The sequence below is a fragment of the Marmota monax genome, unplaced genomic scaffold (assembly GCF_021218885.2).
Source record: "Marmota monax isolate L192 unplaced genomic scaffold, Marmota_monax_Labrador192_F-V1.1 WCK01_AAM20220418_F8-fsc01270, whole genome shotgun sequence".
Classification (NCBI taxonomy): Eukaryota; Metazoa; Chordata; class Mammalia; order Rodentia; family Sciuridae; genus Marmota; species Marmota monax.
The window spans coordinates 4,682-74,623 of NW_026694628.1; the positions used below are offsets into that span (position 1 = coordinate 4,682).

Here is a 69,942-nt window from a genome sequence, read left to right on the forward strand (position 1 = left end):
GCAAAGCACTTATAGATGCTTTCAAATAAATATAAGTTAGAAAATTAGCAATGGAAAGCACTATCTAAGGATAATAATTCTTAAGTTAATAATTGTTCAGAGTTGAGGTGCTTACCAGCTCATATATGGATACCACCTTTTATTCCTTTCCTGTTTTTGTTCCAGAAAAGAATGGAAGAGTTTCAGAAAAGCAGATATGGGACTATGAATAAAGGTAAGAAAGTCTGGAAGCTCTAAAGAGCATCAGTCTTTGGGAGAGTTGCTCTTGCCTCCCTACCCATAGCCCACCCCCGAAACAGGGATGGAAACCCCATTATTCTAGACTGAAGAAGAAAAGGGCAACTATCCTTTGTTCCCTACCTCTCTAGCCCTCTTGTGCCTGGCCCACCATTGTCACCAATCACACACTACATGGTGTGACGCTGTCCCTGCACAGCCTGTGGAAGAAATGAAATTCAGGCCAGAGGTTAGAGGGTTGGGAATTGAAGAACATGGTTTCTCTTGCCCTGGTTCCTCTCACTGGAAAAAAGTTCCCCATAGAGACTTAGTGATTGATTGATTGAAACACCCCCAGAATACATAACAAAAGGAAGACTCAACATGGCATAGAAAGAACAGAATAATCAATTTTAGGTGCCTAAAAAGGAGGTTGAGTTCATTTGGGTCTAAAGAACTCTAGACATCTCCAGGTTCTCACCCCCTCCAATATTGAAGATTTAGCTCTTGGCTCAGAGCCATCATCTCCTACACCACTTTTGTTATAATTTCCTGCACTTCAATGAACCAAATAGATGGTCTTTCTAGCACATGTGCTTCTGATGGTCTTATCTTCTTTAGCCACCCATTCTAGTGTCATCTCCCAGATTTTGCATTAACATTAACTGTGACCCAGGAGGTCGCAATTTGAGATGAGGAATCATATCAAATTCAAGAACCCCACTCCCCCCAACAAAGAGACACAGGGATGTTCATCTGGCAGTGGTGGTGGTCACTACAGCTCAGCCATGTGAGACCTTTTTTATTCTTAAGGTCCAGGTGAGGGCACTGAGCTCATCTACGCTGTATACCTGGGAACTTGTGCATGAGAGAAGTATACTTGGGCTTCTCATCTCTGCATCCTTCTAGACTCACATTTATTTAATAGCCAGTGCCCTCTGGCCTGCCCTAAGCACCATTCAGATAAAAGCAGAGGGACCACTTTTTTTTTTTCCCCAAGAAAAATCATCCAGATGAAGTGCGTGGAGCAGCTCCTTAGTGTGGCACTTCTGGCCCCTGGCTATGGGTCAAGCCAGAGCCCCAGCTGGGCATCTTACAATTCAAGAACCAGTTAACACTGTAGGCACACATTTGGATGCATTTAAATATGCCTATGTGTCTGCGAAGGAGGTCCTTAGCTTGTGAGAGACTCCCATGAGGGTCCATGGTCTGAAAATCACAACTTGGTAGAGCACAGCTCCCTATTTTTTTCACAGGTGAAGTAGAAGAGATCTGCTTTGCAACAGCGGCCTCATTGAGGATCCTCCTGGTGGGCAGAACAGGCAGCGGGAAAAGCGCCACAGGAAACAGCATCCTCTGCCGGCCAGCCTTTGAGTCCAGGCTGGCCGCCCAGTCGGTGACCAGGGCCTGCCAGGGGGAGAGGGGCACGTGGAATGGGAGGGACATCCTGGTGGTCGACACGCCCTCCATCTTTGAGGCAAAGGCCCACTCGCAGGAGATGTACAAGGACATCGCAGACTGCTACCTGCTGTCTGCCCCAGGGCCCCACGTGCTGCTCCTGGTCACCCAGCTGGGGCGCTTCACGGCCCAGGACGCGGTGGCAGTGAGGAGGGTGAAGGAGGTGTTTGGGACCCAGGCCATGAGGCACACGATCGTGCTCTTCACCCACCGGGAAGACTTGGGCGACGAGTCCCTGGACCATTACGTGGTCAACACGGACAACCTCGGCCTGCGCCGGCTGCTGGCGGAGTGCGGCCGGAGGTACTGCGCCTTCGACAACCGCGCGGCGGGCGAGCAGCAGCGCGCGCAGCTGGCCGAGCTCATGGCGGTGGTGGAGCAGCTGGAGCGCGAGCGCTCCTACCAGGGCGACCACCTCTTCCTCCCCGGGCCGCGGCTGCAGCCAGGCGGGGGCGCCGGCGGCCCGGAAGCCTATGCGCACTACGTGGCCGAGGTGAGGGCGCAGGTGGACAGGCAGAAGCAGGCGCTGAGGAAGGAGGAGAGGAACTGCAAGGTCAAGGCGATCCTCAGAGCCGAAAACTGCACGATTCCTCGCTATGTAATATCTGCCCTTTTGATTTTATGCGGTGTGCTTACTCTTGTCATTTTAATGACCTTTTATATTAAGCGTGGGAACTGAACATTTTCAAGTGATTGCCCCCAGAGCCACCATCATGGTGTGGCATTTTCTTGCATATGGTAATTAATGTTGGAGAACAGACAGCTGCAAATGGTGGGAACAGGAAATTAACAGAATAATTCTGTTAAATGGGCCCACTGTGCTGCCCCCGGCCCCCACCACATGCTTTTCCAAGAAGCAATTTACCTGAAGCTCTGCCTGGCCTAAGTAGACAGGCTATGTCACATTTCTCAGCAAACTACCTGCCATCTGCGGAGAAATGCAGGTGATAAACCTAGCCTAATTCCCTCTTAAGATCAGGAGCCTTCTTGTCCCAATTTATAAAGGATTTATTTCTGTTTTCTGTAAAACAGAATTTCTGTAAAATAGGATTTCTGCATAGCCTGGCCATAATTTGATGTTGTAAAGCTGCTTGGAATGCCTGCCTGTGCCTTGAACTCACCCATTTAGGAGGCACCACTAAAGTGGTGCCTCCAATCTTGGCCTTCTCTGGCCAGATAATGACCCTCTCTGAGGCTCTAATGACCTTCATAAATTCTGATGGCTGTCGGGCCAGCAAAATATGAAGTAGCTTTTGTGTTACGCTTGTCAAAATTTTGTTATCTGTAAGTTCTCAAACCCCCTTTGTGTAACTTTCTGTGCTATAAAGCTGTACTCTTGGAGAGCTGGAGGGTTGTCTCTGGTTCCACAGTTTTTGTGAGAGAGAGCCCGGCTGGTCAAAATAATAAGCTTGCTTTCACTTGATTTTAATTGGAGTTGGTGGTCTTTTCTTTGCATCATGGTCTAACACAGGCCTGAAATAATGTCTATAAGAGGAACACAAGTTAACCTGAAGGGGGAGACTTTTGTGATCTTTTTCACAGACCAGATCCCACAACTTAGGGAGATAGGATAATTTCTCCTAACCATAAAATCTGTGAGAATTTATGGTTAAGAATCCAATTAGAACCCTAAGTACATGTATGAAAACACACATGGTGTAACTGTACTTTGTGTTCAACCAGAGACATGAAAAACTGTGCTGTATTTGTGTAATATCAATACAATTGCATTCTGCTGCCATATCTAGTTAATTAGAATAAATAAAATAAGAATTTTTTTTTAAAAAAGAATCCAATTAGAACCAGTCAGCAGGGCTCTAGCCATGACCTAGAGCTGTCATGGATGTGGGGACTTGAAAGTTTGATGTTATCCTGCTGTCTGTCAAAAGTGAAGAGGTGGATCTGGGTGGGACTCTCTGGAAATATCTCTGGGATCCTCAATAAAACTAGGGTGCAGGAGAGGCATGTTGTCCCTCTCCTCTCTAAGAGGATCCACTCTCTCCCTTGAGAGTGTTCCCTTCCCCTTTTCCTGTCCCTTCTATAAACCCATGCCTGTTTCTTTGAGCAATATGTCTGAAATCTTTCCAACTTGATCGCAAGAATCAGGGTTTCAAAGGTGGGGGGCCTTTGCACTGCCTCAGTTTCCCAGAAGGCCCAGCAGTTTTAGGTAATTGAAACTTAAAGGAGTGTTGTTTTGTTTTGTTTTGTTTTGAGAGAGGAGTTGGTTAAAAATCATGAGGGTAAATGATGGAAGCCACCATGAAATACCTGCGGGCTTGAAGGAAGGAAGGTGCCTGGACTGTGAGCCTCTGGGAATGCCTCGTTCCTGGGCTCCAGTTTCTATATTGTGATGTCAGGAGGAGACGCATGTTATTTCTTATTTTATTCACAATCACATCCCGACCACATTACCAGCTGCAAAAGTTGATGACTTGTCACCTCTCTGCACCCCTGAGTGAAGAGACGATGAGGGCAGTCTGCAGAACAAACCAGGGGGTTCTGGAGATGTGGAAGGGGCTGGAGAAAGGGGGCAGGAGCAGGGAGTAGAGTGAAGGATCACAGCAGCGGGATGGAGCTCACCAGGGAAAGTAGTTCACAGCAGGGAATACAGGCAGTGGAATATCCCAGAGCAGGGGCTGTGATGGACCAGAGAGAAGGTGTCTTGGGCTCAGTGGGCTAGATGGTAGATATTACAACTACTCAACTGTCCTTGTATGCAAAATCCACTGTGAACAAGAGGCTGCATCCCATAAAACCAATGAACACTGAATTTTGAACTTCATGTAATTTTCATGTATGAAGAACAAGCAGTATTCTTCTGATTTCTTCAACCGTTTAAAAATGTAGTTGGATGTGATGTCACACACCTGTAATCCCAGCTACTCGGGAGACTGAGGCAGGAGAATTGTAAGTTCAAGGCCATCCTGGGCAATAGTGATACCCTGTCTCAAAAAAAAGGGGGGGAAGGGGAAGGTTCTGGGGATGTAGCTCAGTGGTAGAGCACTTGCCTAGTATGCTCAAGGGCCTGCGTTAGATCCCCAGCAGATTAAAATGCCAAAGCACTTCTTATATCACAACTGCACAAAGAGGCAGTGGCCCTGGTTTGGCCCAGGGCCTGCCTTGTCATAGAATAAATTTCCCACTGTTGCCTGGGATGCATGGGTACATGGCATCTTTAACTTCAAATCAGTAAATCCTGGACAACTGTGTGACGCCTGTGGGGATTTGGGGAAAGGGTGGATCCACATTTCAGTGGTAGTAAGGAGCAGGAAGACACTGGGGTGCAATACAAGCAGAAGGTGGAATTCAGTGGAAACAGGGAAACCCATGAAACCGTGTGGTCGGATATATAAGATGAGGACAGGGATTATATTTAGAGGAAAGGTTTCCCTAGAGGCAGTCAGGACCTGGGCTGTACCACTAGCAACAGGGATAGAGAGCAGGAGGTATGGGAGACACTGAGGGTGGGGTCAATGCAAGATGGTCACTGACAGCATTAGGGGATGAACCAGGATCTGTCTTGGCAACCCCTGAAATGCAGCTCCATCTGCAGCAGTGCCCTTTGGAGTAACAACAGGTTGAGGAGAAGAAGGTGAAGACTTTGGATCTGGATATGCTGACCTTGAAGCTCTCTGAGGGCTTTGGTCCAATTGACAATGGATGGTCTCATCCTCCCTCCAGGGAAGGCAGTCTGGTTCCAAGAAAGTATCAGAGAGTGGGGCTTCAGGAGGTTGGCCCCTCCATGTGTGTGGGTGGCTCATTCCCAGGCTTCCCAGTCAAGACTCCGCCCACCACTTTCCCCTGAGCAGTGTTGCCTGGTCCCCAGCTGACATGCCCCTTGTGAACTTCCAGGGGACCAGACTGAGCATTAACCCAGGGCATCTACAGGAGGAGCGAGGCTTTCCCTCGCCCTTCCTCCCACAGGAATGTTTGCTACACAGATTCCTTGGAGCATGCAGATGTGAGCTCTGTTCTCTCAGATTTCCCTCTGACTGGTGAAGAAGCACAGAGGAGCACTGCCTAGAAATAGTATTTCCTCTGCTCCCATTTGTCAAAATAATCCAACTAGAAGTGTTTTGCTAATTTCCTAATTCTAAGAACAAGAAAAAACAAACCTTTTCATTTACTCTGGATGTCACTTCCTCAAAGGAAGCAAGAGAACAGGGAAATTCTGACAGATTTCAAGGATAAAAAAGGAATGTGGAGAACTCTTCATGAGTCCAAATGCTTTTAAGTGCAGGTGAAAAAAGACCTGAAACCCAAATAGCTTGCCCTATTAGGAAATGTGTTGGTTAACATAACTGGAAAAGCAGAGATAGAGTAGGGTTCCAGGGTGGAGGACCCGGGATCTGGGTTTTATTCCATCTCTCTGTTCTACTTGGAAGCATTGTCTTCAAGTCTGAGTTAGTAGCACGATGGCTATTGCAGTGCCAGGACCACAACCAGACCCAACTAGGTCAAAAGGAAGAAGAGAGGCTGGTTCTTGCTATAGTTCTCCCCTGGGAAGGAAAAACCTCTTACTCCACCTACCAAGACTTTTACTCACTTCTCATTGGTTGGCATGGTGTCTCATGAGCATTTCTGAACCAATCATTGTCAAAGAGAATGGCACTGTATGTACCTATGTGTATGTATCTATGTATTTAGTTGATGATAGTTTTTAAAAACATTTTCCACATTTTATTGTTATATTATAGTTGTACATATTGAGGGGATTTGTTGTTACATATTCATATTGCACACAATATATCAACACTCAAAAAATAAATATCTGCCTAAATTTTTAAAAAAACAGGACTCATGATGAAAACTACAAAACACTGGTGAAAGAAAGAGAGGAGATATTTCATAGATTGAAAGAATCTACTGGTTAAAGGTGTTGACTCTTGTCAAATTGATATAAAAATTTGGTAAACAATTATTATCAAAATCCTAGCAAAAATTTTATAAATAAGAATTACTTGGGAATTTATATGGAAACCCACACACACAAAAATTATTCCTTAAAATCCCCAGCATTTTCCCCCGTCTTCCGTTCCTCCTATCTCTAGGTCCCTTTCCTCTACTGATCTCCCCTTGATTTTTAGGACATCCATCCCTAACCTTTCTTTTTCTCTTTCCTCTCTAATTTCCACATATGAGAGAAAATAAATGACCCTTGACCTTCTGAGTTTGACCTGTTATAGATGGTTTCTAGTTACATCTATTTTCCTACAAGTGCCATCATTTCGTTTTTCTTTATGGTGGAATAAAACTCTTTTATGTGCATATACCATATTTTATTTACCCACTCATCCATTGATGGATACCTAACTAGGCAGTTTCCATAGTTTTGCTATTGTGACTTGTGCTGCTATAAACATAGGTATGCATGTGTCATTGTAGTAAGATGACTTTAATTCTTCAGGATAAATATCAACGACCTGCAGGATAAACACCATACGACCACCTGGATTGTATTTAGACAAAACATCCCTGGAACTGAGGCCGGAGCTCTGAACCCAACCGGAAGTCTGTTAAGAAAGAAGGGGAAACGGAGCTGCCTAGACCTGCAGCCCTCGACAGACCAGGGGGGCCTCTTTCTGAGGAGGATACTTAGAGCAGTGGATGCGGTAATTGATATATTTTGAAATCCCTAAAACACAAAGCATCAGACCTGATAATATATGATCAGCGCAATAACAGTAAGAATTAAGCTGCACCAAATAATAATGGCACAAATTTCAAAAAAAGTGCACTTTTCGGCTCTGCGGGTCGCCTTGACCTTGCAGTTCCTCTCCTCCTTCCGCAGCGCCTGCTTCTGCCTGTCCACCTGCGCCCTCACCTCGGCCACGTAGTGCGCATAGGCTTCCGGGCCGCCGGCGCCCCCGCCTGGCTGCAGCCGCGGCCCGGGGAGGAAGAGGTGGTCGCCCTGGTAGGAGCGCTCGCGCTCCAGCTGCTCCACCACCGCCATGAGCTCGGCCAGCTGCGCGCGCTGCTGCTCGCCCGCCGCGCGGTTGTTGAAGGCGCAGTACCTCCGGCCGCACTCCGCCAGCAGCCGGCGCAGGCCGAGGTTGTCCGTGTTGACCACGTAATGGTCCAGGGACTCGTCGCCCAAGTCTTCCCGGTGGGTGAAGAGCACGATCGTGTGCCTCATGGCCTGGGTCCCAAACACCTCCTTCACCCTCCTCACTGCCACCGCGTCCTGGGCCGTGAAGCGCCCCAGCTGGGTGACCAGGAGCAGCACGTGGGGCCCTGGGGCAGACAGCAGGTAGCAGTCTGCGATGTCCCTGTACATCTCCTGCGAGTGGGCCTCTGCCTCAAAGATGGAGGGCGTGTCGACCACCAGGATGTCCCTCCCATTCCACGTGCCCCTCTCCCCCTGGCAGGCCCTGGTCACCGACTGGGCGGCCAGCCTGGACTCAAAGGCTGGCCGGCAGAGGATGCTGTTTCCTGTGGCGCTTTTCCCGCTGCCTGTTCTGCCCACCAGGAGGATCCTCAGCAGCCGTGCTTCTGGGAGGAAGCCATCACGAAAAGTTAATATGTAAGAAATACTTTGTCAAGAGGAGGAGGAAAACCAGAAGGGCAAGACCCAGAGGAACGCTCACCCTAGGCCAATTAGGGGGCCATCTGCTCCATCACCTCACACCCACGTGTAGTGAAAAAAGGAAACTGGCACAAAAATCGTGGAATCAGTTAACCGAGCTGGTCGGAGTCCCAGACATTATTTCTTTGGGAACTGCTACATTTTGCCACCCTTTCCAGGGCCTTCCCTGTGCTCAGGCCTGAGGCCCCCAGACTCTCTCAGGAGGCCCTGAGCTATTCATCCTTCACTTCTGCTCCTCCCCTCCCTGCCTGGGCTCTGTTTTACAAGAGGCAGGGGAAGCTTGCCCTTGCTAAGGAGAGTATGCAAGCTAATAGCCTAATAGTTCAATTCCCTGGGAAAGGCCTTTGCTCCTGTTGGGGTGAACACAGTCTTGTGCCTGGGGAGGCTGGCCCCCAGCTCTATTGAGAAAAGCTCCACCCCGAGCTCCTCCTGCTGCCTCCTTACCTGTGGGGGAGGCACCTTCTCTGTCCTTCCAGAGCCCTTCTGCTTTTTCCTAGAGAGGAAAACAGACAAGGACGGCTCATGCTGGAGTTGGATGTAACATCTGACAGAAAACATCACATTTTATTGATGAGGACATGGAGGAAAAAAACAAAATCAAAACTTGCTGAGGTCACACACTATTTAACAGATGCTCTGACACTAAAACCTGCTGGCCCCAACAGGCAAGCACAGGCATGTCCTCTTCCTGTGGCCCATCTTTAGTGAGAGTGGCCAAAAAAAAAGACCAAACAGAGGACCAAACAAGTCAGTCAGGTGTTTACTACTGAGCATGCAGCTGTCTGGGGGCCTGGTCTGCCTTTAGGGTCTCAGTGCTGCCACCCAAACTGAAGTTTGTCTGGCTGTTGTCCCCACTCAAGAAACTCATAAAAACAATTCTTTTCTGTTTCCATGGTGATGTAGCACTTAGGGTGACTGCTTCCCTGATTTGCCCAGGACTGAGCAGAGTCCTCATCAAAGGTCTCTTTGTGCTGAAACTGGGAAAATTCCAGGCAAACCGGGAGGAGTTGTCCATCCAAGAAGTGGAGACTGTGGGGGTCCAAGTTGGGGGGAGGAATAGGGGGCATGTTTAGCATCTGAGGGAAAAGCTGGTATATCAGCTCAGATCAGTGCTCCTGCCCTCAGCACAGTCTTGGACCAGCAGCTGCCTCAGAGGTGTCTCTCCTCAAGCCCCCTCGCCTTCTTCATGGTCCCTCAGACCCTTTCTCTTGATGCTTCCTCTCCCACCCCCATCTCCTACTCCTGCACTCAGGAGGTCCATCCAGGCTGCATGGAAGAATGAGTTCTGGGTTCACTGCACAACCTACCAAAGTGCTCTCAGGACCTTGTTGATGCAAAACTTTCAGGTGTTTCCTTGTAACAGGTTTAAGAAGTTATTGCTCAAAATGAGCACCTAATTGCAGAATCTCAGGCTCTGTCGTGGGTCAATTGGGGAAAAAAAAAAAAAAGACTTTTTGGAATAAATGAGTTTTCCTGGAGCTCTATGGGATCACACCATAGAAGATCCCATCGAGCCCCTCTACATAAGAAATTATTCAGCGATCACCTTGACAGGAAACAAAAATTAGTAAATCAATTTGGAATCATTTTAACTTAAATACTGAATGTCAAAATTTAGCTTCTATCAGACAATTCCCTCGCAACTTCTTTGTAACTCCTCTGAGGATAGAGAGTAGAGAAATGATAGCAACTTTCTGCCCTTGGCCTCTCTGTTCTTCACTTAGTCCCGTGGAAACTCCCAGTTGGGATACACAATTCAGGTCTGAGTTACCCAAGCTGAGGAGCCACAGTCTGATCACATGACTCAGGCCTGCTCTGACATCCAAGCATGTGCCAGCCTTTTGCGTGGAGTGTTTTCTGTCCCCTGCAGTCCAGGAGACTTTGAAACTGAGCGTGAAGGTCATTCTGTGTTAGTTTGGCCCAGGCTGTGGCACAGGTGATCTAGTCAGTCATGAATGTAGGTGTTGCTGTGAGGGTGTTGTAAAGGTGTGACATTCAGCCTCCAGGACAGGGTAGAAAACTTAGTTGGGAAACTGAGGTTTCCCAGGGAAGGAACTCTGTATCCAGACTGCAGTGCCAGTTCCTGCCTGGGTCCAGCCTGCCAGCCTACCTACAGCCTTAGACTTTGCCAACCCCCACAGTCACAGGAGCGAGTTCCTGGAACTAAATCTCTGAATACATGTATCTTGTTGGTTCTGTTTCCCTGGAGAAGCTGAAGGATCATCAAAGCTAAATCTCTCTGGAAGCCCAGAGACAGAGCAAACCTGAACACAATTCTCAGCTTCCACTGGTTCTTTTTGAGGACAGGAAAGGGTAATGTATTGTGAAGATGCAACTTCAGTGGGGGAGGGCAAGCAAAGAAAACAGTACTTTATAGGTGTCAGCTCATCTGCAATGCTGATGGTATGAAATCAAGACACGGCCCCACCACCACGCTGCCCCTGGATCCCCTTGAAGATGGTCTCCAGGGGAGCAGTCAGGCAGGCTCCAGAGCATCAGAGGAAAGAGAAGACCATGTGGAGTAGGCTGCAGAAAGGGGGTGGAGGAAGGTTGGGGCTGAGAGTCCTAAACTCAGGAAGTTCTAAGGGACCTTGGTCTTGGGCTCTTCTCCACCCCTAACTGGGAAAACCAAGACTTCCCAGACTGCAGACAACAGGACTCCAAAGAGTGACAGTAGATTCTTCACTGTGGTTCCCAGGCTCAAGGAGGGGTAGCCCTGTGCCCACTGCTCCTGGGTCCCTCTGGGTGTCAAGCAGAGCTACTTACATAATTCACATGACATGTTTGGTCAAGTGACTGGTAGCAGGCCATTTCCTCCAAAGGTGAGAAACTTCTATCACTGCTCTCCCAGAATCCAGCCTGTGCAGAAAGAGAAGTAAAAACAGGTGTAAAGACGTCCAAGTTTTTCTCCTTTTCTCATGTGTTTGTTTGTTTTTAAGGCTTCCCCCCGCCCATCACAGTGTTGCTTCTGGGGTCGGAACTGCCACACCTCCAGCCAATGTGACTGTCACCATTTCCTCACTGCACCCTTCCCCAACTATGTCCCCTACAGAGAATCGTGCCCAGGACACTGCCAGCCTGGATCTCCCTATCGCCCACAGCAGCATTCTTGGCCAGGCATCAGCCTGTTCACTCATTTTCTCCTCAGTCCTTTGATTCATTCATTTGAAACTGTTGTTCTTAAACACCCCTCCTGAGCAGACATTTCTTGCCCTGGAAGGATGGTCAGATGGGTTTGAAGGACAGCTCCCACCCCAGTCTGGGATAGAATCCCCTGAGCTAGCTGGGGGGAGGAAGATCCCTGGGCCCCTCAGGAAGCCGCGCCTCCTGCAGCTTCTCCAGTGCCCAGGCCTGGAAGAACCTGGGTGGGGATGGACATGGTGGGGATCGCCTTTGGGGGGAAAGGTGACATGGTCTTAAACTGGTGGATTGGATCTTACTCTCACTTTGCAAAAGTAATAATAATAATACTCTCCCCCACTGCCCTCACTGGAGTCTCCTGAAGACCAACAGCACCCTGGTTAGGGAAACACAGTGTGCAGACATGTACAGGGCTGAGTCAGGGCAACTCTCAGGAACAAAGCCCTTGCTGCTTGCAACTTCATCCTGAAGAGTTGTTTTAACTAATTACCATTTTTATTTATTTATTTTTGGTACCTGGGATTGCACTCAGGGTCACTCAACCACTGAGCTACACCTCTAGCCCAGCCCTATTTTGTATTTTATCTAGAGACAGGGTCTCACTGAGTTGCTTAGCACCTCACTTTTGCTGAGGCTGGCAGGGAATTCACCATCCTCCCGCCTCAGCCTCCAGAAGTGCTGGGATTACAGGCGTGCACCATGGTGCCTGGCAAATTGTATTTTTTATCAGAAAATAAAGCAAATGCTTCATGTGAGCAGGTCACTTGAATCATACTCTTAAAATGTTTCTCCCTCTTTAGAATGGAAATTATTTCTATGTATTTATCAATAACAAGAAAAATAATTAGAAAGAAGTAAGATTACAATCAAAAGATAAATTTCCAGCCTGTTCTTCAAAGACTGAAAAAGATACGTGTGGGCAGGTCGGATGAGGGGTCAATTCTTCCCTCACCCACACATGCACCTAGATAGGGCCTCAGCAGCCACCGTGTGCACACATAAAAATGCTTTTGCACAAGAAGTAAGTTCATTAGTATTAAAATAGCACCACTGTCTGAGCTCACTCCCTTCAAAATTTTAGGTTCTGAAAAATATAACCTCAGTAATATTTGCAGCTTTCACCTATTTGGGATACTGGGGTATATAATTCTTTTTTTTTTAAGCATGTATAATTCCTGATCCTTATTTGGAATAAAGAAAAGATTTAGAAAGATCAAGTGCCTTGTCCAGGTTGGCACATATTGTTACTGGTAGGATGAAGGGAGAGAAAGAGAGGGGACACAGCAGGTGGGGTGGGCACTCAAGGAGATCAAAGCAAGCTCCTTACCTGGCCAATGTGACAAGTGCAGGTAGGGTCTTGCAAGGCCTGCAGAGTTCTTGGAGCAATCCCCTTCCTCTCCTAGGCAGCCTCTCTCATTGTTTTCTTGTCAATTCATAAAAACACAAGATCAGTAAGAGATGAAAACTGGCTCACAAAGTCTTACTACCAGAGAGAGAAGGATCGTGTTAAAAAAAAAAAAGTGATATATGGGTGTGACCACTGGAAGACAGCACTTTTTTTAAAAAAATAACAGTTTCATTTCCTTTCTCCACCACATCTCTGCAATGCTTTTCTTCAAAACAGGTTCTCTGCAGAATTAAGCTAGGAGACAATGTGCCTCTCCCAGGATTACCTTTTTTTTTTTTTAAGTACTGGGGATTGAACTCAAGGCCTGTGCATGCTAGGCAAGTGCTGTCCCACTGAGCTACATCCCCAGTCCTCAGTATTTTGAGACAGAGTGTCTCTGAGTTGTCCTGGCTGGCCCCAAACTTGCAATGCTTCCACCTTGGCCTGCTGAGTTTGTTTCTTACATGAAATTCTGGTTGGCAGAAAAGTTTCGACCCCAGACAGCTCTTCAAGTAGCCTACATGAGGGTTAGACACTTAGCTTGAGACATTCTATGGCTCCCTCTTATTTCTCTGCCAAACGTCCTGCCCTCAGTTTACCCCCACTACAAGGCTCAGCGGAGTTCCCTGCCCAGGCAGACTTCATTTCCACAATCACCAGGGAGATAACCAGTCCCATCCATGATGTGCTAAGCAAAGTGACAGGCACCCAACCAGAGTGGCTGATACCACTGTCTTTGTACACTGTCTGCTGGGAGCTCTGTGTGTGGGCTGAGCTGAGGGACCTCTGGAGACTTTCTCAGGGGATTAGGGCAGAGCTTGACCAGTTAGATACCTGCATGTTTGAGTTCAGATTAATTTTTTCACAAACACACAAAAAAACTATAAGCAGGAAAATGGGATACACTTAACTCTTGGATCCCAGCTCAGTTCAGAGAGGAGGGCAGTTATAATGCAGATAACACACAAAACACATTTTGCAAAGAAAGCCAGGCTGGACTTCCTGGCCTTCCATATCAGATGGTTATTTAAACTTCTCAGACAACAGATATTTCACAGAATGAGCTGGATGCACACCCACCTGAGAGCAAAAAGAAAGTCAGGCATTTAACCTGCAGAAGATGTTATCTTCTTGCTATTTAAAATGCTCTTATATCTCATTTTTGCCAGGTAGTGGGGTGGGGGGAACAGAAGGCCAAAGATGATCTCTGCTAAAACAAAAACAATGATTTTGGTAGACATTTATTAGCTCTAGACAGGCTTGTCATAAATGATTTTATTCCTAAGGCCAACTCATTAGGCCTGCTTAGCATGTATTTTATGAATATTGATATACAAGAAGGGGACGTTGCTCAAAGGTGTCAAAACCACAGTGATTAAGTGATTAAGCCTCCATGGTGGAGGGAAATGTGGAGTTTTACCCACCTTATGAAATGTAGGCTAGTAATCCCGAGTCCAGAAAACAGGGATCTGGATCCACCACTTCCTGTGCAGTAGAGAAAATGCAAATTGACTGTGGAACAAAGAATCTGAATTCCACCTTCAGTCCTCGCCTACAATGCTCTCTGGGCTGAGATGGGATGGCCATCCATTTAGGTCAATTGAGTGCCTTTCTTCTAATCTGCTTTTGATAAGCTTAGTTGATTTTTTATATTTAGTTATTTATATTTTTCTTGTTGATTCGAGAAAGCCGTGTGCATTAAAGATACAAATTATCTATACCATTACACACATGTATACCCCTTCTCTGCATCTTTTCCTTTCCTTTTTCAGAGTTCCATGGCTATTTGGGGTTCTTCTTTTTCATTCGGTGTTAATTGGTGGAATTCTAATTCTGGCCATCAACTGGTCTTACAACAAAGGATTGTGTGATTGCTGGTGAAAGAACTGTCAGCAAAATAACCAAAGGGGTAAATTATCCTTTTCTCCTACAGCTACAGAGAAAAACAGCAAATATTATTCCTACGAGATCTGTGAAATATCTAGCATTCAAAAGTCAAAGCTCTGTCCTGTGAAAATAACTCTGCCTATCTAAAAGTCTATAGATTACGATTGTTTTGCACTTCATGATATGTTTTCTAATAATGAGACACAAATCTAACTCTGGTCATCCTTAGCAGGTCTAAATACTTATAAGATTTCTTGGACTCTTGAGACTTTAATATTATGATCTTATAATACTTACAAGATTTGCAGAGAGATTTTCTGCTATGTGCCTCTTCTACCACAGACATACCTGTAAAAAATAATACAAAATAGTCAAAGGACTTGGTAATCTATTTAAGTTCATAATATACTAAGTAAAATAGAATGGTCAACTGTTGTAAAATGTCTTTGCAAATACCGCCCCCTGCTGTTTTGCTCATAAATGTTTTGTTTTTGTTTTTTCCCCCTCAGTCTGGAAATTTTAATACATGTTTTCTTTAGTGTTTCTGTTGTTCTTAGAAATCCCTCCTTTTCCACACCTTATTTAAAAAATATATTACTATGTCCAGACAAAAATCTATACATGAATGCTTATAGAAGCTTTATTCATTATTACAAAACCAATTGAAAGACCAAGGTGTCTTTGAATAGGTAAACAGAAAAGCTGTGGTCCATCCACACAACGGAACCACGTTCAATGCTACAAAGAAATGAGCTAATGAATCATGACAAACAGAGAGGAATTTAAATGCATATTGCTAAGTGAAAGACACTAATCCAAAAGGGCTCTGTTCTGTGTGATTCCAGTTTATGACGTTCTAGAGAAGGTGATGCTATGGAAATAGTAAAATAATCAGTGATTGCCAAGGGTTCTGGGAAGGGAAGGAGAAATGAACAGATAGAGCAAAGGTCATTTTTAGGGCAGTGAAATTATTGGGGATGATATTGTAATGGTGGGTACTGTCACTATACATATGTCAGAACCCATAGAATGTACATTACCAACAGTGACCCCCCTAATGTCAACTATGGGCTCTGATTAGTGATAGGTCAATATTGGTTCATCAATTGCAACAATGTACCCTACGAATGCGAGACATTACTAATAGCAGATACTGAGGGGGCAGAGGCAAGGTGTGTATGGAAACTCTCTGAACTTTCCAAAGTTTTCTGTAAACCTAAAACTTAATAAAAATAGGCCTCTTGATTTTTTTTTTAAGAGGTGGGTGAAAGGAGGTATGGAGAGTGAAAAGAGGTGGCTAAGGAAAGAGGAGGTGAGAAGAGAAGAGAGGATGAGAGAACTGGGAAAAGGAGAAGAGAAAAATACGAAAGGGAGGGGAAGAACAAGGGTAATTTGCATATGGTAAACTCCCTCCCCTTTAAGAACTCACAATTTGTTAGAGAGACAGCCAGGACAACTAAGGTGTCATCAAATAAAAATGGTATGAGTGCTGTGAAGATGTGAAGTAAGTCTTAGATCATTACAAGAGTCTTATCCTAATACAATGGCCCTTCCCAGGCTACCCTGAGTGACTTTTCTGGATCAGAGTGAAGGCTTCTTCTGCTCCCTCAGGATTCACCTAGCACTGTTCTCCTTATCTGATTGCTTGGGTTTTTGCTCTGTTTTAAACCTGCGTCTGACTTCTCTTCATCTTTCTGTTGATTCATTAATACGTACACATATTCATAGATATGTATACAGAGAGTAGATAGAATACAGATATAATATATGGTAAAATGTAGAGATATTTTACATACAAATATATTATGACTAATATATATACTAGCAGAGAAGTAGAACTATGATATTTAAAAGTCAAACTACTTGTGAGTAGGTAAAATATTATATAATGATACACTAATCAAAAATTTAGATTCCTATACCAATGGTTAAAAATTGTTTAAAGAGGTACAAATGATAACTCAATAGAGGAGAGAAAAATATAATCATAAAAAAATGTTCAACTAGGGGGCTGGGGTTGTAGTTCAGTGGTAGAGAGCCTGCCTAGCATGTGTGAGGCACTGGGTTCAATTCTCAGTGATATATATAATAAAGGTCCATAAACATCTAAAAAATTGTTTTTAAAACAGTTTAATTAATGAAAAATAAGGCAGAAAAATGAAAAAAAAAACAGAATAAATAAAAAACAGCTACTAGTTGGAGATTTTAATTTAGCCATATCAATAACTATATTAAGTTTGAATGACCAAATATATCAGTAAAAAGCCAGAAATAGTCAAGGCCCATTTATATAAAGACTTCTAAAACCCATTTTGAAAATAAAGTCATAAATAGGTAAAAAATATGAGAATGCTAAAAATTATATACCATCAAACAATATCCAAAAGAAAACTGGAGTAGTTATAATAATATTAGAAAAAGAAACTTCAGAACAAGGACTATTTCAAGGATAGAAGGGAATATTGCTTATTGATAAAGATGCCAGTCCACCAAGGTGATTAACAATCCAGAATGTACAGGCCCTTAACAAAACAGCACATCAAGAAACACTGGAGGTCAGACAGATGGATATCTACAATTACAGAGCGGGTTTCAACCTTTCCCTGTCAGTCATGAATAGACAAGTAGGCAGAAAATCCTAAGCGCAAGGATGACTTGAACAGCACTATTAACCAGCACTATTAACTATTAGCTGACGGGAGTTTGTAGGACAGGCCAACCAACAGCAGTGGGACACATGTTCTCAAGTGCACGTGGGGCATCTGCCAACACAAGCCCTATTCTGGGCCATAAATCAAACCTTAACAAATCTAAAAGAACATGTTTTCAGATCACAAGGTTAAGGGGTGGAATCTTACAGAGGTGGGCAAACTTCAGGGAGAACCTCAGGTCAGTAGGGATGTGCTCGTGAAGGGGGTTGTAAGGTTCAACAGGTTTCCTTTGCACATGCTCCCACCATGATTATTTTTAAGTGGATTATTTCTAGTATTATGTTTCGGTCATGGAAACACAGATAAGAAAGTAAGTGGAATTCTCATTTACTACCAGCGGGAATACAAAATAGTATAGGCACTTTGGAAGTAGTTTTGCAGTTTCCTTTAAAGTTAAACATACACTTTCCATGTGAACCAACAATCCATTTCCATTTGTTGATCCAAATAATTGAAAACTTATCCTGACAGAAAAACCTGTTGTAAATGTTTACAGAAAATTCATTCATAACCAAAAACTAAAAATGACTCAGATGTCTTTCAGCCAGGTGATATAAGTAAATAAGTTGGTGTATAGTCACAAAATGGAACGCTACTCAGCAATGAAAGTTATCTTGATTCACACAATATGGATGAAACTGCTCAGTGAAAGAAATAAGACTCCAAATGTTATTGAATAATCCCATTTACACAACATTCTGGAAAAGGCAAACACTATGGAAACAAACCAGTGGTTTTCAGGAGTTGGGGGTCAGGCCTCAGAAATGACGTCCCACTGCAGGGCATCCTTGGGAGACTCTATGTCCTACTGCATCGTGATTGCATGGCCTGTCTGACCCACAGGCCTGTGCACCACAAAGTTCAAATTTTAGATTATGTGAATTTCTGAAAGATCAACCAGGGTATTGATTTTTTTCCACCCAAGATGGAAAGCAGACTGAGACAGACTGATTTAACTGTATTATAAATAAATAACAACCACACTGCAGGGGGCAGGGGAGGTTACTTAGCTGATCTCAGTAACTTTGCAAGGCCATGTTTTGACTGGAGATAGTAAGGCTGAAAACAAAAAGGGTGTGCGAATCGAACTCTATCCTCCAGTTGCTAAGGTGGTTTCTCACAAACCCTTACGAAACCATCACACATTGCAATTCAACAAACAGGAAAGCCTGTGGTAGTTAATGGGATCCAGGTTTCTCACCATCAGGGAAAGAGGTTAAAATAAACAAAGGAATCATGCTAGAATAAATCCTGGGGCTGGACAAGGGTCAGAAATATCAACATGAACCTATGGCTGGTTCCTTTTAGAGAGGGAAATAAATGTAAAGAAGTGTGTGATGGTTAATTTTGGTTGTCAACTTAACTGGATTAAGACATGCCAAGAAAATTGCTAAAGCATGCTTCTGGATGTGTCTGGAGGTGTTTCCAGAGAGGACTAAAGTGTGGCCTGAGAACTGAGTGGACAAGACCTGCCCTGAGAGTGGGCAGCACCATCCGGGAGCCTGGAAGGAGCACAGCGCACCAGTGGCAGGGGCTTGCGTGCACCCACGCTGGACCTTCTTGCAGAATGGGGGTCACTTTCACTGCTGTTGTCACCTGTGGACATCAGACTCCAGGCTCCTCAGCCTTTAAACGTGGACTTGGGCCAGCAGCTCTAGGGCCTTCCAGGCTGTCACCGTGGCCTGGGGCTGCGTCATTGGTCCCTCTTATTCTGAGCCTCTGGCTTCTTAGAGTAGCTCGTGGTTTCCTCAGCTCTCCAGCCTGCAGACCACCATCTGGCACTTTCCAGACTCTCATCATATAAGGCAAACTAATAGATCCCCTCTTGTGGTGATATAGGTTCTGTGGTTCTGTTGCTAGCCACGTGGGTCAGCTGCACACACGGGGATTTCCTCGCTTCGTCCAGCCAGAGAGACTACAAGGAGTGGCAGCTCGGGAGCAGCCAGCACAGCCAGCACTCAGATCCTGGGTTCCAAATTCCATTCTCCAATGAAAGGAACCAGGACTCCTCAGAGGAGCATGAAAGTGGGGACTCCAGGGCTGAACAGGGAAAGTGAGCACAAGATGATCCCAGAGTATCTTATGGTGCCAGGAAATAAGAAAGTCAAGCAAATCAGTGAAATTTTTGAAAAGGATGGGGCCTGTCAAACGGGCAGATGGTAGAGGCAGAACTTTACTTCTATGCTCTTAAGGTTTCTCTCCCAGCTCCTTCTGAGAGTTAAACTGACACAACGTAGGTCAAGGGGAGAAAAAGCTACCATGTTCCTTAATCCACACTTCTCAGGGTAGGAAAGCCTTCATAGGAAAGGACACCCACAGAAGCAGAGTCCAAAGACACAGTACTGGCTTGACCCAGAGCGATAGGTTGTGCAAACGTGGTGAGGGAGGGCAAGGGGCTTGGGGGAGGGCTAAGTGGGTGGAGAAGTGACTGGAAGAGAAGGGCTGTGTGTTTGGATTTCCCTCAGCCCCAACCTTCTGAATAAGATGTTGCCTCCTTTTAGTAAGGAGAACATGTGCTACGTGGGGAGTTCATCTCTGGCTTTTAGGAAACAGAGCAAAGGTCAGAGTGATCTTCTTCCACCTCCTGTTAAGTGCCTTCAGCTCAAAATAATTCTTAGCCCCATTGGCCTATCTTGGGCAGTGTGTTCTGAACTCCAGGCAGCAGAGGGAACCTTAAAGCACTCCCAAGGGCCAAAGCTTTCTTTTTGTAGAAATGTTCCAGCTAGTGACCACAGGAGGGTTGATATGCAGCCCCTGATAAATTGGAGGCCCTAGATGATAGCTCTCAGTGATTACTAAACATAACTCCAAAAGGGACAGCAGGTGTCTGTCTCTCCACGGAAGTGCCTGCCCCACCTGCACGGTGCAGTGTATGAACCTTATAAGGATCTGCATTCAAATAAACAAGATGTGAAGAAATTCATAAAGACAATCGGGGACCTGTGAACCTCACCTGGATGTTTCATCATATTAAATCTTTACTGGATTTTTTATGTGGTAATAATAAAGGGCGAGTCCTACTATATTAGAGCTACACGGTAAAATGCTTATGGAGGAAATTATATGGTATCTAGGACAGGCTTTCAAGTTATGTGTCCATCCGCCAAAACTCATGTGTGAGACAATACTATAACATTCAGAGGCGAAATGATTGGGTTATGAGAGTCTTAACCTAATCAGTGTGTTAATCCTGATAGGGATTAACTTGTTGGGAACCATAGGCAGACAGGGTGTGGCTGGAGGAGGTGGGTGTGCCTTTAGGGTTTATCTGTCCCTGGTGAGTGGAAGTGGAGCTCCCTCTCTGCTTCCTGGTGGCCAGGTCCTGAGCCGCTTCTTCCTCCACACCCTTCTGCTGTGCATGGGTCCAGAGCAAGAGAGTCGGCCATCTATGGACTGAGACCTCTGAAACCAGGAAGGCCAAATAAACCTTTCCTTCTCTAAGATTATTCTTGTCAGGTCTTCTGGCCCCAGAAGGAGCAGGAGTTCAGATGGAACAAGGTCGCCCATGCGGGATCACTGTTGACACTAGTGCTGGACACACCGAGTTCAGTACACTATTTCCAAAAGTTTTTAGGTATAGTGAGTTAAGTGGGGATCTGTGAACCTCATTTCTCAAGCTCTCTGAAAAGTAAGACACACCACTTAGGGTCATTTGCTAGGTCTTGATAAAGCCTTTTTGGTACACTTCCCAGATATTGAGAAATCAAACGACTCTAATGACTGACTAATAAATATTTTTGCAAGTCAAGCGGTTTCCACTATTTGGCTTTCAACAAAAATGAAGGAAGACATATCCATTAGTGGATAATTAAAAATTAATGATAGATCACTATGTGGCTTTTAACATTTCTCTTGTAAGGAGTATAAAGAATTGAGTAGCAATGCTATAACAAAATTGTTCTCATTTCTATTCATTTATTTATGTGAACAAGATTTCTGAGCGCTTGCACTGATCAGAACAAAATATTAGAATAGAGTCGACACTGTTTCATTCCAGATGAGAATGACATCATCTATGTACATATGAAATAAATGAAAAAAATCCTTCCATCCATTGGGAGATGCATTTCCAAAATTAAAGTTACAGATAAACTATTTTATAGAGGTGATGTATTCATGTTGCTTCAATCAGTTATGTACTAATATTACTTTAATAATAGGTAATCACAGAAAAAAATTTCACACTTAAAGCCTTGTGGTCATAAACATTTTTTGTTCAATTTTCATATATATCTTTGTGGTAGAAATGGATGTGAAGGCAATGAAGATTTTTCATGCATAAAAATCCATTACAAGAAGATAAAATTCTGTAGGGAGGTAAATGAACAGCCAAAGAGGCAAAGGAACAGAGTAAAATGTCTAACTATTTAGAAAAAAAACTTGCTCATGTCTTTCTAGAATAGCTGATGGTTGATATCCAATTACCACGTCATCTGTACTATATCAGAAATATTTTTTAAAAGAAGGATTAATCTTTCATTAAAAAATGTTTATATATACAATGTGCTATAAAGTACATTCTTTGCAAATAGTTATGATGAAGAAATTTTAGATGTTCAGTTTAAAATGCTCACAAGAGGATTTATATTTTAAAAAGTTGCTTTAGTGAAAAAATAAGCAAAAGTTTGAAGAACATCAGAGAAACCTTTTTATAACTGCATGAGGTTTTGTTTTGTTTTGTTTTGGGTACTGGGGATTGAAATCAGGTGCACTCAACCATCCCCAGCCCTATTTTGTATTAGATTGAGAAACAGGATCTCACTGAGTTGTTTAGGGCCTCACTAAATTGCTGAGGCTGGCTTTGAACTCATAATCCTCCTGTCTCAGCCTCCTAAGTCGCTGAGATTACAGGCCTGTGCCACTGTGCCTGGCTAGGATATTTTTATAAGAAGACTCAGACAGCAAAAAGCCAAACATGACCCAAATATTCACAAACAGTGGAATGGATAAACAAATGGTAGGATACCCAGACAATCGAGTGATGTGCAGAAGTAAAAACGAACAAATTGTAACTCTCTGCACTGACATGGATGAATCTGACCAAATAACCACTCTCTTCCCCAAAGAGAATAGTCTGATCTTGTTTTTGTCAAAGTTAACCATGAAAAATACTAAAAATAAATATTGTTCAGAGCAATCGATATAGGTGATAAAACTATAAAGAAAAACGAGGGCATAGTCACCACAAGAGCAAGACAGTAAATCCCCCAGGTAAGAGGCAGGGAGACTGGGGAGCCATGGAGGTGAGGTGGAGACGTCCAGGGCAATGCTCTGTTTTAAACTGGGTGTTTGCTCCTTGGACCGTCTTGGTGGACCGTCTTGATGGACCCTCTTGGTGGACCGTCTTGGTGGACCATCTTGACGGTGTACAGATAGTCTCAAGCAGGTATGATACACTAGCTATAAAATTGCAACTGTATTGGAAAACACAAAACAAGATCTGCACTAATGGAAAAGCACACAAGTTTCGTGTATGAAATACTACAATAAAACTATATTTCATCCAAAATCGATATGTCCAGGTACAATTCTATTTGTAATCTCCACTTTCTGTGTGTGGAATTGGCTCACGCTTTCCTAAGGCTCCTCAGGGACCAAACAATGTCTAAAACGCAGCCAGGTCAGCCTGACCCCGGGCCTCAGAGCAGAAGAGCCAGGCAGCCCCACCGCAGGACAGAAGGAAGCCAGGTGATGAGCTGACCTCACACCTGGCAAAGGCAGCAAGTGTGGCTCAGGACTACGTGTTGTGAAGACCAAGCTGGGCTGCTTCCTCACACTGTGAAGATTCACAGATTCAGTTCACATCTGCGCAAACTGAGACAATGAGAGCCTTGGATGAACCATAGGAAACTCTATGTACAGTTGGGTCAATTGTCTTCACCAGGATGCAGCCAGGCCAGGTGCAGGGGCTGCAAGCCTGCAATCCCAGAAATTTGTGAGGCTGAGGCAGGAGGATGCAGGTTCCAGACCTTCCTGGGCCACCTAGTGGCGAGACCCTGTCACAAAAAAAAAAAAAAAAAAAAGGATCTGGGAATGTAGCTCATGAGTAGAGCACTCCTGCATTATATACCAAGTATTTGGGGGAAAAGAATTATGAAGCCAGAAATAATAAAAGACAGCTTTAAAATTTTTCATATAGCACAGATGCTGTCAACAAAACAATAGATTTTTTTAAAAGAGAAAACTTTAAATCTGTTATAAATAGAGCTCACAAAAATAAACATGTGCAACATCGGTGTAGACTGCTCGTAGATGAACGATAAGTGTCCAAAACCCTACGAAAAAACCTCAACTTCCTAAATAGGTGAGGAAGTAAAAACTAAAATAACAATTTGAAAAAATATTTTAAAGTTATAACATTGGCTACTGGGGAAAATTAGTGGTGAGGTTGGGAAGAAAGAGCAACGGATACTCTCTGCACTCATTGCTACTGAAATGCAAGTTATTATAGCCTTTTTGGAAAGCTCTCAGATGAAATTTATTTTATTTTAAAATATTTATATCCTTCAATGCAGCGATCCTATTCCAAGAGCCCATCTCCTAGCAATTAAAGGTCCTGTTAGTACAGACCAGCACTGCAGCTTTGTTTCTAGAGGCCAAAGTACAGGAAGGGAGGCTCATCAGTGGGGACGGCGCTGAGTAAATTCCAATACGCTCCTCTCACGGAAACATTATGCATCCATTAAAAAGGACTATGAGATGGACGAAAATGAAGTAGGCTGAGCTCACCGAGTGCAGGTGGGGATGGCAGGGAAAGGTTGAGGTATAAAATGGTGCCCTCTGTGGAATCCAGGTAATCAGTTCCTAAAAAAGTAAATTCATGCCCATGATAGGATCCAGCGATTCCCCTCCTAGGTGCATTCCCAAGAGAGAAGAAAGTATGTGTCCATAAAAACCTGCTCTTGACCTTCATAGAAGCTTTAGTTGTAGCAGTCCAAGATTGGAAACAACCCAAATGTTCATCAGCAGAAGAATGGACACCTAAGAGTTGTGTATCCGCACAACAGAACATCATACTTGGATAAAAGAAAAAAGAGAACCTTTTTTGGATGTTTTTTGGTTGTAATTCCCTGACAGTCTCAGGCCTGAGCCAGTCTACCCAAAAGGGAGAAGCCCACTGCAGAGACACACAAGGGCAGAGGGGGTGCTGGTCATGTGTCTCGAACTCCTTCATTTGAAAGCATGAACACAAAGCCCCGGGCACCAGATTCATGAGGGCCCTGGAAGGTAGATGAGCCAATCGAAAGGCAGACCCTAAGAGGAGCAGAGGTTGGGAAAGTCCAAACAGCATGTTCGGTGATGTTAGGATAGGACTGTGCTGCAATATCAAATCTGTGAATGCAAGAACATGCTGTATAGAGGGACCGTCAGAGAGAACAGTACAGCAACTGACATTTAATTTGATTCCACCAAGAATTAAAACCATAATTGTTGAAGGTTAAAACAATTCCAAACGAAAGCTAGAAAATAAAAGAATGAAAAAGAGAAATAGGCATAAAATATGAGACAAAAGGTAACAAGCACAGAGGACAATCCCAGAGGTGGAAGGAGTCTCTGAGAGAACAGAGAGAGAAAGGGAGGAAAGAATGAAAAGAAATTCCCATAAAGTCAAGGAAGACTTTAGTTTGCAGAATGGAAGGATGCTGCAGCGGCAAGGATGATAAGCAGGGAAGACGTTTACTCATGTTCAGACCCATATTCATGGCAACTTATGCCTGTGGTAGTTTTCTTTGTATTTAATTATACACGTGTGTGTTTGTGTATAATTAACCCAGTTGTACATTTTGAAGTATGGTTGGTAGACTGTGAACTGCACGACATAGAAACTATACATTTTTACAAAATGGCACATTAAAGCAAGAGGTTTAATGACAAAGCCAGATTAGAGACAAGGGGAAGAAGGGAGAAGAGTCTTTCTTCAATTTAAAACATGTCTAATGATTTAGATCACCATCTTCATTAGGGAATATTCCAAATATACTAATAAGTATGCAATGAAAAGTCCTCTCTTAGAGGCAGTCAAGGTCACTAGCTTGGGAGTTTCCTTCTAAAATTGTCTCATGCATATATAAACACACAAATATACACAGTATTTAAATGTATGTGTATTTGCAGGCATTGCAAAGATTAAACAATATACTATGCTACATATATATTTTTTTGTAACCCAAAGTCTCTCACAGGGAGTGGCGACTTGGAGGAATGATGGTAGAGTATTGTGGAAGTCGCCTTGGAGCCCCTGTGGATCACTATACAGGTTTATGCCACCTTGAAACCGCAAGCGAAAACGAAGCTCACTCTTCAGTCCTTACCAGCAGGTGGCGCACTCGGACAAAGTGTGCCGCCCTCTGCCTTGGAAGGGTTTTTCCACGGATCGTCCCGATTTTTGTGCTTTTGTTTTACCCTTGACGCCGCAACACAGTAGACTTCGCTCTTCCTTACAGCACCTTCCATGAAGCTAACTTCAATTTATTTTTAAAAGTAAAGAGGGGTTTTTTTTAACGATGTCTTTTCTGTTTATAAGGAATCGACTTGTTTTTTTATTGTGCTAATATTTTTTAGCACAATTAAAAATTTTATTCTGTCCATGTACAATTCCAATTGAAATCTCCACTTTCCGTGTGTGAAATTGGCTCACGCTTTCCTAAGGCTCCTATGGAACCAAACAACATCTAAACGCAGCCAGGTCAGCCTGACCCCGGGGCCTCAGAGCAGAAGAGCCAGGCAGCCCCATGGCAGGACAGAAGGAAGCCAGGTGACGAGCTGACCTCACACGTGGCAAAGGCAGGAAGCGTGGCTCAGGAGTAAGTGTTGTGAAGACCAAGCTGGGCTGCTTCCTCACACCGTGGAGATTCACGGATTCAGTTCACATCTGTGCAAACTGAGACAATGAGAGCCTTGGATGAACCATAGGAAACTCTCTGTACAGTTGGGTCAACTGTCTTCACCAGGATGCAGCCAGGCCAGGTGCAGGGGCTGCCAGCCTGCAATCCCAGGGACTTGTGAGGCTGAGGCAGGAGGATGCAGGTTAGAGGCCAACCTAGGCCACACAGCAGTGATACCCTGTCCAAAATAAATAAATAAATAAAATTAAAATAAATAAAGGGAGCTGGGTGTGTGGTCCACTTAAAGGAGAGCAAATATCAAGAAGCTTTGAAGAGCCAAAACAATATTAAAGAGGAAAAAAGTTGAAGGAAGCACATTTCCCAATTTTAAAACTTAATACAAAGTTATAGTAGTCGAACACGGTGATACTGACATAAAGACACACATATAGACCAGTTTTACCAGCACATTTGATGAAGATTGTTGTTTCCCATTTGGACACCCTTGACTAGGCATTAAAGGACAGTGTTAATGTAGTGAAAAATTCAACCCACAGAATAAAATATTCACAAGTCATACATCTGATGAGGGATTGATATCCAGATTATTTAAAGAACTAGTATAATTCAACAACAACAAAAATCAATTAAAAATGGTGAAGGATTTGGATAAACATTCCCCAAAGAAGTTATGTGAATTGCAAATAAGCATCATTAAGCACCAAGGAAATGTGAATCAAAGCTACAGTAGACACCTCTTCACATATATGAGTTTGACTGTTATGGTTTGGAGTTGTGGTGTCCCCCCAAATTCCCTGTGCTAATGCAGAAGAGTTCAGAGGTGAAATGATTCGATTATGGGATGCGTAACCTAATCGGTTCATCCTACTTTAGACTGGATTATAGCTGTCGGCAGGTGTGGCATGGCTGAAGGAGGTGAGTACTGGGGCCGCCTACAACCTCATCAGTGGATTGATCCATTGGATGGATTAAGAATTTGAATGGACTTCTGGGTGGTAACCGTAGGCAGGTGGAGCATGGCTGGAGGAGGCAGGTCACTGGGGTTGTGTCCTTATAAATTGCATGTCTTGTCCCTGGCTCCTTGCTCTGTTTCCTGCTGACACGAGCCGAGCAGCTTTCTTTGCCGTGCTCATCTGCCGTGCCACCGTGCCTCACCTTGGCCCCGAGCAATGGAGTCGGCTGACCACGGACCGAATCACTGAAACCATGAACCAAAATAAACTTCTCCTCCTCTAAGTTGTTCTTATCAGGTACTTTGGTCACAGGGGAAAAAAAAACTGACCCACACAACTGTTAGCAACAACAACGTGCACAGAGACACACAGAAGATAGCAAGTAACAGCAAGGACATAGAGAAATTGGAGCCCTCATCATGGCTAGGTAGAGTGGAACTGGTGGAGAGGAGCCTGGGATTCCTGTACCATCAGCAACTCCACTACAATGACACACCCCAAAGAAAGGTCTCCGACAGATACCCGGGTTTTCACAGTAACCTTATTCACAATAGCCAGGAGGTAGAAACGATCCACAAAAAGAATGGATGAACAAACGTGGGGCGGACACACAACGGAATATTATTCAGACTCAAAACTAGATTCTGATCTATGCTACCTTGAAGACACTGTGCTAAGTAAACAGCCAATCACCAGAGGATGAATATTCTGTGATTCCACTTGCATGAGTTACCTAGAATAGTAAAATCCAGATAGCAGGATATAGCTGTTATCCAAGGGCTGGAGGGAAGGGGGAACAAGAAGTTATTGCTTAATGTGGACAGAGTTCAGCTGGAGATAATGAAAAGGCTCTGGTGATGGACAGTGGTCAGGGCTGCCCAACAAAGTGAATGTACTTGATGCTCTGTGCAACCATTTTTGTACTTAGAAATCGTTAAAATGGTGAATAACAAGATTAAAATAAAAACAAAGAAGTACAATATCATTAGTGAGAGTTGGTATAAAAAATGCAAAGATGTCAAAATTGGAAGTTATTTCCTGCAGAAAATAGTTAAGTTTAAAGAAATGAGATAGATTTTCAGTGGAATCAGAGAACTATTTGCAAACCAGATATCTGACAAGGGATTTATATTCAGAGTGTATAAAGAACCTTTACAATCCAACAGCAACAAGAAATAAGAAGGAATAAGATAATATAAAAATAGAAAGCTTTGAGAAAGAAGGAAACTCAATATTTAGAAAAATTTAAAGGGATTTAAAGTATAATAGAGTGTTTAAAAACAGGTTACGCATAACTGAGGCAGAAATAAGATAATCTGCAAAATAATTATGGAGAATAAAACAAGAATGTAGCAGGAAGAAATAAAGAGATGGAAAAAATATAAAGGTTTTTAGAAAGAAGGAAGCCAGAGTGAGAAAGTCTAACTTAGGACTAATCAGAATTTCCAGTGAGATAATAAAGTGAATGTAGAAAAGGAACTAGCAAGAAGATAATAGAGTTGTACAGAATGGAAAAAGAAAACTGTAAATTCTGAGACTAAGAGTTCTTTAATTCCTCCTAAATAATTTTCAGGGGAAAAGAATCCACAAATACCTACACATTTTGAAGTAAGCTTCAAAACCCAGAGACAAGGAAAAACTCTTAAAACCAACCAGAGAGGGCTGGTGTTACAATGTTTGCCTGGCATGTGCAAAGGCCCTGGGCTCAATTCTCAGCATCACAAAAATAAACAAATAAACAAATGTGACCTGAGAGATTAATTTCTTACCAAAGAAGTTGAATCACAGTAAAGTAACATCCTTACAATGTGCATGGAAAATACTGTGGAGCTAGAATTGTACATCAAATGCTACTATTATGAGCCAGACATAATAAGGAATAGTCTACTAAATAAAACTGAGAAGGCTTCCACCTAGCCCTCTATTTAAAAAAAAAAAAATTAACAAAGTTTGTTCTTTAGGGAAGAAGAAAACCAACCTGAATGACAGGAGATAAAGTATTTTTTTCTTAACATAATCATGGGTAATTCTTATTAAGCCTAGGGCCATGGTATCACTGAGCTACACCCTAAACTCTTTTTTTTTATTTATTTTGGAGCATGTTCTCACTAAAGGTTGGCCTCCAACTTGCCATCATCCTGCCTTAGCCTCCCAAGTAGCTGGAATTACAGGCATGTGCCACCGCACCCAGTTCAATCATGGGTAAATCTAAATAAATGCTGAGTATATTAAAATATTTAATTTGTGGGATTAAAATAAATCAAGGTAGAATTAAAATTCAAAACAAGAATATCGTACTTTCTAATTGTATTGCATTTTCCAGACAGAGGAAAACCATATGAATCACCTGAAGAATTTATTTAACTAATGCACATATTTTTCAAATAAACATTTCAAAGAAAAACACTAAAAAATAGAAATCCTCCTAAATGGGAGGAGAGCAGACAGGAAGGGGAGAGGGAGACTGCTCCGTGGTGGGAAGGGGGAATGGAGAGGGATCAAGTGGGGCAAGGCTGAGAAGCTCCCGGCAGCCCCTGGTGAAGACAGACAACTGAGATGTGTTCTTCCTACTCCCGAAGGGATTGTTACAAAGCTGACAGTTTTCCTGAAACTTAGCTGCAATTTTTTCTGCAAGCCCCTCTATGGGTCTGAGACTCTGCGGCCTTCTGTGCAAAACTGGAGGCCGCAGAGTGCCACACATCACCTAGGGACACCTGCAAAGACAGGAGAGCCCTCCCTTCCCTGCCACTCCATCTTTCTCTCCTTTGGGAACACTATTCCAGCAGGTTCCCAGGCAGCTCATGAACTAGAGGGCAGGGAAATTTCCAAGCACCTCCCAGACGAGGAGACACCCGACCCACGGCCCCCAGGTCACATGAGCAGAAGCCACAAACATCAGCTGGATGTAGGTTGAGGCAAGAAAGCTCACCCTGTCCCCGCAGCCTGCAGCCAGCTCAGGAAACCCTGCCCTTCTGTCTTCTCCCTGCTCTAGCTGGGAACGGAGAGGGGAGCTCATGGGAAAGAAATGATGAGGAGTCTCGCCCCATGCCAGCATTCCTTCCCTGGCCCTCCCTGGCCAAGGGGCCTGGTCTACTTGTGGGGGTGCCAAGCGCTGATGGTTGCAGCTTTTGAAATGAGTATGAGTGGGCCTGGAACACGGAGTGGGGTCCAATCTAATGACCAAGTTGTGGAATCTGGAATCTAGTCCTAATATTGAAGAACCCAAAGCGCAATGGGGAAATGTCAGGCTGCCAACACAGAGTTAAAAGCGGTGGTTAAAAAAAAAAAATTCCTGTTTATGCTCTGGGTGGTTTAAATTGGTCAACAAATACATCATGCATAAACAGGCTGGAGAATACTTGCTCAACCCACGTCAGGCCCTCCAAGTTATCCCCATTTGTATATATACAGTTTCATCACCAAGACTGAGTTGTGCAAACGGACAAATGGCTGTTGGCTTTTCCAAGTAAACAAAAGATGGGGGGTGACCTCTGATGTTCTACAGAAAAGAAAAACAAAACTTTAGGAGAAGCTTCTAGGCAATTCTGGAGGCGTGTGGGTGGACAGCGAGGGTCAGCTGCAAAAGAGACCATCTTCCCTCGGAGGTCTCCCCTTAGGAAACTTCGTGTCAGGAGAGAAGTTGCCAAAGGACACACGGACCATTTCCTGCAACAATGACGATTAAAAAGCAAAACAAGAGAGGAGCTGACTTTCGTTTACCAGAATGAAAAAGGAGATTTCCCATCCCGTCTGACCATGAAAGGACTGGTGTAGACACTCTGAGCCGAGGAGGGAAGCACAGAGCCCTTTCTGACGTGTGTCCTCAGCTCAGCTCTGCCTGTTTCTTACCAATCACTGAGATTCCTTTTTCAAACTCTGAGGTTAATGAATTTGTAAAAACATAAAATAAAATAAAACAAGAAGATTAAACTCAAGGAGCCTTGTTCCATATCTGGAATCTCCCCAGCAGGCCATCAAAAGTGATTCCTATGAACCAGACTTTCTTAAAATTTTCTGAACACCCAAAGCACCTGAGACGTTGGGGCAAATCAGATTCTGACCCCACCTGTCCGGGGCAGTGTGGACATTTTGCCTTCTAGCAAGCCCCGCCTTGTTGCCCAGGTTACAGGACAATGAATCACATTTTGAACAGCAAGAATTGGGACCACCAAAGTGTTTATTCAACTGAATATAAAAAGTGAAAAAAAGAATTAGCTATTCCCCTGTCACCTCTCCCTCCAAATTCATTTGTTCATTAAGTGAATATGTATTAATACCCACCCCCAGGATTCCCCCAACCTGCAGAAAAGCAGAGAATTGTGCATCAAAAATCTTCCCTCCTCATGGTCCCTCTCCCAGGCATGCTCCCCGACCACCTGCTTCTGTGCTAAGGGTCAGGATCATGCCATCCCTTGGGTTGGTGTGACCCACACAGAGAATCCTGTCCCCACAGGCAAAAGAGTCATGATTACAGAGGGAGGTGGAGTTTTTATCTCCCCTTCGTCCTCCGCGGCCACAGTTCCCCCCTCCACCACCTCATCCACTCCAGAGACACACCAAGGATTGAAAATGCCCAATTTGAGACTGGGTAGCTCCCAAAGAGCTGCTACCCCTCAGGGGTCTCAGAGTTATCTATTCTGAGTGGAACCAGAAAGGGTAGAGTCTCAGGGGGGAGAGGCAGGGCCCTGCTCAGGGGAGGGAGGATACTCCGGAGGAATGGGGACCCCAGCAACCCAACATCAGCGTGATAAAAAAACTGACCAAGACATTATTGAGTCCTGCTTCCCAAGTTCCCACCGCCTTTCTGACCACACAGGACCCTTAAGTGAAAGGCGTTTCAGAAGCATGCCTTGGCTTCTGAGTTTGGCTGAAATCTTAGGCTGCTCTTCCTGCCCTGTTAGCATCTGTGTTCCCTGAAGAGATGATACAGAAATGTTGGAGATTTACTGGAAATCACATTAAAGGAGATTGCACTAGAAATCCCAGTGGCTGTGGAGATTATGATGAAAGAGCTTATCCTGGAAAAGCCGGTGGCGGGGGGCTCCTAGGGCAGCACTGGGGGATGGTGGATTTCCTGGAGACCGTGAAGGTCAGACGCAGAGAGAGAGGAAAGGGCAGCCGCATGAAACTGTGTGACAGTGGCCTAGGACCTGAGGAGACCCCGCGGGGGGTGCTCTGTGGTGCACCCAGGATCAGCAGCCCTAGCAGCTGTGGCTGGGAGAGCCAAGACAGGTGTGCGTGCAGCCCTGCTGCATCAGAGGCTGCCCTTGGGAGGCCTGTGGAAGGATCCCTGAGAAGGGAGTGTTGGGGTGCCCCTTGGGCCCACTTCCCAGCTGTCCCATGTGTCCCCCATCTCCAAGGGTCCTAGTCTGCTCAGACCTCTGAAACAAAATACCACATCCTGTGTGGCTTAAGCAATAGAAGTTCATGTTCTCATGGTTCTGGAGGCAGAAGTCTAAGGTTTAGGTGTTGGCAGCAGGTCTCTTCTGAGGCTTGCTGAGGCCTGTCTCTGTGCCCTCCCGTCTTCCCTCTGTACCCTAATCTCCTCTCCTTATAAGGAGGCCAGACATGTTGGATTAGGCCCATCCACTGACCTCATTTTAACCTGATTACCTCTGTAAAGGTCCTGTCTCCAAACACAGTCACATTCTGAGCCACTTGGGATTGAGAATTCAACATACAGATTTTGAGGGGGACATATCCAACCCATAGCATCCACTACATTCCACTCTATTCCAGAAAGGGCTGGAATGGTGCCCTTTCTCCCCCCAGGACTCTGGGTGCTTGTCAAGCCCCGAGGACACCCCTGCTGCTGTGCAGATTAGGATCGTTGTAGATGGAGTCCTGCGTGTCAACATCTGTGACGACTAATAGGCAGCACCTCACCCCCGCCCCTCGGTCACTGTTTCTTGAGATCAAGCTGGTGAATGAGCAAATAATTCAGCCCCATCAAATACACTCGTGAACACTGGGGTGTGAGAACCCTGACCATTCTGCCCTGTCACGCCCGTTTACGCACCAACCTCAGAACCCCCTCCCCCTGAGTGCCTTCTCCTTTATATCTTCCCTTCTTCTGTTCCTCATCTCCCTACACTGACTGCCTTCCTGCCTAATGTGTCATTCATTTGACAGTAAAGTAATATTCATTCCTTGCAGCCTAGGATTCACATCTTGTCTCCTAACAAAATTGCCAACTCCTTGATATCCACAAACTAAGTCTGTGTGTTATAAACCTTGCAGTCAGCAGCACACAAGAACAATGAAGTTCAACATGTAAACCCGCCACGATTTCATGGATGCTGGTAGAAGCACAAAACCCCTGAGTCAAAAGATAAAGAACCATTATTACTCACAGCAACGGCAGTAGCCATTGCTACCGGCATGCAGCCCTTCTGCACTGATCCCACGAGCCCAATTCCCACAGCCATGCAAAGAGGCGTTGCAAGTGCCAGCTGCACATGTGATCAGCTGGGTTCCAGGAGAAGACCCCTGAGTTTAAGGAACCTGATTCTTTTATAACAGGCAATAAGCTTGCCTGTCCTTTGCTCCAGAAGGAGACACTACTTTCCAGGGCTACTCCTGAGGAGGCACAAATATCTTTGGAAAGACAGACTGGAGCACAGGGGGTCAGTGCCACTGCTCCCAAGACATGCAGAAACACCACAGACTCACAGACAGGCAACAATAAACGTCTCTTTATGAATCTGCTTTTCTTGAAGGCTACCTATGTGAGTCTCTACTATGGTTTGGGCCATAAGTATCTCCCGAAGGTCCACATGGTAAAGGCCTGCTCCCCAGAGTGGTGCTATTGGAAGGTGCTGGAACCTTTGAGATGGGGTCTGATGAGAGATCCTCAGGTCATTGGGGGTGTGCTCTTATAAAAGAGTGCAACCCCAGCCCCCTCCTTTCCATGTTTTTGTTTGTTGTTTGGTGGAGGAGACTTGTTGTTTTTATTTTTCGCTCCCTGATCGTGAGGTGAGTGGATCTGCTCCACCACCTGCTCCTGCCTCGGTGAGCTGTCTTGCCACAGGCCCACAACCAATGGGGACAGTGTATCATGGCCTAAACTTCTAAAGCCATGAGCTAAAATAATCTTTTCTTTGGGTGAATTGATTATCTCTGGGATTTGTTATGGTGATGGGAAGCTGCAAATTCTGTCTCTTGACACAATATGCACCTCAACCCAGCTTGGCTTCTGGACTCCGCTACGTTTGCATTTACTTATTTGGCAAAGAATGGGGGCTTCGCTTGCTCCATAGCTGGCATAAAGTAAATGCTGAGGTTCAGGCTCTAATTTCTTCCCTTGGGTTGGGGTTGCCAGTGATCCTGGGCTCAGGTTTTCCTGAGGGATGGTTTGTGGATTTCAGACCTTGGGAGAGGAGTAAACCAGTTAAGCTCTGTGAGTCCTGATTGCCTAAGCGTTCTAGCCTCTTAGGGCACTGGTGTGGCCTGTGGAGGAAATGACAGTCTGCCCACACCCAGAGTTCAGCTTCATGTGTCCTGTTCAGGTTTCCAGGCTGTTGGATGTGGTTTGTAATCAGTAAGAGATGGAAATAAAAATCGGAGTATGTTTTCTGCTTAAGTCGTTCAGTGGCTCAACACCAACTCTAGGGCAGCGCCCGAGTCCTGTGGTGCAGCGTCTCAGGCCCTCGGCACCTGATCTCAGCCTCTTCCCTGGCACTCCTGCTCAGCTTCAAGGGTGGCTCCTAAAACCCACCATCAGGGTTCACGGCTCCCTTCGACTCTAATGTCCTCTCCTTACACTGAATGGAAGCAGATGGCAAGGGGCCATTCAGCTCTGGGATCACGGAGCAGAGCCTAACTAAACGCAGCCTGGCTGGGCCTCGCTTCCGTGGGCTGAAAGCTCTCATAACACACGCAAAGTGTAAACACCGAGGAAGACCAATCTTTCTGTGCCAATTCCTTTTCTGGTTGTTTTTTATTTCAATCAGCTTTCTCCAATGTGACGAGACCTCTTCGTGGGACCAAGACACTGGAAGAGCGTGGTGGAGGAAAGGCGGGGAGAGAGGGCTGGAGAAGGGCAGCACAGCGGCTGCAGCAGAGGCAAGAGGGACGCCTGTGGCCCAGGGACAGTCACCATCTCCCTGTGGGCCCAGGGTGTTCCGGACAGGGACATGCAGAGCCCCAGGCCAGGCTGCTCAAAAGATGACCACAGTTGGGGTCTTCTCCTTGGAGACGGAGGGAACCTCCCCCAGGAGCTTCTTATCTGACCCTTCCTCCTCCTGGGGAAAAGACAAACGGAAAAAATCAACCAAAGGGAGGAAAAAACACTGAGGGCAAAGTCAGCTCCCCAGAAGTTGACCCCAGGAAAGAGGGAACAGAAAGGCTGACAGGAAGTGGCAAACAGGGCCTGGTGGCAGAGGAAGGGGAGATGGGCAGTGCCCAGGACAGAGTGGAGGAGAGAGTGGGGAGCTGGAGTAGAGGAAGGGGCAGACAGGCACCGGGAGGCAGGGGTTAGCCCCCGACGCACAACGGGTCCCATTCCCAGACAGAGCAGTGGGGAGCCCAGCCTCTGAGGTGGGGCCTGCCTTGGACAAGGGAGTTCAGGCCCCGATGCTCCTCCCTCTCCCTCTGTTTTACTGCTCAGACCCACACCACTCAGCAGCACCTCCAGGAAACCTCACCAGGGGCTGGGAGCTCTGGACACACACACTCCGGAGACACAGTCCCAGGGAAGCCAAAGCCAAGATGATCTTCAGGATACAGACAGCTGCAAGCAGGGAACAGAACGCTAAGAACATTTTCTGGAGATAAAGGAAGAAAGAGATACGGTCAGGAGCCAGCCCCTCAGATCCCGTCCAGACCACCACCTTATCAAAGCACAGGACCCTGCGCGAGCCACTTCCCACCAAGGTAGACTGCGTTTCCCGGCAGCAGGGACCACCATCCCTCCATCCTCCTGGCTTCTGCAGTGGCTCCTCGCCACCCTCTGGAGAAGTGGGGTCTCTTTCTCCACTCCCTTGAATCTGGAAGGGTCTGCCTTGGCCGTAAAACCCAATGGGAATGGCCCACACAGTGACAAGCAGCCTCCAACCAGCCTGGCAGCTTCCGTTTCCCCCTCTTGAGTCGCTCACAGCTCTACGCCCGGGAGCTTGTTGCATGCTAAGAGCTTCCTGGAGAAGTCATTGCAAACTCTGGCTGAAGCCCCAGCTGAGCTCCCAGCCAAGAGCTGTCCTCATGCCCTCAAATGACCACCCCCAAAAAGCATCTGCCTGCAACCACATGGGAAAACCCAAGTCTGAGCCCAGGGAACCTACAAAACTCTCAGAAAGAACCAACTAGAGCTTTATGTTGTGGGATGGTTTGTAGATAGCAAGAGATAACCAGCAACATCCGCAAAAAGCCAGGAGGGTGGCCCACAGTCTCCTCCCTGCTCCTCATCCCCTAGATTCAGGGAATCTCCATGTTGTGGGGGGTTGAGAAACATCTTTGGCTTAGTGAGACCTGGGTGAGGTCCAGGTGTAAAGCCTGCACCTCAGCCCTCCATTGTCCCCGTTCCTCGGAGCCCAGGATCAGGGTGGGTCCCTGGAAGGCTGCACCCTTCCTCACCATCATCTTCTCCATGTAATTCCTGCACCTCTCCTCCCTCCATTTGTCGTTGTAGCTCCTCCACTTGTATCTGTAACTAGTGGTTGTGTTGAGACCATCACACAGAGAGTTGATCTCCGTGACGGAGGAGCCGTTGGTTTGCCAGACCAAGCTAGTCACACAGAGGACAGTCGCAGCCACTGCTGTGGCAATACACGCAAGGATGAGCAGGCCTGACACACAGCCCTGGAAGGAGAATGTCAAGATGCAGATTCTATCCAGCAATGGCAGAGCCGTGAAGTCCCCACCCTCCAACCTGTCTCTCCTACCCCAGCTCCTGTCACAGAAAACCCCGTCAGCACCCCCAGGGGTATCCTCAGGATGTTGAGAACCAAAGGGTAGAAGACAGAAAACTGAGCAGGAAAACTAGACCCAGGAGGGAAGAGATGGAAAAGAGTAGGAGAGAAAGACGCGGCTGACCATGACTCACGGAGAGTTTGCCCGCGTACTTCTCATGGGCGATGGCCCCAGCTCCGGCTATGATGGCCTGGAAGAGAAGACACCAGGAGAAGGCCTCCAGCCTACTCCCCTGAACTGACCCACCCTCCTCCAATGGTGCCCAGACATCCAGAGCGAAGCAGGGTTCAAGAGACAAGTGAGGAAACCTGGCGCCTGAACGGAACTTCAATTCCACTCTCCCCGCCTTCCCAACCTTGCCTTGAAGACAAAAAGGGCAAGACGGCTTCCTGGACTCTGGTGGCTTCCGCAAGTCCCCCACCCAGAGCCAAAGGAACTTTCTCCGCCAACCCCTTGCCTCCCTCTGAGCTCCTGGCCACCTCCTTCCTCACCACACAGCCTGCCCAGAAGGCACAGCCAGAGGCCCGCAGCTCCGACCCGGTCCCAGGCCCAAAGTAGAGACCCACTCCGAGAGTACAGCTCACAACCCCCAGCAATATCTGGGTCACCTGCAAGACAGGATAAAAAGTCGACTCTCCCCGTGGCCTGCACACCCCAGGGCAGCCTCGCCTCTCTGCCCAGGGGCTTCCTGCCTCTCCTCTGTCTACCTCTTCTCGGCAGCTCCGACTCCAGAAGGTTCTGTTCCCTCAGCTTTCAAGGAGCTGCACCCCTCCCTCTCGTAGGTTTGACCTGTTTTCCTTCCTGGCTTCTTCTGAATATAAACACTTCCTCATCCACCTGGTGAGTCCCCCTTTTTTCTCCCCCTTCTCCCTTGGGAGTCTCATTCTGTGCTCCAGATACTCTGTCTCACCTCAGCTTCTGGCCCCACGGGGCTCTGTGGTAGGCACAAAAGTGTGTGACCCCATCCAGAAAGGAGTGTGGTGGCTGAGAGCCTAGCCAGCTCAGCTCCTTTGGGGTCCCCCTCCTCTTTCAAGCTGAGGGCACATTCTTTGGGGATGGCGTCCCAGCCAGGGATTGAGCAAGATAATGGTTCAAGGCCATCACGCCAATGTGGAATCTTGTGATGTGCCGTCTTGGCTAGGGAGCTCCCCAACAGAGACCTCGTCAGCCCTGCACTGCAGGCTGAGAGCCCCCTGCCCGACCCTTCTCATCTCTTTTCATTTCATAGGTGCTACCCCTCAATAAACCATGCAACCCTAACTCCAACTTCCCAGGAAACCCAACAATCACAGGCTCCTGGGTACCACTAGCTGCACGTCCTGGGAACATCTCAGCTCGGTCGCAGCTAAAATCCACTGTGCTCCTGCGCTCCAGGGTCCCTTGCTTGCCCTCCAGGACTCCTGTCTCCCAGTCGGCCACACTCCAGACCTCGGCATCTTGAACCCATGTCTTCCCTCATATCCCAAAGCCAGTGACTCCCAAGTCACAGAGACCCAAACACAAGGGTGGGGACGCCTTTATTTCCTCCCCACTTCTGCTACGACCAGTGAGAGCAGACGTTCCATACGTCTGACCTGGATACCTCCTGCTCGGAGGCAGCCAGGGCCCAGGTTCCTGCTTGGAGCCCACCCACAGCCCTCCTGCCTCCGAGGCCGACTCACCAGGCCTCCCTGTCATTCAAGGCCCTCAGCTGGCCACGAGGCTCTCAGCTGAAAGTCCGATTCTCTCTGCTCTTTACGATTGCATAGGCTTTCTGGCCTCTTAAACTTTGTTCCTGCCATTTCCTTCACCTGGAATTCCTTTGCTTCTGCTGCTGCCACCACCTTTTCTAAACCCAGTCCTTCTGCGCTCAGGGTCTGGTGCAGCCTCCACTCCTGCCTGCCCAGGACACAAGGTGTGATTCTTGTTTCTCCCATCACCGGATCCACCTGATCATTTGTGTTATGAACTCTCTGCAGGATGTGGAGCACGTTTAGGTGACAGCCCAGGTGAAGGGCCCAGCAAATGGCCTTGTACCTGCAGCCCTCAGTCCCAATTGCACTAGCAGCTCCAGAGAGTCTTCTGCCTGCTGCCCCACCCTAGGCTGGCACTGCCCGCTCTGCGCCATTTCTTTCCATCCCGTCCTCAGTGGGGAACCCTCAAGCCTTCTCCCAAACATGACGGAAAATGCACAGAGTTCATGTCCCTCCTGGTGGGACTCAGCCCACTTTCCTTTTCACTTCCTATTCTCCATCCTCTGGGTCACCTTGGTGTCCCACCTAGCCCCCCACACTCACCCCCAGAGCCAGCTGAGCATTGTTTATCCTGGCCCCAGAAGGCCCAGTATCCCGAGGGCGTGAAATGAACTGCTTCAGGGAAGCCCCAGCTTTCAGCAGCTGTGTCAAGGCCGATTCCTGGTGGATGTGGATATCAATGTGGGTGGGCTGGGACAGCGTAGAGACCACATCAACTCCGTTCACGGTCACCTTGTTTTGGGTCATCATGCCTGGTAGGGAAAAGCCAGACAAGAGTGAATGGAGTCTGAGAATCAGGTGAGGTGAAAAGCCATACCTGACCTGGTTGAGTCCAGAGGTCCTCCTGGACCAATACCAATGTCCCAACAACCTTACCCTGGGGTGCAAATCCAGAATTTCACCACATACCTTATTGGACCCAAAATGACCTGTGGGGTGTAGGATAGGACAAAGAAAAAATTCGGAATAATTTTAGTGACTCGGTATATATGTTTGCACACAACACTTTCACTAGTTAAAAAGTTCAAGAGATATGGAGATGTGGCTCGGGGTACAGCACTTGCCTGGCATGTGCGAGGCCCTGGGTTCTATCTCCATTATACCTTTAAGACCTCTCTTCTGTCTTTTTCTCCCTGACGTCTAGTTGCCTCCCAAATGGAAAGTAACATGATCCATTTCCTACATATCTTCCAATGACATTTTTCACACCCAAAATGGTCTAAAAATAATCTTTCTCTCCCCTTTTCCTAGAAATGGCAGTATCCTGTACACACTGGTCAGCACAATGCTGCTTTCCTATTAGTATATGTTTGTAGAACAATCCTACATGTATCCATGAAAAGCTTCTTTATTCATTTGCTTAGCTGCATAGCATCAGGTGTATGAATCCATCATGATTTATATAAATGTTCCCTGATTGACAGCTTTTAGGTCATTTCCAACGCTTTTCTATTACAGCCAATGTGGAAATGTGCATTACAATTTCAGAGGGTACGAACAGTCACTCTCCACAGAGGGAGCAGCAGCCGACAGGAGTGGAGCTGCCCTCCCCACGGCACAAGAGGGTGAAGCAAACTCTTCTATTTCAATATTAGATGGGAAATAACATTCCATTGCAGATGTTAGTAATTTTGCGCAATAAAATGCTCCATTTTAAATGCGATAAGCATTTAAAGCATTGAGATCATCAATGAATTTTGACAAATTTATACCTTTGTGCAACCACTATTACGATCAAGATATAGATATCTATGTTGGAAAAAAAAATGATTCAATGATTCTCCCCAGTAAACACCCCAACCACCAGCTGCAGGTAACTGCCAATGTGCCTTCTGGAGCTATTCCACTATATTTTAAATTTTCATTCAAATATATTCCAGTATCTATTATATTTTAATTTTCATTCTTATCATAAATGAGGTCCATCATCTTTTCATGTGTTAAGAGCCATTGTCATTTGTTTTGTGAGCTCTTCCTCTATATCCTATGTGCTTCCTATTTTATTTTGTTTTGGTCTTTATTGAATTTCTTTGTATATACAAAAAAGCTTACAATCTCTGCCACGAGTTGCAGTTATTTCTTTACAAGTTGTTATTTATATTTTGACTTTGCTTGTATTTTCATAGTTTTCATTTTTAAAACTCTAGTTTAAATTTATAAAAGCTCTTCCTCCTTTTTATGCTTCCTAGGTCATATCACATACTTTAAAAGGTCATCCCAGTTCCAGATGTTAAAATAATTCTCCCATGTTTTCTTCTAAGTGATTTTAGGCTTATGGTTTTACTTTTTAATATTGATCCCTCTGGAATTTGTGTCCTAATTTGGAAGACGTGGATCTGAGTTTTTATAGTTGTTCCGATGCTTAACTTCTGAAGGATAGCATCTGTTTGTGAAATATGTCATCTTTCAGCAACTCAAGATGCTCTCCTGAGCAAAAATAAAGTTCCCATAGGAAGGGAGGTCTACTCCAGTCTTCCTACTCTGCCCATTGGTGTGTCTGATGAGCTCTGCACCATTACTCCAATTTAATTAGTATAGAGCTTAATGTCTGATTATGCTGTTTTGTGATTCCCTATGCTATTTTTTCAAAATCATCATGCCCATTTTTGGGAAATTATTTCTCCATATATAATTTAAAATTGACTTCCCTAGCTCCAAGAGAAATCCTACATAGGTGACTCTAACAAGGCATGCAAGTGAAGTGTCACAGATTAAATCAAATAGTAATATCGACTCCGGTACCACCTCCCACTGTATGCTGCCACTCTCGGAATATCTCACACCCCACCACCACCACCACCAGCAGCAGCCTTCGTTGAGTAAAAGAACAGGTGTTTGATAGCTTGGAGGAGGCAAAAAAGAGATCCAGGCTCACTCATGGGCACACAGAAGGAACACCAGCCCTGGATTTCAGATCTTCTGTTGGGGACCCAGAGTTGGCATCAGGTTGCAGTACTGAATGTGTCCTGTGCTCAGATACTTTACCCGAAGGCTCCCTGGGCACTCCTCCCACCCCACTGCAACCCTCTGAAGAGCAAGATCTGGACCCTGCAGCACGCGTCAGACTCCACCCCCACCTTCCACTGATTCCACGCAGTGGGCTCTGCCTGGTGCCCTGGACACTTCCCGGTCCTTCCTCCCAGTGCTCAAGGGGTTGGGGACAGAGCACCCTGCTCCCTCCACCCACAGCCCTCAGGGCTCAGTCTTGAAGGAGCTCCATCCACCCAAGCCCAGGACGGAGACTGGAGGCGCTGGGGAAGGTGGGGCAGAGCAGGTGCCGGCCTCTCCTCCCCTCAGGCGGCTTCAGTCTTGAAGGGACCCTGGGCAGTGGAGGGCCCTGCCTCACCTGCTGTCCTCTGGGAGCTGGCAGAGCCGAGCAAGCTGGGAGGAGAAGACTTGGAGCTGAGGACCCTGCAGGGTGGTTGGGAGGGAGGGGAGCAGCAGGCAGGGGTAGAGGAAGAGGGCCACTTCCCAGCAAGTGGCTGAAACCAAGGGGCCCATCTTGGGGGGTTCCATCATACACACACACACACACACACACACACACACCTACTCAGACAGCATGCAGCAGAGGCACACACTTGCTCAGAAAGCCCTGGCCTGACAGGGGCTGGAAGAGGGGACACCTTCATAGGATCCCCCAGGGCATGTCAGTTGTGTGCCTACCCTTCATGGCTCCAGCTCCCCAGTGCCCAGTGACACCATAGTCTGGAAAGCCCCTGAGGACCCCCAGCCCCAGCTGTCTGCGGGGAAGTGCTAAAGTTTGGTCACTGCCCTCAGTCTCCATCCCTCTGGCTCCCCACCAACTTCCTCCTTCAGCCAGGGCAGGGTCCTGGGCGCCAACCAGCACCTTCGCGGTCCTCACAGCTCTCCCTGCCACACACTCGCTCAGGGGCCCTGAGGAGAGCAGGTGAGGAGGCCCCAGCCCTGGCCCCCCAGCACCACCTCGCCCCCCACAGGCCTGGCTCCTTCAGAGCTGGCCGGGGACGGAGGGACCACCCCACCGGGATGGCTCCAGCAGATGGGACGGGAAGAGGCAAGGAGGGTTCTGGCCTTTGACCTCCACCCCACCACTAGTGGGGCAAGTGGCATGGTCAGTGCTGAGTGAGCTTCAGTGGGGGGGCTGAGGGGTCTCCAGGGCCCTCTGGGGAAGAGCCGCCAAAATGGAAGCTCAGCAGAGGGCCAGAGCTTGGGGGCCTCGGGATTTGGACAGTCAGAGGGCTCTGGAGAGGAGAGGCCGGAGGAGAGCCCAGCTGGGGGCAGGTGGTGGACAGGTGAGGCCCACGGAGAGCTTGACCCTGACGCCAGGGTCTGACCGTGAGTGGCAGGAACAGATATGAGGTGGAGGAGGAGCCCTGGCAGGGTCAGGCTGCCCTGAAGATAGCCTTCAAGAAGGGCCACATGTGTGGCTCTGTGACCAGGGCGGCCACCCAGTGACCCTGGGCACTCTGGCCCTGATCTCGGGAACTCCAGTGAACCTGCGAACATCTGCCAGCTGCCCTTCCTCGCTCTCCTGTCCTCCCTCACAGCCTGTTATCCAAGGACATGGGGACGGCAGACGATGGTGAGGTGGCTCCCGAGGCCCTGCAACCCACCCACATCAGTGTGCACGTCCACCAGGAGTCGGCTCTGGCCAAGCTCCTGTTGGCAGGATGCTCTCTGCTGCGGCTCCCAGCCCTCCCCGGAGGCACAGCCCCCCAGACCCTCAGCAACAGCCGGCTGCTGGTGGCCTCCTGGGTGAGTGTGGCTGCCCATCTCACAGGACCCTCCCTGGTGGGACATCCCTGTCCCTCACATTAGGCCAAGGAAAGGACCCTCTTCTTGTGGGTCACACACTCTCTGCCAGTCTCTCTCCAAATAGGTGCTGGGCCAGTTTTCTCTTCTTCTTAGAAATCAGTTTCTCCATCTTCTCATTACAAGCAGGGCATGGGGCAGGAGGCAGGGGAATGAGTTGAAAGAGTCCCCTCTCTGGGTTTTAACCACCAGTACCTGAAGTATGGGTCCACAAAGCCACCATAAGGCCTGGGGGCAGGGCTGCCTCTGTGCAGGCACCTAGGAGCTTGTCTTTAGGTCCTCTGTCTTCCAGGTGGTGCAGCTGGTGCTAGGTGTCCTGAGTGGCATCCTGGGGGGATTCCTCTATATCTACAGGCCCACCAGATTCTGCTACTTGGGAGCTGCCATCTGGACCGGGGCTGTGGTAAGTGAGGCAGCAGGTGACCAACCTCCCAACAGAAGGATAGGACTTCCCAGGACCACCCCAACATGGTGGAACAGAATGTTAGCCACCGAAAAGACCCTAACTATCTAGGCCAGTTTGTCATTGATGCAGATAAGAAAATAACCAAAGGAAGTGGGGCGATGTCTGAAGTCACAGGGTCACCTCTCTGGTCCCCTGCCCAGTGCCCTTCCCACCAGAATAGGTCCTCGTTCCCATTGTCCCAGTTATTAGCTAAGGCTCTAAGGACCTACTCACCTCCAGATGTCTGCCCTGAGATAGGGGAGGCAGATAGAGAGTCTGCAATCCCCAGAGGAAGCGTAGCCTCCTAGTTCCCTGTTGTGCTCTGCACATCACTGGGAATCCAGGCACAAAGGTCAAGAGATGTGTATGTGCAATCTTCAATGGGAGCTCAGTGGGCTGCTCATGGTGGACCTGGGGACTCTCCGACAGACTTGCACTCTTTTGATAGTAAAACACAGAGAGATAGAAACAAAAGACGTCATCCCAATCCATCCAGTGATAGAAACACCTGGATTAGTTACAGAATAGCCAAACAGGATTTGGATCCATCTGTCCTCAGGGCTACACCAGACTTTCTGATTCTTTGAGCCTAACCAAATGAACTGTAGAGCTGTTGGGACAGGCCCTGGAACCTGGGGCTAACCAAAGACATCCTGCCTTGAGAGCTTCTCCACAACCTGGACTTCCACCCCTAAGATTGCCCCAACCCTGGAACTCTCATGAGGCACCTGGTGTGGCTCAAAAAGGAGGGTTTTGGAGAAGGGAGGAAAGGCTCACACCTGGCTTGACCACGAGCACTTCTAGATGTCACTAGAACAGAGCATTCTGTAGCCTCAGGGGTTTGACCCAACTCAGCATCCTCAGTAGTTACATAACTACTGCTTAGCGCAAAACCTAGGAACATACATGGTGTGCCCATGGGGACACAGAGGCACTCACGTTTCCTGTGCACATCACTGCTGATTTAATCTCTCCCCAGGCCGTGCTGGCTGGAGTTGCTGGATTTCTTTACGAGAAACGGGGTGGAATTTGCTGGGTGAGTTCAGGTCAGGGCAGGGGAAGGAAGGAGGCTCAGGCCAGAGGCCAGTCCAAGTCTCCTACCCCATCATACTTGAATGTCACCAAGCATGGCCCTTTTGTCCCCAGTGCAGGCTCTGGGAGAGACTGCATTGCTGAAGTCTGCCCCTGCCTCCTCCCCTCCCCAGGCCCTGCTGAGGACCCTTCTCATACTGGCATCTTTCTGCACCGCCATTGCAGCCATCGTAATTGGGGCTAGTTCCTTCCATGAATACCACTACTTTGCAGATGAAGATGACTGTAAAATCTACTCAGAAAATTGGCCCACTAAATCCCCCATCACCCCAAGTCCCAAAGAAGTCAGAAGGCTAAACCTGTGCATCTCCCAGGTGAACATGCTGAGGGTAGGTGGCCAATGTGAAGGAGTGGGCAGGGAGGGCCAGGAAGGGGCGAGAATAAGGCCGTCCACAGAAACAGGTGCCCCTGCTCTTCACCTGATGATCGTCACCAAGCACCACAGGAAGAGCTCCTGCGACCGTGAGTGCTGCAGACCATGGCACAGACAAGCCCTAAAATACCGACCATGAGAAAACCGGGGCCGCAGGACTTCAACGTGTTGCAAAGACGTTAAAGGAAACTGCTCCCTTGGTCCTCTCAAGTCTTGGAGGTTGTCAGGGAATCCAGTCCTAGACCCAAGTCCATCTCCATAGAGATGAGGACACTGAAGCCCAGAGGGAAGGGATTCTAGCTGCATCCTACACACGGGATGCACTGACTCACCTCCAGAAGCCACAAAATTGGCAAAAAGCATGGAAAGGGAAGGAGAGCCACTGAATCTGGTGACCCTGGCTTTGGCCCTCTGTCCCCAGGCCCTGGTCATAAGCCTCCAGGCCATGCTCATGGGTGTCTGGGTTCTGTTGCTTCTGGCATCTCTGGCCCCGCTGTGCCTGTACTGCTGGAGAAGATTCCCCCCGAAGAAGGTGAGTCCCTAAATGTGTGTCTGTGTGTTGCGGGTAGTAGAGCTGTTCACAGCATCGTGCCTTTCTACCCCAACTCAGAAATCCTGTTTTCAATCAAGTGTCTCCAGCCCAAGAGCCCAGGAAGCCAGGGAAGTTCATAGCTATGTCAGCCCTTTGGTGCTTTTTGAATCAGGTACCTTTCGGCCAGTGTTAGATCTGGCTGACTCCAGAATCAAGCTGTCCTGGAAGAGAGAATCTGCCCTTTCTCTCCTGACTGGGGTTGTCTTGCTCTCTTTCTCCCTTAGAAAAGACAAGAGAGGAAACTACTGGGAGCAAATGGGATCTAGCCCTGAGCACTCATTCCTTCGGAAGGAGAAGGTGCTCCTTCTGCTCTACCTGTCCCCGTATCTGACTCTTGGAAGAACCAGCAAACTGGAGGGAAGAGACTCCCATAACCTCACAACCATGGGGGTCATGCTCGTCCCACGACCATGGCCGTGCCCTGCTCCACCGACCTTCAAACAGCTCTCCACTCTCCACTGCTCACTTCGTCATCCTGCACCCCTCCCTGTCCCCTCCTTTGCAGTAATTTGAAAATAAATTGCTCCTGGATTCTTACTTTGCTGTTCCAGGGAAGTTCTCTTGGCTGGGAGGGCAGCGGAGCGTGAGCCAATCACAAACCCAAGACGCTCCTCCCACAGACCCAACCTTGTACCCGGGTCTAGAGGTGCTGGTCCTGAACCTAGACCCCCTTTGAGTCTGGTTCTGCAGCTGCGGATCCTAATGCCTGGGTATGAAGGATGCAGGGTGTGGAGACTCTGAGTCCTGCTCCCTGTCATTCAGATTTAAAAAGGTAAATGCTTGGCCATTTGATGATTGGATTTTTATTTTGACCATTTGACAATATTAAGAAGTAGACACATAACACCAAGATAAAATTATTTTAGAAATCATCTTTTTCAAGATAGGATGTCCAACAGTATGATGAAAAAAAAAACCAGAATAATTGTCCCATGGAGGGGAAAGAACTAAAATGCAGGATATGAATCATTTGTTTTTAAATCTATGGGTAAACTACCAGAAAAATGAGGGAAACTCTCAAATGTCATAAAAGAAGTAGGGGCACATTCGGAGAGATGAGTCTTGAAACCAGCATCTGCCTGTGTCAGGTTCCACATGCCCAGGGCTCCAACTGAAGGACCCACCAAGTCCAGCAGCCTCTGCCTGTACTCAAGGCTACTCTGTGACAGTATTGACAGTGAAGACTCAGTTCTTTTCTCCATTGCCCATCCAATAACAAAGACAAGCTTTTGAGAAATAGGAAAAAGAAGTTTTATTAATTTGTCAGCAAATAAGAAACTCAGCAGACTCAAGACTCGGAGACTGCAATCGTAACTTCCAGGGGGAGCAGGGGGCTTGTTTTTTAATTTAAAGAGAGAGAATCTTTTAATATTTATTTTTTAGCGGACACAACATCTTTGTTTGTATGTGGTGCTGAGGATCGAACCCGGGCCGCACGCATGCCAGGCGAGCGCGCTACCGCTTGAGCCACATCCCCAGCCCCGAACGAGGGCTTTTTAAAAGGAGAATACATGGGCCGGGTTCCAGGTGTGCCCATCAGGAGGTACAACTCATAACCAGATGGGAGCCTTGAGAAATGGCTGTTTCTTAGATCTCTTAGTACCAATTCCTAAAAATTCTTCATTCCTTGGTCAGTGAGTCAAAGGATACAATAAACCCAGCGTAGGTCAGGAAGAATATTGATCTTGCTTCTCCCACTGTTGGGGAGGGGAGAGGAAGGAGAGAAAGAAAGAAAGAAAAAAGAAACACGTTCATTTTTAAATAAGCCTCCAGTGGTTGAGCAGCAAGATTTATATTTAAAGCCTGAAGTATACCCTGTTACATGAAAGGGACCCCTGTGACAACCTCAACAATAGGTGGGTTCTGGAGGAATCCAAGCCCAGGCTTACTGCATCCTCCCAAAGTGAGAGACCACACAGGAACATGTCTGTGTTTCTGCCTAGGGAAGTCCACTTAAAAGTCAAAAATTTTTACTGGGGGCTGCCACAGAGGCACTCTCTGCCTGCACAGCTACTACAATTCAAGACTCCAAAGGGAAAATCAGGCACCTACATCACATCTGTACAGTCCAGGCGAGCCGAGGTGGTGGAGTTGTGTCCAGGGACATAAAACCACCTTATCAGCACAGGAACATTGCAAAAGCCAAAAGCCAAGAAGACAGCCCAAGGCCAGCCCTGCAAACAGAACCTTGATGAGAGCAGTCCACTGTGTCCACTCCCTCCGGTGCACTGCTCTCTGGGCTTCTGCCAGCTTCAAACTGCTCTGAACGGTCATCAGCACACTTAGAGCCTCCCAGGCTGAGCAGTAAAGAGCTGAGTGAAGAGCTCTAGGAATCTTCCACCTCAGGGGATAACTGCGGGGAGTCCACTCCATCAGCGAGATGACCAGGAGAATCTTGGTGAAAGGAGTGAGATGGAAAGTCTCAGACACAAGCTGGTTGCAACAAGAAGCCACAGATTGTTCAGAGGATCAAAAACCCTGGAAGGAGACTTTAAAGGCCCTCAAGATGGCAGTGACTCAGACGCCGCCTGTCGGAAACAAATGCAAACTGTTTGGAGAAATTCACCTTCACCTGGGGCTCCAATAAATTCCTGAAAGCATGGTTTCACGGAGGGGGAAAAAAACACCTGCGATTTAGCACAAATTCCAAACATCAAATCAAGGACACAAATCTTTCAAAACTGTCATATTTAGATATAGAATACAAAGTTATAAAGTTAGCATGTTTCATATGTTCAAAGAAATAAAAAATGGTAATTCAACTATTGGCAAAAATAAGAAAATTTAAAAAGTAATCAAATATGATTTTAAAATCCCAATGAGAGCATCTAGAAATGAAAATTATAGTAATTCGAATAAAGCTCCCAGTAAGCAAACAGCTGCAGAAAGAAGTGGTGAACTAGAAGACAGGTCTGAAGGAACTGCCTGGAATGCAGCTGAGACACCAGGTCTCACCTATGTCCAGGCAGAAGCCCAAGAGGAAAAAACAGAGTGAGAGAAATGTTCAGACACAGTGGCTGAGAAATTTCCTGAATTAACAACAGAATAATAATTCTCAGAGAGAGGAAACAAGCAAACATAAAATGAAAAGAAATTCTCATCTAAACACATCAAAGAAAAATTTCAGGAAACAAAAAGAACATCGTTTTGTTTTGTTTTGTTTTTAGTTGTAAGTGGACACAAGACCTTTATTTTATTTATTTATATGTGGTGCTGAGGATCGAACCCAGTGCCTCACACATGCTAGGTAAGCATTCTACTGCTGAGCCAAAACCTCAGGCCCCAAAAAGAACATCTTAAAACCACTCAAGTGACACTGACCAAAAAGAAAAAAAAATGGCAAAATTAGCCAGGCGCAGTGGCACACACCTGTAATCCCAGCAACTCAGGAGGCTGAGGCAGAAGGATTGCAAGTTCAAAGCCAGCCTCAGCAACTTAGCAAGTCCCTAAGCAACTCTGAGACCCTGTCTCAAAATAAAATATAAAAAGGCCTGGGCATGTGGCTCAGTAGGTTAAGTGCCCCTGGGTTCAATCCCTAATACAAAAAAAAAAAAAAAAAGAAATGGCAAAATTCTTTCTTTCCCTCCTGGCAAAAAACAATAAAGTTAAAGGGTTATACAGACTTTGTTTGGAAAAAAAAAAGTTAATTCAATTTAGTCTTTGCTAGCTTATTTATTCATGTGTTCAGGCAACTAATACCTGATTGGAATAGTTAAATGCAAGTCCTTTATTAAGAGTTCAAAGACAATTACCAAAAGAATAGAAATAATCATAAAACTTTAAATTTGGAGAAAAAATGTAAAATGAGAAAAAAATGACTGCAAAGTAAGAAAACAGGAGATAAAAACAAATGCTTTTTAAGAAGAAACAAATAGCAGAAAAACAATGGTCATGGGTCGAAATTAAATTATGTAAATAACTGCAATAAACACAAATGGATAAATTTGTCTTTAAAAATATAAAGATAGACTGTATTTTATAAAATTCAGCCACATGCCATTTACATAAAACACATCTAAAACAAGAACACAAAGACTGAGAGTAAAAGGATGGGGGGAAAAGAAATAACAACCACATTGGCACAGTTCCACTAAAATAAGACTTTAACTAGCCTGCACGAGCCCTGGGTCTGACCATCAGCACCACTAAATAAATAAATAAATAAGACTTTAAGGTAAATAGTATTCCTAGAGACCGTCAATCTCGTAGTTGTTCTTCCTTACTAACAGAAATCCAGGTTTGTTCAAGGCAGCTGTGTACCCTATTAAAAAAAAAAAAGTCACCACCCCCTATCTTTTTTGCAACCAGGTGTGTTAGTCCCTTTTCTCTTGCTATAACAAAGTACCTGATGCTGGGTACTTATAAAGAAGAGGTTGGCCAGGAGTGGTGGCTCACACCTGTAATTCCAGCTACTTGAGAAGCTGAGGCAGGAGGACTGCAAATTCAAGGTCAGCCTGGGCAACTTGGTGAAATCCTGTCTTAAAATAAACCTCAAAAGGGCTGATCGAACTCCTGGGTTCCTTCACCAGTACTACCAAAAAGAGAGTGAGAGAGAGATTTATTTACTCATAGTTTTGGAAGCTAAAAAGACAAGACCTGGAAGCCGCTCAGGTGAGGGCGCCCTTAGCTGCACATCACAATATGGCTGGTAGCATCATGGTGGGAGCATGTGCAAGAGGGAGGGACCATGTAGTAAGACAGGAAGCCAGAGAGAGATCCAGGGCCCAGCGTGCTTTTTTTATAACTCATAACTCACTTGCCAGAGAACTACTTTGGTTCCTTCCAAAGGCGTGCCTCCAGTGACGCGACCACCTCGAATTAGGCCCCACAACGAGGCTCCACCAGGAGGAAACCAAGCTTCCAACACATGAGCCTTTGGGGGACAAGCCACAGCCAAACCATGGCACAAGGGTTGCTGTGACTCCTGCTCCCAGCCAAGGACAAGTCAAGAAAAGTCACCAGGAACAGAATGATTGATTGGTCTCCCTACCTTCCGCCCTTTGCCTCCCCCTTCTCCATCCCACTTATTCCCTCCAGGACCTGGGGCCCTATTCCTGGAGCTGGAGGACTCATCTCATGGCCAGGAGAAAACCAGCTGCAGGCTCCAGGAGTGTGGGCCCTCGACAGCATAACCGACTGCCCAACCCGTCCTGGACACTCACCTCTTCATATAAGAAAAATAAACTCCTTGCCAGCTTTAAAAAGAAAAGGGAGGCAGGAAGGGAGGAAAAAAGGCATTTACAGTAACAACAGAACTGTAAGTTACCTAGGAATAAATCAAGATACTCCAGACTGATTGAAAATGGAAAGGTGTATACCATGCTCACAGAGGGGTTTGGATATGGGCTGTCCCCCAAGCCTCGTGTGCTCAGAGGTGGGGCTTTGGGGAAAAGATTAGATCAAGAGGGCTCTGCTCTCAGCAGTGGATTAATCCATCGATGGCTGAGTGGACTACTGAGAGGGGCCTAGCTGGAGGAACGAGGTCACTGGGGTCATGCACTGTGGGGCTCATCTTCTCTTGTGCCCCTTTCCTTTCTGTCTCCTTTGCTTCCAGGCCCCTGAGCAGCTTTCCTCCACCACCCCCTCCCACCACGATGCTTCTTCTGGAAGCTGGCTGACAGTGAACTGAACCTCTGAGACCACAACATAAACCTCTCCTCCTCTAAGTTGCTCTTGTCAGGTATTTTGGTCAAAAAGTTGACTAACACAAATGTCATCTCCCTCTAAATTGCTGCGTAGATTCAAGGCAATCCCGATTGAAATCTCAACAGAGTTTTCTTCGTGTCTGATAGACCTCTTCTCAAATGGATATAGAAGACTTTTTTTAAAAGCACACAGACGATTTCAATGCTCCCTGAAATTCAGCCACAGAGCTGGACAAGCAAAGTCTGACCGCAGCCCCAGTTGGCAGAACTGTACCGGGGACAACCCGGGGACCGCAGAGGGAAAGAGGACACAGAGGAAACGGTGTTCTGAGGGGTTCTGAACTTGCGGACACCTGAGCACACGCATCAGCCTGCCACTGCTGGCCCGTGACCTTGGGTCAGTTTCCAAACCTCCTTTGCATCTGTAAACTGTGGACAATTGTTTAAAGCCCGACTAACAGGAGGGGGACATGACAGGCACAGAGGCAGCCGAGTCTAAGCCTTGGACACCCTGTGGCAGGAATACAGGCAAAGGGAAGTGGACCAATAACAACAAAAATGTGGGAGAACAGAAAGTCCTCGACAACCCCAAAGGTCCTCACCTCTGTTCAGAGGAAGGAGAACCAAGTCCCCACATGAGATATCCTCCTCCTCCTCCAAACTTCTAGGATGGGCTTCGGAAAGCCTGAGCCACATAAATCATCACTGGGGCTGACCTGCACAGACACTGTGGAAGGTAGAGGTCACCAGCACACAGGGACAGGGAGGAAGGGCTCACTGTGGAGACTGAAATTATTCCTCAATCTTACTTTTTTTCTTACTTTAGTCCTTATAATTTTTTGTCTGACTGTGACCCCAGTTGGTCGCCTGGAAATCAACTGAGCACATCTCAGAATGAAACTAGATTTCCCAGCCTCATTTAGGCAAAGAGATTCAAGGGAAGTACTGCGTGTACCTCGTGGGAAGCACCCATAGGAGAGAGGTTGTGCCCGCTGCCCACGGCTGCCCACTCTGCTTCTCTTCTCTAATGGTTGGAATGCAGGTGTGATGGCAGGCCTTTGAGTAAGCCATCTTGGGTCATGAGGTGATTTGAAAATAGAACATATTCCACAGAGAACAACAGGACGTAAAAAGTGTGACCTGTGCACAACACGCTAATCCTGCGCTGCCTGCTCAGATGTTAACGTGTGGAAGAGACGGGTTACTTTACCTTATTCTGTCCATCACAGCCAGACATGGTTCTAATTTTCACATCACCAAGAATGACAGCTAAATTTGTTCAGTGAGCACACAGAGGATAAAACCCATCATTAAAGAATGAATATCCTCCAGAGGATTTACTGGCAGGATCTGGCAACCTCCTGTGTTTATTGCCTCTGGAGAATCTGAGTCTTAGGAAACAGCTCCCCTCTGCCTGCCCCACTTCTGCCTGCGCCATGACTCCCCCTCTGATTCCCGTTCCCTCCTTCCTTCCTGCAGTCTCAGAAAGTTCCAGAAAGCATGATGACATGACATATCACCTTTAAAAAGTGTCAGTGACAGAAGCAGTGTTGGGGCAGCATGGATAAAATGAAGGTGAGAGGAGAAAAGACAAGGTGCCACCCATAGCATCTGTGAGAGAGAGAGAGAGAGACGGCCAAGCTCTCATTTCACCTAACTGCCTCCACCCCACGCGGGTGCCTCCTGAGCCTACTGCCTGGATTCGCCGAAGACACACATCAACCCAAAGATGTGTCCTTCTACCTTTGCTAGTCCAACAAGCAGGAGGTCAGCCATGGCAACCCACTGAACACAGTCCTGGCCCACAATACAGTTCACCGTCCCCTCAAAGATGACGTGCCGGGGCTTTCCAGCATGGTGGACTCACTCAACAACTGTAAGCACACGTTGCCTCCAGTGCTTGTGGACATCCACCAAGACAGACCACATCCTGAGTCATAAAACAAACCTCAACGAATTTCAAAGAACCGAAATTGTACAGAGTGTAATCTCTGACCACAGTGGAATCTACCCAGAAAATCAACAAACAGGAAGGTAATGGGGAGTAATTATAACTTCGGAATCAATCAAATACTTCGGAATAATTCGTGGGTCAAAGAAGAAGTCCCAAGAGAACTAGAAAATACTTTGAATAGAACAAAAAATGAAAGTTCTATCTATTGAAACTTGTGGGATACATCTAAAGAAGTATTTAGAAGGAGATTTGTAGTAGTAAATGCTTGTATGAGAAAAGAAGAAAGATCTCCAATCAATAATCTCTATGTCCTCTCAGAAAGTAGAAAAAGAAAAGCAAAATGTACCCAAAACAAGCAGAAAAAAGGAAATAATAAAGAAGAGAAATTGATTAAATATGAAATGGGAAAAAAATCAGGGAAAAATCAAAGAAGTCCAAAGTTGCGTTGAAAAGCTCGATAAAATGATCAATTTTCAACAAGAGTAACAAAGCAAATAAGAGAAACTACACAAATCACCAAAATCCAGAGTGAAAGGGGGATGTCACAATTCCTGCAGACATTAAAAGTATATTAAAAGGACAGAAGGATAAAAGGATAGAAAATACAGGGATATAGAAGAAAATAAGGGTGACTGAAGTTTAGGCCAAAAGTTCTTAGATATTGTTATGAGTTAGATAATAGGTGTCCCCAAAAGCTCAGGCGTGAGACAACGCAAGGAAGTTTAGAGGTGGGATGATCAGATTATGAGAGTCTTAACCTAATAAGCACATTAATTCCCTGAAAGGGATTAACTGGGTGGTAACTATTAGCAGGTAGGGTGTGGCTAGGGGAGGTGGGTCTTTGTACATGTACTTTGTGAGCTGAGTTTAGTCTCTCTCTGCTTCCGTGTGACACCTTCCCAACTACTTTCCTCTACCACACCCTTCTACCATGATGTCTGCCTCATCTCGAGCAAAGAGAAATGGAGTCAGCCATCTATGGACTGAGACCTCTGAAACTGTGAGCCCCCAAATAAACTTTTCCTCTAATTGTTCTTGTCAGATCCTTTGGTCACAGCAATGAAAAAGTTGACTAAAACAGACATGAAATTAGTAAATTTGATTCCCTAAAAAGGAATGATTTTTGGTTTACAAAATATTTCGTTAAATGACAAGCTACATGTTAGAAAAAAATACTTATAAGCCATATTTCTGGAAAAGGACTTGTATCCAGAATATATAAAGAACTCTCAAAACTCAATAGGAAGGGGCTGGGGAGATAGCTCAGTTGGTACAGTGCTTACCTTGAATGCACAAAGCCTTGTGTTCAATCCCCAGCACCAAAATTTAAAAAATTTAAAAAACTCAATAGGAAGAAAACAAACAATTTAGATTTTAAAAATGGGCAGAAGTCCTAAATAGACACTTATCAAAGAAGATATATAGATGGCAAATAAGTACATGAAAAGATGTTCAAAGTCAGCCTGTGGTCAATGCAAATTAAAACCATGATCAAACACCACTACATGCAAAGCAGAATAGGTAAAACAGGAAACACAGGCCATATGTCGACAGGAATGCAAATGGTGCAGCCACTCTAAAAATAATTAATTTAAACCTAAATAATATGATTCCGTGATCCCACTCCTGGGTTTATAACCTAGAAAATTAAAACTCACCTTTACACAAAAGCCTGTGTGTGAATGTTCATGGAAGTTCTCTTTATAATTACCCAAAACTGGAAATGACCCAAATAACCTTCCATGGGTGAATGGATAAGCAAACTGTAGGAATAGCCATATACTGGAATACCACTTATAATAAAAAGAACTATTGACACAATAACGTGAATGAATCTCAAAGTCATGCTGAAGAAAGTCTCAAAAGGTTAAAATTTTCCTAATTCCATTCATATGATACGCTCAGAAAGTAAAAACTATAGTGACAGAGAACACATAGATGGTTTCCTGGGGCAGGGAGTGGGAGGAGGCTTTGATTAAAAAGGGGTGGCACAGGAGAGATTCGGGGTGATGGGATCATTCTTGACCCTAACCAGGATGCTGGCTACACACATCCAAACATTCATTAAAACTCATTTAACTGTGCACAGAAAAAGGAAAAGGTCACTTTTACTAGAATAATGAGAAAATAATGAAAAGGAGGAAAGTTTGGAGTTGTTGACCCATGTCTATCTCCACATCCCAGATGCATGAGGATGCATTTCCCCATCAAGGCCGGAACCTCAGCCTGTGGCTTTAGCTGTTTTCAGATACACAGATACACAGATACATTATCATTGTTCTTATTGTTGTTGTGTCATTTTTAATGGAAAGAGGGGGTGGCATGACATCCGATTTACTACAAAAGAAAAAAAACAAATATCTGGAACTTTCTGAGACTGCAGGAAGGAAGGAGGGAACGGGAATCAGAGGGGGAGTCATGGCGCAGGCAGAAGTGGGGCAGGCAGAGGGGAGCTGTTTCCTAAGACTCAGATCCTCCAGAGACAATAAACACAGGAGGTTGCCAGATCCTGCCAATAAAAGTCCATTCCAAGCAAAAGGACAAACTGAGTTGAGATGAGTTTATCTGAATGAAGAATGGAAAGAATTTACATCCAGTGTGGCCATAAAAGGACTGATTTAGAAATACTGTAGAAGAAAAATACCTGCCATCTTCAGCCTGGAAGAGAAAGTAATTTATCAGGGTTTTTGTTCCTGTTTCACCCTGCAAATGTTTCTTAGGACAACACATATTTTAAACTTCATGATTAACCAGTTCAGAAGCAGAACTAGAACGAAGCTGAATTTAAATTCAAATGCCTGGTTCCCTATTTATCTCTTGCACGTCTTCCAGAAGTGATTAACACCGCCACCTAGTGGCTATAAAAAGTTTTCTTCAGGTGGAAAAAAAAAAGAAATGGAATAATGAACTTCTTAATGCAGCTCTTTGAAAAGCATTCATTCATTTTGAACAAATATCTGCTAATGCCTCCTATGTGGGAGGCACTTCCCGTAATGGCAGTTCCTGTCCTCCTCAGTGCCTGCTGACATTGAGAAACCATGATGCCTTCCACGCCCCCTCCTCCAGGCTTGCCCATACCACCTGCTCTGCCTGAGCCTGCTGGTCAGGTTGTGCCATTATACCCCCTAAGCCCCAGATTTAGAGGGAGGTGGAGTTTTTTCCTACTGCCCCATGGCCTCCAGCCAATGTTCTCCCTGTCCTCCTTCACCTGCTTCAGGGCACACTACTCAGGAAGCAGATTTCCCAGTTCTGAGCTGGAGCCCACCCTGCATCCATGGTCCATCAGCTCAGTCCTGCCCTGACCCTTTCACTAAACCTGGCCCAGTGAGACACAGGCACGCCAACTGGGACCTCGACCCTTGAAAGAAGGTTGTGTAAACAAGCTGAAGGACCTTCCTAGAAACACGGGTCCCATGGCAGAAGGACCCCAGGGACAGCTTCTCCTCTCCAGCTCACAATGGTGAACACAGAGATCCTGGAGATTCCCCCACCCTCAGAAAGCAGTGTGACCCACAGCCCACAGCAGAAAGTCTTCAGAACACAGCTCTGAGCCCCCAGCAATCTGGTCACTTTCAGCTCAAAAGACAGGGAATTCCTAAACAAGACACAAAAGGCACCAATCATAAAAGGGCTACCGCTGAAATTTTCTATCAAATTGGAAATAAAGTATCAGCAAAAAAAAAAAATACTCTTAAAGATGACCCTTGCATAATATTTTGTTCCTTTTTCACAAAATGGAATTCTGTGTCTCTGGCACAGCTGGCAGGTATATACATACACCACAGTACAGCCAGCCATAATACTCTGTGCCACCAGGAGCCCCTCCTTCAGCCAGAGACTGGCCAGGACATCCCTTGTGGATTTATAATAAGGACAAATGATGAAAATTCGCCTGAGGTGGGTAGTGACCTTGGTAAGAGTCCACATCTTATAATTCGACTTAATCCAAAATGACATGACTCAAATCCAAAAGAGACAAATAAATGAACACCTCCTTTAAGGAATAATTCCCTGCTTTAGACTAGAAATAAGGTCAGGATGTCCCATCAGTGAGACACATCCCAACTATGGAGTTAAGAAGTTCAGGAAACACATTCCCCAAAATTAGGGGAAATGGGTACATGGTAAATTAGAGAGAGAGAGTAGATGGAAAGGAGACAACTGGACAATACAAGAGTGGCCATGATTTAAAGTCTAGATTTAAATATCACTTTCACATACCTTAATCACAAATAGCACTGTTAAATCAATGGTTAGATCTTACCCACAGGTAAGTAATAGTAACAGTACTACCAACGTAATACTATTTAAATGCACAAAGCAGAATGAATCAAAAACAAAGAAGAAAGGAAAAAAATCCAATGGTCAACACATCAGAAAATGACCCCCATACCAGTAACGGTCAACATATCCAGTTCCCAGCACAAAGGAGAACTAAAATCACCCTCTTAGATCATGTCCCTGAACTATCGCTCTTACATGTATTAATATGCCTAGCGAATGAGGGGCACTCTACCCGCATCTCAGAGTGTGCACTTCTTTCTTCCTTTCAAAAAATTCAACTTGTGCCTCACTTTGAACCATCCTTAAATTCCTTTCTGCGGCAACATCAAGGGCCCTCACGCCCTGAATTAAGGTCTGCCCTCCCTTTGGGGCACAGCCCTGTGATAGAACCACAAGTAAACAGGAGTCATATGAAGAGCAGCATTTTCAATGAGAAAGAAATAAAACCAACAGCAGAGATACCACTCCAGAAGCTTTGGAAGTCAAAATGATCAGGAAGTGTAGTAAAAGAAATAGAGGCCAGTCACAAGGACTGATGAAATCAAGAAGTGTCACGGTAGCTGAAATCTGACGCCCCGTCCATGGCTGAATTCATAAAGACTTCAGTGGTTTAGTGGAGGGACGGGATGAGAGGAATTTAGAGCTATTCCCAGTGAATTTAAGGGACACATGTCAGTCTTAGCCATGGATGGGAAGCCAGGACCTGGCATTGAGCCTGCCCACAGTAGGCGTGCATTAAATATTTGCAAAGTGAACCCCAAAACCAGAACAGGGTCTCCAAAGCCAACGAAGATGTATGGTATAGACACTAGGTGGCGCTGTTCGTGGTGGTGGGAAGAAAGGCGGGGCTTAGAGAGCCTAGAATACAGATTGGCTGTTAAGAGAGTGAGCGGCAGGCAGATTATCCATTGGCTACGAAGATATGGTCATTCCCCCCCCCCCCCGCCACACACAAACTAAGAGGACACGCCCTAACACCTCGCAGGGGCTCCGAGCCGTGAACTGGCGACCCGCAACTGAGCTGCGCCCACCCCCTGGGCGCAGCCCTTGGTTCCCTCTGCTGCAGGTCAGGCGGGAGGGGGACCAGCCCCCGCGCCGCGCCAGGTGCTGTGCAGTTGGAGAAGGCGAGGTGTCGCCGCCGTGGTAAACGGTGCGTGGCCCAGCTTGCTTGTGCAATGACCGACCCATCTCCGAGGACAGCTTGCCCCCATCTGTTTCTGCAACTGTTGCCCAGATGGGCCGCGCGTACTACCTAAGGAAGCGCCCATCTGGCACGTACGTGCCGCGGACTTGGGTTTTCCTGCGGCACCTGCCTTCCTAAACGCCCCGGAGTCACTACTGCCAGGTGGGCGCGCTCCGCCGCGCAGCCGCGCTAGCTACTGGGCATCGTGGCCAGCGCAGCCTCACTCCCGGGTCGGGCAGGTTCCCTTCGCTGATCAGAATGAGCTTCCTCGCCACGCGGTTACTTGCTGTTTGGCGGCTTGGGTTCCTTTGGGACTCCAACTTCAAGTTATTCCTGCCCGTGATTCTCTGCGAGGTTTTCTGCCTTCAGCAGAGCCTGTGGGCTGCCTTTGGGGGCTCAGAATAGAGGACTTGGAAACCAATTAGGTTCTACCCTAGAGACTTGGTGTTTTAAGCCTTCTTCCTAACCGAGCAGTGGCCAGGCCTGAGGACAATAATAATAAGAGAAAGGTGTGAGAAAGTCCGTTTCTGGGTCTGCAGCAGAAGAGGTCCTCCGCTATGATCACCACGAGCGATGGAGCCCAGCTCCGGGTTTCTTACGGTATCTTATTCAGGCTCACCCTGAGGAGCTAGTTCTCCATGGAGTAAGCGGAGACCATCAGGAAAACCGGAAAGTCTCTCAGGGCGCTGGTGACCGCTGTTCCAGACAGAAGTGTCAGGAGTGTGCTTGGACCATTGCCTGCCAGCATGGCTTTTCTGGTTGAAGAGGGAGGCCGGGAGAAGGGGGGGGGGGGCGGTGCTGTGTTCTTGCTCTCCTTCCCCTGCTCAGACTAGAGAACATGGGTGCCCAGGATGTTTTCTCACCCCTCTGGACCCTCTTTCCACTCCTCTCACCCTGCCCTGTGCCCTACAGGCTGGCCTTTAGGGACTCCATTCACAGGCATGGGGTTGAGCTCAGCCTGTAGGTGTCCTGGCAGGTGAAGAGACCAGAGTGTTTTCTCCCCTGGCCTCCTCTATACCAGACCACTTTCTAGCATGGCAATGTTCTTCCAAAGGCCACAAATCTTGCCAGTATCCCTATCCTGAAGGTCTCACCTGTTCTAGTAACCACCCCTCCCCATCCCCTTGCCTCTTCCCATCTGGGGGTGAAAATTAACTTTAACTGCTGCTGGCTCCACCAACCCTTGTTGATTTCTTTAACTTGCCTCATCTTTGTACATAGTCTGTACTTAATTCTGTTCCACCTTCTGAGAATGCCATCTGTTTCCTAACAGGACCCTAATGGACATGCTGAGTTTTCTTTCTCTTCAGCTTTACTGTCAATAAGCCTGGAGTCAACTCCATTCTCTACAAAACATACAGACGCAATGTTCCAGCCATTGAACTCAGCATTGGGGCTGCAGAGTTAAAAGACAAAGGTTACAGCTGATCAACAGACCAGGTGGTAAAGGCTAGGATGAAGGTCAACACCAGGTGGATGTGCAACCCCAAAGGGAAATGATCAAGAGAAGCATCAGAGTCCAGGCAGCGGGCAAGGAGGTGGGGTTCAGGGTTCCAGGTGACAGAGTGTGTGTGGAGGCTAGAGGGAGCATTGCAGGGACTGATGCAAGGTCAGGCTGTAATGTCCACGTGAGCCAGTGTACCCCCATAGACCCCTGGCAGCTGGAGGAGGGGCAGCAAATGGTTGGACTTCCACTGTGGGAAAGTCGTTCTAGCAGGGACAGAAATGGAAGTTGCAAATTTGGATGCCAGGAGCCTACTGAAAGAAATTAGATAAAACATAAGGAAACAATGAACCAAAACAATAACAGGGACAGTGACATAGAGGAGATAAATGAAGGAAATTCCCAGGAAATAGAACCTGGTGGTACATCAGGTGTGTCAAAGTGTGAGCCTGGTGGGACTCAGATTCCCTGATGAAGCATCTGGGTGGCACTTAGTCTGATAAGGGAGGCATGGAAAACTGTGGGCACAACATGTTCTGTCAGAGTTTGTGGGGTAGGCAAGCAAAGTTGCCCCTGAGGAAGCTGGGGACATAGGTCTCAAGCACAGAACAGTCTAAACTAAAGTTATGCATTCAATCATCCCTTTCAAGACCTTAGAGGAATGGCAAATGGGCTTCCCACATGTCCCTGCTATTTGATAATAAGTCAATGAACAATAATGGTAGTTCTGATCATTTCTTGAGCACTGCCAGGCACTATATCAAGTACTTTATGATGAATAATTTCACTTTGTTTATTATAATCCTCCCAGCAACCCTCTGAAGCCCTAATTTGGAAACTCAAAGAAGTTCAGTAACTTGATAGGCTGCACAGCTAGAAGATGTAATAACTGAAATTTTAATCTAGAAATCCTGATCTTGGTTTCTTAATCATTTCACTGAATAAACACCTCAGTTGTTCAATGTATTCAAGAAGGGTTTTTTATTTTTTGTTTTTTAAGAACAGTCAGTCCTTTAAAATAAGGCTTGCATTAACTGTTCTTCTTCTACCACCTGTCATCTCTCAGGTCTGTATTTGTTGCTGTAAGAGCCCCAAGCTTTGCTGCTTTGCCCCTATCTCCCAGTGATGAGGCAGACAGAGGGAGGAGCCCCTTCAGCCAATTCTGAAGAACTCTCAACTCCATTCCAACTGATCTGCACTCCAAATTGAGTAAACAGCTGTGAAAAACATTCAGTCTGGGGAGTGACTTTTGCAGTGAGAGGAGAAAACACAAGTCCTGTTGTTACTCTGGTTTAAGGGTCCATGGGCTCTGCCTGGACTCCAGGAGGTAGTTCCAATCCCCCCACATCTCCTTCCATGCCTCCTGGCATTCTTCCTGGCTGCAAAACTACCCCTCCCCAGTGCAAGCACCCTGACCCAAGAACCTCTCAAAGTTCCTAAATGCACCCCTGAGGGTCCCACCTTTCTCCCCCAACATTTTACCACAAAAAATTTTTAAACATACAGGAAAGAGAAAAAACCGATTTCCAGTAAATAGCCATATGTCTAGACTCTACAGTTATCATTTCATTGTATTGGCTTTATACATCCATTTATTTGTGCATCCATTTATCTATTTTTATGCATTAAGAGTAAATTGTTGATCTCTGTGCAGTGGCCCCTAAATACTTCAGGGTACGTATCATTAACTAGAGTTCCATGTTTGTTTCAGTTCCTTTGAAGTAAAATTAACACACAATGAAATGCACAAGTCTGGGGTCTAGTGTATTTATTCTAGCACATACTTTGTCTAAAATTGACACAAACTTATTTTCTTAGAGGTCCAAAATCAGTCCCACTGGACCAAAGTCAAGGTGTCAACAAGGCTAATTACTACTGGAGGCTCCCAGGGACAGTTCGTTCCCTTGACTTTTCATTTTCTAGAACATTCCTTGGCCCATGACCCTTCCTTGTATCACACCAGCATCTTGCTTCCATAGTTACATCTCTGCCACACAGTCCAACTCCTGCCTTCTTCTCACAAAGATGTAGTGATCACAGAGGCCCATATGGACAACCCGGGGTACTCCTCCATCTCAACACCCTCAGCTTAATCACACCTGCAGATGTCTTTTGCCCTGTGAAGGAACATATTTCCAGGGAATCAGGATGTGATCATCTTGGGAGCCATTGTTCAGCCCACCACACGCACCCTTTCATTTCTCCAAATGCTCAAGCTTGTGTGACCCACAAGCATGTATCAACACCCATTAAGATATGCAGCATCCCATCGCCCCCTAAAAAGTCCTCTCATGCCCCTTCCCAATCCATCCCCATTCCCCATCTCCACCCCCTAGAGGCAAACCACAGTTCCTTTTGCCTTTGGAGCTTCTATAAATGTCCTGTGAACGTTCCTGTCCATGTCATTAGGACTGGTCGATGCTACATGAATTGGCATCAGTTTGTTCCTTTCTCTTGCTGAGTAAAGCTCCGACTGGATAGATCACCATTGGCTTAAGCAGCATCCTCCTGCTAATGGCTTCCTGCTGCGTCCAACTCTACTCTCGAACCTGTTGTGCATTGTTCCCTTGACCACTAATAAATTTCTTGCCACCAGCATCCTTCCCCTCATGCACAACCAATCACACTCACCTGCCTCGCAAGACCAGGGCAAAGGCCACCCCTCTGAGAAGCCTTATGTAAACCTCAGCCCCAGCTAAGCCAGGGGACACTCCCTCCTCCCAGCCCTGGACATACATTGGTCCCTACTCCTGACCATTTATGACCTTTACATGTTTACAGGTCTGACTCCTCTCTCAAGCCAGTTCTGTGCCGACACCTAAGGCTGTCTGGGTTGGCATCAAGATGTGTGGTTCCAAAACCAGCACCTGGTGGACTGATATTGTGGTTCTGCTGTCTTCATCTGTAATGTGATGACCTTCATGGGGTCATTATGAGGACTGAATAAAATACACACATGAAGCAACTGGCACAATGCCTAACTCAGCAAGCGTCTGAGATATCGGCCTTAATGCACGTTTGTGGAGTGAGTGAGGAGGGAGCTTGCTAAATAATGATGCGATTGGCCCTTGGCCAGAAAAATCTTAGTTTCTTAGGATTCTGATTGGAGGGAGCAATCTGCTTTGTTGTGAAAATTGACTTGAGCATGGGGGACAGACAGGCAGTGGCTCTCAGCTGCCCACTTTCCAAGAAGAGCTGACAGCTTTTATTTGTAATTCATTCTGGTTACTGTTTGAGGACTTGGATCCACTTCTCTTTAGATGGAGGGCAGAATTTAGACCAGTGTCTGTGACTCTTTCACCAGATTCACAGGAAGAGGATCATGAGCAGCTGGTTTCCCTGAGATGCAGGCATCAGGTTTCTATCTCAGCTTGAAGACCTTGCTGTGTGGGCCCTGGGGTGGGGCTGACGACTTTCGCTTTCTAACTGGTGGTTCCAAGGCAGATTTTGAGTTCCTAAATTTTCTCATTCTAAGCCAACCTAAAGCCTACAGGTTAATAATCCAGCCATGACTATGAAGAATATCCTCATGTAATCTCTGACTTTTCTACATAATTGATATCTTTTTTCTGAGTAGTTTGTTCACCAAGAACTTGGATTTTGGTAGAATCAAACCTAGGAACTGAAGTCAGTTAGTAGCTGTCCAATCAAACTGTCTTTTACTGTGCTACCTTTTGCGCTAAGCATGTATCAACCATGCGCCTACTGTGTAACTGAAATGTGCCTCTCTGACATTTAGAAACACATGATGGTTTGTTTCCCTAATATGAATTGTGTGGTTAAAACATTCATCATCAGTATTATGTGAAGATGTGATACTACTAGAATGTCCTCTTTTTATCGAAGTTTTCTACTGTGTGCTTTAATACATGTAAGAACATTCAGCCTTATGAAGATCGAGTCATACACAATGAGACTGGTGTGAAATCATGTGTACCTCGGTATGTTTTCTCAATTCAGATAAGATTAGATCATTTATTTCAGTCACATAAATGTTACTTAGTGGTTTAAGTGGAACAACTGTTCTTTCATTCTTATGTTATTTTCAATTCCAAATATTATTTTATTTCTATTTTGGTTTTTGATGATTTGCATAGTACTGAATTTAATAAAATCACGATCATTTTGCTTACTAAGAAAGACCTTGAGCTCCATGACCACAGTGTTTTTGTTGTAGGTTTCTGTTGCATTTTTCTGATTATAAGGAAAAAATCACACATCCCGTTGAAGAAAATTTAAAAACATGGAGAAATAGAATAAGACAAAAATTTCTATCATTTTACAGTTCAGAGATAAGCATTGTTAATATTTGTATATGATTCCTTCTACAAGTGATTGATAGATAGATAGTGGACCGCAACACAAATACATATGCACATTTTTCCCAGAAATAGAAAATACCAATAACTGGGCTTCTGGGTCCAGCTGACCAGACTTAGCCTAGCTTTCTACAGATGCACAATAATGACCAGATGGGGTGGCAGGAAGCCAGGTGGAAGAAAGCTCCTGGACCTGCCAATTGAGAAGGTCCTGGGCGGGTCACGCTGATCCTTCTGCAAATTCCCAAATCCCAGCTGGCTCATTCTTCCCAGGTGCAATGGTTAATTCTGACAGGATTAAGGAATACTTAGACAACTGGCAAAGGGTTGTTTCTGGCTAACTCTGAGAGTTTTTCTAAAGGAACTGGGCTGTCAGTGGACTAAGTGGGGAAGATGTGCCCTTCATGTGGGCAAGCACCATTTAATCAGGCAATTTCCTATTGCTCCTGTGCAGGGACATGCTCTTCTCCTGTCCTCCTGCCCTTGGATATCAAAACTCCAGGCTCCCTGACCTTTGGATTCCAGAATATATGCCCGGGCTTTTCAGTCCTGAGCTTCCTACTGAGAGTTACACCATCTGTTTCCCTGGCTGACGCCTTAGGAACTGGACTGAGCCATACTCCTAGCATGTCAGTTTGCAGATGGGCTATCATAAGACATCTCAACCTCTATAACTGCTTGAGCCAGTTCCACTAATAAATCCCCTCTCACATAGGGAAATATGAAGACATGCCTTTCACTAATAGTTTGAGAAATCAATTTGGGAGGGGAGACCCAGCATCCCTGAAGAGCTTTGTACTTGTCTTCTCCTCTGTAGACCAGACCTTACGTGGGAACCTCTCTCTCTCTCTCTCTCTCTCTCTCTCTCTCTCTCTCTCTCTCTCAAAGTTTAAAAGCAATAGGAATATTTGATTCCAGGGTGCTAAGGGTCAAGTTAAGACACTCAGCTTGAGACACAAGGCGAGCGTGATTTCCACAATGGACAGCAGAGGCAAAGCAACAACTGGCCCAGTCTGACTCACTGGTGAGTAGATGGTGGTGTTCCTACCTGTGAAAGAGATAAGATGCTGCTGAAATCTTTCTTGATCTGTATAAACAAAAGACTTTTGGGTCAAGTCAACGAAAGCCTAACACAAATCACAAAAACAGAGGATTGCTGCCCCTCGATCAATTCCCGAGCCTGATCATTTATAGACCGAGAACACTTTGAGTGGAAACAAGGCTGAGTCGCTCACCTCCAGGAAGGACCCTAGTACACTATCAAATGTTCATCCTGTCCATCTTTCTCCCAGCCTTCCTCCAAAAGGAAGCCTTTCACCAGGGTGATTGTGTCCTGGGGGAAAGGACATAATCAGACACTGAGGACACTGGCTCTGAAATGACCCTAATGCCAAGAGCCCCAAAATATCCACTGCAGCCCTCCAGTCAGAGTAGGGCCTTATAGAAGTCAGGCAATCCATGGAGGTGAGCTTATGGAATTAGCTCAGATACAATTCAGTGGGTCCAGTGCACCCCAGAACCCATCCTGGGGTCATTTCTTGAATTCCAGTTGCATAACTGGAATAGACATGCTTAGCAGCTAGAAGAACCTCACATTGATTCCCTGATCCATGGAGTGAGGGGTCTTATGATGGGAAAGGACAGACGGTCATCACTAGAGCTGCCTCTACCTAGGAAAATAGCAAATCAAAAACAATACCTCATCCCGGAAGGGATCGAAGAGATTGGCACCGTCATCAAGGATTTTAAAATGGATGGGTGAGGATTTCCACCACATCCCCACCCAGTTCTCCAGCTGGGCTTGTGCAGAAAACAGATGGGTCCTGGAGAATGACGGTGGATTATCAGAAGCTTAACCGAGTGATGATTCCAGTTGCAGCTGCTGTGCCAGATGGGGTTTCACTGCTTGAGACGAACACAGCCCCTGATACTCAGTGTGTAGCTTTTGATCTCAAAAATACCTTTTCCTCCATCTCTTTCCATAAGGCCCACCAGAAGCAATTCCCTCTCAGCTGGCAAATGCGGAGACATGTATGCCTCCGCTGGAGACATAAATAGGACGAAAAGGCCATTTCCTCTGTCCCGGAGTGGGGATACACACACCTTCACTGCCCACCCTCATAAGTGTATCAACTCTCCAATCCCATGTCATTATTTAGTTCATAGGGATTTGATCACCTTTCCCTGTCCATTAAACTGATGACAGTATGCTGATGGACCTACTGAACATGAAAGGCAACCACCCTTTACTTCGTGGTAAGACATCTATGTCAGAGAAATAAATCCAACTACAAATTTCTGGGGGTCAAGTCCAAGAGGCATAGAGGTAGCCCTTCAAAGATGAAGGATAAGTTGTCTCAACTGTCCTCTTCTTCAACCAAGAAAGAAGTACAATGCCTATTGGGCCCACCTTGATTTGGGAAGAACACATCCCTTGTTTGGGTGTACTACTTTGGCTCATCTACAAAGTGACTCAAAAATCTGCTAGTTTTTTGAGGGTCCCAGAACAGAAGGCTCTGTAACAAGTCTAGCCTGCTATACAAGCTGCTGTGCCACTGGTCCATATGATCCAGCAGATCCCATGGTGCTTGGCACAACAGTGGCAGATAGGGATATTGTTCAGAGCCTTGGGCAGGCCCCTATAGGTGAATTGCAACCAAGGCCCTTAGAATTCTGGAGCAAGACCCCGCCATCATCCACAGATAACTGCAGTCTTTTTGAGAGACAGCTCTTGGGCTGCTGTTGGGATCTAGTAGAACCTGAAAGCTTGGCAATGGCCCACCAAGTTCCCATGTGACCTGAGCTGCTGGTCGTGAACTGGGGTTCTGACTATCAAAGGATAAAATCAAGCACTCACAGCATCAAATGGAAGTGTGGTACATGTACCTGAGCTGAGCAGGTCCTGAAGGCACAGGAAGTGGCCCGGCTGTCCGTGGTTCCTATTTCTGCTATGTATACTGTCTTCTCTCCCAGGGTGTCAGGAAGGGAGCGTCTACTTCCACTTACCAAGGCTGACCTGGCTACAACCAGTGCCAAATCTGCCAGCAGCAGAAATCAACACTGAGAGCCATTAATGTACCATTCCCTGACACAACCAGCCAGCTACCCGACACAGGTTGATTACACTGGACCTCCTCCATCATGGGAGGGGAAGAGTTTTGTCTTTATTGAAGTAGACACCTAGTCTAGATATAGATTTGACTTCCCTGCACACAGTGCTTCTGCCAGTGCTGCCATGGATTCACAGAATGCTTTGTCCACCTCCGTGGCACTCCCAGGGCATTGCTTCTGAGCAGGAACTCCCTTCAGAGCCAAAGAAATGTGGCAATGAGCTCAGGCTGAAAGAATTTACGGGTCTTGCCATGTCCCTCATCACCCTGAAGCAGCTGGCTTGATTGAAGGTGGACTGGACTTGTGAAGACTAGTTGTAGCACCAGGTAGGTGACAATACCTTGCAGGGCAGAGGCAAGCGTCTTCTGAATATACGTGCTCTGAATCAGCACCCAGTGCCTAGTACTGTTTCTCCCATGGCCCAGATTCCAGTCCAGGAATCCAGAGGTGGGGATGGGAGTGGCACACTCACCATTACCCCTACTGACCCACCGGAAAATTTTGCTTTCTGTTCCAACTTTATGCACCTGAGCTGAGCCTAGAGGTCTTCGCTTCAGAGGGAGGAACACTGCCACCTGGAGACACGACAGTGATCCCACTTCCATTGGAAGGTAGGAACCGAGGACTGCAAACATCACGAGGACTTCCTCCCCGTTGTGTTAAGACTTCGCTCGTGTGTGCATGTACATCTGATAACATCTGTGTTTTCATTCCCTTCTCACCCATTCGTCACACAACATGAGATCCATTGACTTTGTATCACTACTCAAGCATTGTTAAGGGCACATTTAAGCTGTAGGATGTCAGGAGAATAAACATCACTCAAGGACGTGACCTCCTCTTCTGGGAAAGGCTTTGGTTTGTCCCCAGCTGTACTCAGGACAGTTGAATCCTGTTGGCGGAATTGGTACCTTGTTCTTGTCTTTATTCAGAGATTTAACAGTGGCTTAAGGGGATGCATGTGGGTGCCAAGCTGTTGAGGGGAGTACTGGTGATGATTGGTTTTATGTATCAACTTGACTGGCAAAGGAATACCTCGAGATTTGGCAAAGGATTATTTCTGGGTGTGTCTGTGGGGTGTTTCCAGAGAAGGTTGACTGTGAGTCAGTGGAGCGAGTGGGGAGGACCCGCCTTCAGGGTGAGTGGGCTCCCTCCAATCAGCTGGGGACATAAGTAGAATAAAAAGGCCATTTCCTCTGTCCTAGAGTGGGGATACACTCTCTCCTGCTCTTGACATTAGAATTCCAGGCTCTCCATTGTTTGGACCCCAGGACTTCCACCAGTGGTACCGGGCTCTCAGGCCTTCAGCCTCAGAGTCGCACCATCGTCCACCCTCGCTCCGAGGCCTTGGACTTGGACTGCAGCACTCAGCCAGCTCCTGTTTTCAGACGGCCTGTGGTGGGACTTCTCAGCCTCCGTAATCGCGTGAGCCAATTCCCCTAAGAAATCCCCCTCGTGTATCTCTATGTATCCTGTTGGTTCCTTCCCCAGCACCCTGACGGAAACACCAGGGAGGCTGGGAATCTCTCAGTGTGTGCTCGGCTTGGCCCCCAGGGACAGCAGAGGCAGCAAGCACATGCCCCTGCTTCCATGGATGGTGACTCGTGACCCCAGGCGCAGGCAGTCCTGGCCAACGTGGTAAAGAGGGGGGCAGATTAGAGGTCAGCCCACCTGCTCCTCTCCCCCTCCTCCTGGCTCTCTGTCAAGCCTTCCGTCTGATTCCATGGGATGGTGACAGCTGGCTGGCGGTGGTGCCTGGATTATCTTGGTCAGGCTGCCATACCAACACAGCACAGACCCGGGGATCACAGGCATTTAATTCTCAGGGCTCTGGAGACTGCAAGTCCAAGATCAAGGCATTGGCAGGGCCCTCCATCCTGAG

The 69,942-nt window shown here is 46.4% G+C and overlaps 4 protein-coding genes across 6 annotated transcripts in view; 2 read left to right on the forward strand and 2 right to left on the reverse strand.

Annotated features, from left to right (window-relative positions):
* Nucleotides 1-3,103, forward strand: part of LOC124078166 (GTPase IMAP family member 5) — a 7,273-nt gene extending 4,170 nt beyond the window's left edge. For both annotated transcript variants that reach the window (XM_046422866.2, XM_046422867.1), the window contains exons 2-3: nt 166-214; nt 1,473-3,103. In XM_046422866.2, the coding sequence (XP_046278822.1) occupies nt 172-214; nt 1,473-2,353 (924 nt within the window). In that variant the 5' untranslated portion in view covers nt 166-171 and the 3' untranslated portion in view covers nt 2,354-3,103. The remainder of the gene's footprint in view (nt 1-165; nt 215-1,472) is intronic.
* Nucleotides 3,104-6,328: 3,225 nt separating this feature from the next.
* On the reverse strand, nt 6,329-12,913 carry LOC124078165 (GTPase IMAP family member 5). Its single transcript, XM_046422865.2, has 4 exons — nt 12,729-12,913; nt 11,027-11,119; nt 8,705-8,753; nt 6,329-8,166 (listed from the first exon to the last, which is right to left on the reverse strand). Exons 2-4 carry the CDS (start codon nt 11,069-11,071, stop codon nt 7,325-7,327), a joined length of 936 nt encoding a protein of 311 aa, XP_046278821.1. The 5' UTR covers nt 11,072-11,119; nt 12,729-12,913; the 3' UTR covers nt 6,329-7,324.
* Nucleotides 12,914-33,865: 20,952 nt separating this feature from the next.
* Nucleotides 33,866-42,303, reverse strand: LOC124078168 (transmembrane protein 176B). 2 transcript variants are annotated; one of them, XM_046422869.2, is made up of 8 exons: nt 42,171-42,303; nt 39,734-39,753; nt 39,368-39,576; nt 37,583-37,699; nt 37,225-37,281; nt 36,756-36,980; nt 35,831-35,950; nt 33,866-35,428 (listed from the first exon to the last, which is right to left on the reverse strand). In XM_046422869.2, the coding sequence occupies exons 3-8, from the start codon at nt 39,572-39,574 to the stop codon at nt 35,345-35,347; spliced, it is 810 nt and encodes a 269-aa protein (XP_046278825.1). In that variant the 5' UTR covers nt 39,575-39,576; nt 39,734-39,753; nt 42,171-42,303; the 3' UTR covers nt 33,866-35,344. The 2 variants fall into 2 exon arrangements, with proteins under 2 accessions (XP_046278825.1, XP_046278826.1); XM_046422870.1 differs by lacking the exon at nt 39,734-39,753.
* Nucleotides 42,304-42,590: 287 nt separating this feature from the next.
* LOC124078167 (transmembrane protein 176A) lies at nt 42,591-46,657 on the forward strand. Its single transcript, XM_046422868.2, has 7 exons — nt 42,591-42,734; nt 43,354-43,561; nt 43,911-44,021; nt 45,043-45,099; nt 45,269-45,484; nt 45,950-46,060; nt 46,345-46,657. Exons 2-7 carry the CDS (start codon nt 43,370-43,372, stop codon nt 46,384-46,386), a joined length of 729 nt encoding a protein of 242 aa, XP_046278824.1. The 5' UTR covers nt 42,591-42,734; nt 43,354-43,369; the 3' UTR covers nt 46,387-46,657.
* The last annotated feature ends 23,285 nt before the right edge of the window (nt 46,658-69,942 follow it).

What these genes read in the sequence shown, in the direction of transcription:
- LOC124078168 (XM_046422870.1), bottom strand. Translation starts at nt 39,574, where the DNA reads ATGATGACCCAAAACAAGGTGACCGTGAACGGAGTTGATGTGGTCTCT. An exon ending in ATGCTCAGCTGGCTCTGGGG is followed by an intron (nt 37,700 to 39,367) that starts GTGAGTGTGGGG and finishes CCTGTCTTGCAG; the next exon opens with GTGACCCAGATATTGCTGGG. An exon ending in AGTACGCGGGCAAACTCTCC is followed by an intron (nt 36,981 to 37,224) that starts GTGAGTCATGGT and finishes TTCTCCTTCCAG; the next exon opens with GGCTGTGTGTCAGGCCTGCT.
- LOC124078165 (XM_046422865.2), bottom strand. Translation starts at nt 11,071, where the DNA reads ATGGCCTGCTACCAGTCACTTGACCAAACATGTCATGTGAATTAT. An exon ending in AAACATGTCATGTGAATTAT is followed by an intron (nt 8,754 to 11,026) that starts GTAAGTAGCTCT and finishes TTTCCTCTCTAG; the next exon opens with GAAAAAGCAGAAGGGCTCTG. An exon ending in AGAAGGTGCCTCCCCCACAG is followed by an intron (nt 8,167 to 8,704) that starts GTAAGGAGGCAG and finishes GCTTCCTCCCAG; the next exon opens with AAGCACGGCTGCTGAGGATC.
- LOC124078167 (XM_046422868.2), top strand. Translation starts at nt 43,370, where the DNA reads ATGGGGACGGCAGACGATGGTGAGGTGGCTCCCGAGGCCCTGCAACCC. An exon ending in CCATCTGGACCGGGGCTGTG is followed by an intron (nt 44,022 to 45,042) that starts GTAAGTGAGGCA and finishes ATCTCTCCCCAG; the next exon opens with GCCGTGCTGGCTGGAGTTGC. An exon ending in GAAGATTCCCCCCGAAGAAG is followed by an intron (nt 46,061 to 46,344) that starts GTGAGTCCCTAA and finishes TTTCTCCCTTAG; the next exon opens with AAAAGACAAGAGAGGAAACT.